Here is a 72,089-nt window from a genome sequence, read left to right on the forward strand (position 1 = left end):
AGTGTCAGATCCTCCAAGGGGCTTTTTAAAAACAATTATTTTTAATTTTTTGGCTGTGCCACACAGCATGCAGGATCTTAGTTCCCCTATCAGAGATAGAACCCACACCCTCTGCAGTGGAAGCACAGAGTCTTAACCACTGGACCGCCAGAGAAGTCCTTGAGGGGCCTTTCTTGATCTCTTCACCTAAAGAAGCATCCTCTCCATCCCCATCCCCGGCCTGCTTTACCTACCTGTATTGTTTTTCTTTGTAACGCTTATCACCATGGAACATTACACTGTAGGTTCATGTGTTTATTTGTTTATTGTCTGCTTCACCAGAACTTAAGCACCATAATAATGGCAAGGATTTTTGTCTGTTTTATTCTCACTATAATGCCAGTGAAATGTGCCTGGCAAACAGTAGGTGTCAACAAATAGCAGTGGTAATGGCAAATGAGCTCAAAAATGAGTTCAGCAGAAAATGAAGAACTCCCTTCTTTGTATAAAACAGCCAAGTCGCCAAGGTAGGAAATACAGGTAACAATAGGCAAGATAGGGATTTTTCAGAAAAAGACTGGTGAGTAAATTAGAAATTAGTCCTGTCTCCAGCCAGGATGAAATTAACCTAGTCTCAACAGCTCTCAATCTTGTCATTTTGCAAACAAGAAACAGAATATGTCACAGTAGTTTGGGAAGGAAAAATATGAGGTTACTTAAAAAGTTTTGAACTTCTCAGAAAGAAATAATTTCATCAATTCGAGGTATTGTTAATACCCCATCTAGCCATGACTGATGAGACAGATATTTGGATTCCATGAATTTAACCACTTGCTAATGTCACTTCTAGATTCTTCAGATGAGCTCCTTTGTTCTGTTTTCGTCCTCCAGATGTCATAAAAAAAAATTTGCCCATTATGAAATAATCTTCTGGCTTCATTATCCCCAAAAGTCTCTGCTTTGCTTTTTTTTGTTTGTTTGTTTTTTTGCAGTACGCGGGCCTCTCACTGTTGTGGCCTCTCCCGTTGCGGAGCACAGGCTCCAGACGCCAGGCTCAGCGGCCATGGCTCACGGGCCTAGCCGCTCTGCGGCATGTGGGATCTTCCCGGACCGGGGCACGAACCCGTGTCCCCTGCATCGGCAGGCAGACTCTCAAACACTGCACCACCAGAGAAGCCCCCTGCTTTGTTTTTATTTTTGTTTTGTTTCATTTTGTTTTCTCAAGCTCTGAAACTAGAAGTTGCCAGAAAGAATTGTGGAAAAACTGCAAGTTTTTAAACAGAGGATCAAAGTTGCTCAGAACCTAAAGAAGCAAAATGTTATACTCCTCCCTCCATGCCCCTTCCCCTGCTTGGCCTGCCCAGCGGAGTTCCTGGAGGCCCATCTGCTCTTAAGAAGAGGTGAGTCCAGAGCTTAAGAGAACACACTCAGCTCCTTACATCAGCTGGTTGATTGCATCCAATTCTCTGGATGCTTGGTTGAAAACACTGACCACCCTGCCTCCTAAAACTGAAGGTGTGAGTATAAACCAAACTCTTGGTGTAAGTGTGGACTCAGATACGCCACAATCAAATGATTTCTCCCGAAACCCAATTTCATAAAGTAAAAGCCTGATGAAAACCAGTGAAGACTGATACCATATTACTCTTGTCTCTCAAAAGCAGAGCTCTGAATGGGTTCCCCACGCAATCTTCATTCAACAGATTCTTAGTGAGTTTCTGTTCTGTGCCAGGTACTGCTCTGGGAATGAAAGGGCACGTGAAGGCATTTCCTGCCTCTAAGACATTTAGAGTCGAGTAGGAATGATCAGACGTGTCTCCAGAGACCCTGGACACAGTTGTAAATTGGGAAGTGACCTGAGGGTGATGCGATGTGGCGGGAGACCTGGGGACCCAGACATGACACCACTCCCAGCTAATTGTAAGTGTGGGCATTTCACAACCACAAGGAGAGTCTGTCTTCACTTGTAAAATGGAAATCCTGATAGTACAGGGACCTCATCCAATTTCTGTGAGAAGTAGGTGAGATAATACATATGAAAAGCTTAGCACAGTGCCTGCCCTGTAGCATGCACTTCATCAATGTCAGTGATTATTATTGGTATTACTGAGACATGGGGAAGAGAGGGCACGTCCAGACAGAGGGATTAGGTGAGATTCCCTTTAGGACAGATGTAGTGTTTGAGCTGGATCTCAAAGAGTGAGTTAGATTTGGACTTAAGGATTTGGCAGACAGAACCAAGAACAGAGGGGGCCATGCTAGGGGATTAGCGAGCAGTTGATGATTTTCATTTTGTTTGTTTTTTTCTGAAGCAGAGACAGCATGAAGGAGAATGGGGAGTAGAATTCATGTTGGAGAGATAGGCTAGGGGAGATGATGAAGGATCTTGAATGCCAGGCTAAGGAATCTGGGCTTAATTTCAAGGACATTAAGGACATTTCTAAGATTCTAAGTTTTCGATAAAAGAAGGGGGAAAATTACCGTGTTCTTCAGAAAGATTAAGCTGAACATAATGGGTAAGAATTATGGAGGAGTAAGAGGCATTAATACATTTGAGCCAGGGAAGCCACTTGGGAACCTAGGTAGAGGTCTAGACAAAAAATGATACAGGTATTCCTACATACCCCCTCCAAATACCCGCAGCCACTGAGCTCAGATGGAGCCCAGAATCTGCTCCAGGCAACTATTGGTAATTGATCAGCACTGGCTTGAGAGATAAAATGCATTACTACCCATCCCTGAACTAGAGCCACAATGGAAGAGGTGAGGGGGTTTTGCTGATTTCCATCTAGCAAACATATCCTGCTCTCAACCAGAAAGGGAGAAAAGGAACCTCACTTTTTGACAACCTCTGTGGCATCCAATAGGAATAGTCTTCATAAGCTACAAAATGATAGCAAAGTCAATTTTTCCATTAGAGACAGAGGACTTGGTTTTTGAATCATACAAACCAACTGTTCGCTCCCAGGATTTTATGGGCAGGGCAATGCACAGCCATCAAACAGTTCCTTAGAAACTAGACACGTGAGTAGGGGAAGAGGAATTTGATTCAAAGTGGATTTTGATTTTCCACAGTACCCTTCAACTAGTAAAATTTGGTGGAAATTACAAATTGTAGAAATTCAACTCAGCGTCTCAATAACAGGATGTACCTGTAGACTTCGTAGAATTTGCAGCAGCATTCTCTTGACACCAGTTTGAGAGAAATAAGACTGTTTTCACAGAACCAACTGGGGCCAAATCTGAAGCAGCATCACATCAATACTGCTCATCCTCTCAATGACGGCAGGCGTCAATCACAGCAGATACGGTCCGCCATCTAACAAACACGGATTGAAGACCTCTGCGCTCAGGCCTCTCTTGTGTTGATTGATTCTCTACTTGAGGGGTTATCAATCTGACAGATATGGTTGCAGTTAGCTGGGAGCTTTTCTGATTCCCAACCCCCAAAATTAGTTGGTGGGCTCTTTGAGAGCAGGAACACTTTCAAATTCTTTTGTGCATCTCCCAGTACTCATTGAATTGAATTATACTAAAGAATGCTCCCCCAGAGTGCATGAACTATGGAATAAAGTAAAGTGTGGGACCTCCAGTGGAGATTTCAGGTCCACAGCTAAGAGGTAAGGGGCAGAAACGCCTGGGACACCACAGGCTTGAGAAAACCACCTCTTATGGAACCGCATAAGGCATACCCACTATGTAAACACTTTTTGACAACCTCTGTGGCATCCAATAGGAATAGTCTTCATAAGCTACAAAATGATAGCAAAGTCAATTTTTAACCATTAGAGACAGAGGACTTGGTTTTTGATTCATACAAACCATCTGTTCGCTCCCAGGATTTTATGGGCAGGGCAATTCATAGCAATCAAACAGTTCCTTAGAACTGCACCATTTGTAGTCACCACAATGCCACTATCCAAGAAAGCAAAGGCTCTCTTCTCTTGGATTCTGACTCTGAGACCACAGCTCAGCACATCGCTCTGCTAGAGAAAGGAGGGTGTGAGATGAGAGAGCAAGGCTGCTTTCATGTGGTGCAGCTGGGTGAGGCAGGGCAGGCCTGGGCGGCTAAGCATCCCTGCCAACCCATCAGTCATTTCCCTTGTTGAGGGCCCACGTCCTTTCCTCTTTGAGTAGATCGTGAGCACCCTCTGAGCAGGGATATGCCCTAATTTCTTGGATTCCCCAGGTCCTATCACAGCACCTGTTTAACTATAGGTGCTCAGTCAACATCTGTAGGTGGATGACTTGACAGAAGTGAAATCCTTTTATCCAAGTCTCACCTTCTCTCTTTCTTGGACTTCCCTTGAAGATGTTAGAAAAAATGAAATGGTAAAAAGGGCAGAAGCAGGAAAGAAAGGGGAGAAATCATGTGATTCTGAGCTAAATAGGCTTCCCTCTTGTCCCAATCTCACAGAGAAAGCTGTGCTCAGTATTTGAACACATCCTCAAAGCGAATGCAACTCCAAAAGGCATGAACAAGAAATGGGCATTTGACTCAAGATTTTTGTGGAATGTTGGGGAAAAGGGTGAACATTGCAAAGCAAATCGCGAAGTGTTATCCTCCAGTGATTTTTAAAATCTCTTCTGAGCTATTATCCCCCCAAAGTTTCCTTTAATTTTTCACTCTATCCTAATCCCCTCTCTGACACTTTCTCTCAACCCTCCTTCCCCCTCATTCATCCACCATTTCTTTTTTCTGTGGAGCAATTTTTCTCGCCCTTGGCTTCTCTAATGTGCATACTCATACCCATCCTTGCAAGGACGCCTTGGAGAACTAGTGTTTTAATACCCGAAAACAGTAATACGTGGATTCAGTAGACAGCTCACCCTAGCAAACTTTAGCCTCCAGGATGACCCCCTCCCACGATGATCAGGGGCTAGCATCACCAGGTGGGACTCACCATTGCTCACTGTGGTCACTTATCTCTTTCTTCCTTACCCCAGCCTTCTCTTATTTCATCCTTTTTAATTTCTGCATTCATTCTTTCATGACCCACTTTTTTTTTGGGGGGCGGTACGTGGGCCTCTCAGTGTTGTGGCCTCTCCCATTGTGGAGCACAGGCTCCGGACGCGCAGGCTCAGCAGCCATGGCTCACGGGCCCAGCCGCTCCGTGGCACATGGGATCTTCCCAGGCCGGGGCACGAACCCATGTCCCCTGCATCGGCAGGCGGACTCTCAACCACTGCGCCACCAGGGAAGCCCTCATGATCCACTTTTTTAATCTTTCTTTCATAGGAGAATCTGTGCCACTTGGGACTAGGGGCATTGTTGAGATGACCATTGACAAGCCATAACGGCAAGTGAAGGAAAAGTGAAAGAAGGTGATTGATTTCTCACCACCTCTTCCTCTTTCACCTGCTACTCCTTTACCCCCTCCTCCCCAAACTAGATTCTGATAAATAGAAACAGTTTGTTATAAGCTCTTCACTAGTGGGATGGAGGGAGAGATTGGAGAGCCAAGGCTTAGGATGCTCTGGGTGATAAATGACAAAGACAAAGTTCCTGTCTTCAAAGACCAAACAAGGGAGTGGGAATGAGAGAACAACCAAGAGTGAACAACTAACATCTATCCATTAATCGAGCTTTTTGGAACTCACCTAACCTCAGCCTCACACACCTGGATTGAATCATCTGCCATCTTCTTCCACCTCCCCTCCCCACCCCCGCCCCACTCCCCACCCCGCCGCCCTCTTTATTTCACATTTACTAGCAACTTTGCCTGAGAGTGTTCAAGGGAAGGAAAAGATGAAACTCAAATCAATGAATTTCACTTCTGCCAAAGCTCACAACTTTCATCCTCTACCTCTTGCTTCCAAATGCCAGGTATTAAAAACTGCATTTTTCCTTTGCAAGATATTCTGACATCAATCCTTCTGCCATTCCAATTTGCATCATCACCTCATTCAGGTCCTCATTATTTCATGCCCGAAGAGTATCTCAGCATCTCTGTCCCTCTAATCTCCCCTGCAACTTAAATCTCTCCTGCACCAGCTCAGGCTGATTATGTCACTTGAATTATGTCCCACCTCTCTTTAGACATTATCAGTGGCTGAAGTCCAAACATCTCATTCTGTCCTTTGAGGTCCACCTCAGTCTAAATCCAACTGACATTTCTACCCTTGGCTCCCACCACCTGTCTACCTACCTCTGTTTCTATTTGGCCATAGACCACGCCTTCCCACCTCAGTATCCACCTACCAAGGTGACAGCCATGCTTCAAGGACAATTGTTAGCCGGTCCCAATCATATCAACCCAGTAGTTTTCCCTTTCTGAATTTCTATTGCTCTTATCATGTTCGTTACTATTTGTCACCTTTTACTGCTACAAAATTGTCACAAACCTCAGATAAGGCAGTGTGTGTGGGTCAGAAATGTGTTGTCTGATGCAATGAACAGTCCCTTCTGGGAAGTACCAAGTGTTTCTGATAATAGAATTGAGCAATTTCCTGAAAATTTGAGATTCAACTTACACAGTTAACCATCTCTCCTGGGAGGAACTTAGTTACTTTAACCAAATGTTCCTTTCTTGAACATAATCAATGTTAACTAGCCACCTTTTCTTCCATAAAGAATCTCTACCAGGAAAGAAAACTTTGACCTGGATTGATTGGAAATTACCTCCTTGCAGTAGGCCTGAAACAAACCTTTAACACGTGCTCACAAAGAATTTGTCTGAAGTTGCTTTAATAGATGCCAGTTATATTTTTATGGGTATGTATCTTAAAAAATAGCAGTTGGATACCCATGTGTGTTACACAGTGTGTTGGGTCACGTGAGTTCAGCTTCCTAGAGGCCCATAACTTGACATGAAGATCTTTAATCTGAGGTCCTCAAAGTGACCAAGAGTCTCCTGAAACAGCCTGCCAAATTCCTGGGGATGTGCTGATGTACATTTTTTCCAGGGGAAGAAATCAGAGATTCCATCAGATTCTCAAAAGCCTAATCACCCCTCCCCCCACCAAAGATTAACCACCAGACTAGAGGAAAAAAAGGCGTAGGAATAGTGGATGATAGAGTCAGTCTGTTACGGAACCAGGCTCATCTTACCCAACACAGCAAGACAAAAACGCTGGGATGCTGAGGTTTGAAGCAGAGAGGGGTTATTTACAAGGCAGCCAGGCGAGGAGCCGGAAGAACAAGTCTCAAATCCGGCTCCCCTAAGGCAAGGGGCCGGGGCATTTATGGGATGAAGACTAAAGAAGCAGGGTGATCTGAGGCCTAGGGAGCGTGGGGAAAGCTGATTGGGAAAAGGTGTGATGATGGTCGTTCTGCGCAGGCGTAACTAAGCTACCGGCCTCTGCATGTTCAAAAGGTCACCACGTGGACACGTGCACCCGCCCAGTTGAAGGGTCAGTGGTCCTGTCTAGTCATAACCAGCTCAGCTTGAAATAGACACAGCTGACTCCAAACTCCTAAAAGACAACTTGGGCAAATATCTTATTGTTTAGGCTACATGCCACTTCAAGGACATGCAAGTCTTAAAATGACCTTGATGAGTGAAGATGGGTGAAATGGATTTAACCCAGGGTTTCGAGGCTAAAGGATTAGAAAGTGACAGTCAAGTGTCTTTCCTCCTTAATCGTAAATCCACTAAGGGCAGCAGCTTTGCTCTATGGAGCCTCAGTACGAAATTATACATAATTCATGACAAAACGGATCTGCTTTCTCCTCCTCTCCTCCCATCTCTGCCTCGACACTGTGCTGTCAAGGTCAGGAGACAAGACTGAAAGTTCAGCTCAGTGCAAACTGTAAAAGATAACCAAGTTATTTGTCTTACATGAGTCCATCTTAGCGCTGAGAGAGACCTAGTCTTCTTATTTCGTTAGAAAAATTCAGGGGGCTCTGTGATATATTTTTAAAGTTTTTCATTAATATGAATGTAAGTATTTTGTCATTGCAATCCATTAAATACTTAAAGATATTTTTTCTGCTGCTGTACTAGTGGACTAGGTGTTGCTTAGCTACTTGAACTTCAGCAACATCTTGGTTCAGAGGTCAAGACGTTTCTGTGAAACTTTAAAATAATATTAAGAAGAAACCTGGATTGAATAACATGTCAAACAATTGAATCATTTAGCTAGATTTAGTGTTTAGAGCCCTACATTTTGAAAAGGTAAGGTAAAACATTTTTGGTTAGAAGCTCACAAAATGCTGGGGTTTTTTTCCATTTATGATGAGTGAGACTGAGGCTATTATGATGGTTGTTCTTATGGGATTTGAGAATGGATGAGTCCTTCCTAAGCAAGCCTGCTGCCCCAAGGAAATCACCCATACAGGAGCACGTGATGTTTGATTGGTCTACTGGGACCAATGATATTAGTCAGGGTAAGCTCAGCTGCTGTAACAAAAGACCCAACAAGAATGTGACTTGAGGTACAAAAAAATCTACCACTTTCCTATAGAGCAATTTGAGGTACATGTTCTGGGTCATAGGTAGCTGTGCTCCAGGCATTCAGAAACCCAGGTGGAGCACCCAACTTCCACGATTACTCTGGTCACAGCATTCCAGCCAGCTGGAAAGAAGGGAAGCCAGGCAGAGGTGCTAAACATCACTTCCGCTAACACTTCCTGGCAAGAACATCACCACAGAACCACACAGCTCCAGGAGGCTAGGGAATGTGTTCTAATCATTCGCCCAAGACGAAGGGAAGGAGGACTTGGGGGACCTGCTGGCCGTCTCCATCCCACCAACTGTCACGGTGTGGTTGTCAACTCATTGGTCTCTGGTCTCTGTTCTGTAACTGGGGTTTTAATTTCATCATGTGTTTATGATATTATTCAGTTTAACGAATCCCCACATTTATATCATGTTGACTTGGCTCTGTGACTAAAAGAGTTTATTTATTTTTTATTTTTATTTTTTTTTTGCGGTACGCGGGCCTCTCACTGTTGTGGCCTCTCCCGTTGCGGAGCACAGGCTCCGGACGCGCAGGCTCAGCGGCCATGGCTCATGGGCCCAGCCGCTCCACGGCATGGGGGATCTTCCCGGACAGGGGCACGAACCCGTGTCCCCTGCATCGGCAGGCAGACTCTCAACCACTGCGCCACCAGGGAGGCCCTAAAAGAGTTTTAACATGGTTCTCCCAACGGGACTGACTTAAACAACACGTCCTAACGTTTCAAAGTGAAAATGAAAAATTCCAACCTGAAATTTCTTAAAAATGGAGAAGTGAGCTTCCCAAGATAAAACAACTGATCATTTTTTTAAGCAGTGTGCAATTTCTACATTCCTCCTTTTTGCTCAGCATTCCAGTGCAGGATAAGATGTCAAATGCGAGCCTCTGATACGAGGCTCTAATTCAGCAACACCACTCATAAAAATTATAGTTATTTGACTAAAAAGACCCCCCAGACAACTACAGGAAGAAAACCTCCAGTTGAACTAATATGAAACCCATCTGCTAACTGGCGGTGGGGGTGGGAATAACGTTTCTAAATTATAAAAAAGACCCCCTAAATCACTATTTTTGTTTTCATAGTTTGTATATTATTTTTAATAATAAAAATGTAAAGTAAAAGATGTTTAATCTATTTTGCTATTATTTTGTTACTAATAAAATAAAATGGATTTAACTCTTCTAATTATTGTAAGGAGGGGTTGAGGGAGGTTCTGTTGTAAAGCAAAAAAATTACAATTCAAGTTTTGATGACTTTACATAGCAGTGAATTAATCTGTGAGATTAATGTTTGCTACTTACTTCAGTCCAAATGTACCTTATAAGTCCTGGTTAATATTTCTTTGATCCTCAAACATTTGTAAATATATAGCGTTAAATTTAATTTTACTTTAACTTCATAGAAGAAAAAGAAACTGATATAAAACTGAAGGTTTTGAGGACTTCCCTGCTGGCACAGTGGTTAAGAATCCGCCTGCCAATGCAGGGGACATGGGTTCAAGCCCTGATCCGGGAAGATGCCACATGCTGCGGAGCAACTAAGCCCGTGCGCCACAGCTACTGAGCCTGTGCTCTAGAGCCCACAAACCACAACTACTGAAGCCTGCGCACCTAGAGCCCGTGCTCCGCAACAAGAGAAGCCACCTCAGTGAGAAGCCCGCGCACCGCAACAAGGAGTAGCCCCCGCTCACCACAACTAGAGAAAGCCGGCATGCAGCAATAAAGACCCAACACAGCCAAAAATAAATAAATTAAAAAAAATAATAAAAAAATAAAAATAAAACTGAAGGTTTTAGTAAACTTTAGGTAACTGTTACTTTCCAAGAAGAAATATGAATTCCTAAGACTCTCTAGAGTTTAAAAACATATGAAGCACCTTAAAAGCTTGGAGGTCATTATGATTTGTTTGCTTCTTCATTGCATATGTGCTCATTCTCTGAGCTTGGCTGGATTGCACATTTTGCCCCCATTTTCCTTTTACTGCTTTACTCTTGAAGGGTGGGCACTAACCGTCCTCTTCTCCTTCCCTTTCTGAATAATTCAGCTAAAGCTTTCTGGTGGAGCAAAGGAGGGGAGACAACTGTGTGTCCGGTGGGAGGTGACACAGTAGCCCAGAGTTGGGGGGCAGTCACAGCCCAAAGGGGGTGAGGAGGGTGTCTTTATGGGGAGACCATCCAAGATGAGGAGTCAGGGTCCAAGCAGAGTGGAGCAGGGGTCCCCACAGGGAGCAACCCAGTGGGGGGAGTCAGAACCTGATCGGGGGGGTTCACAAAGACAGGCAGATACACTAGTGTTATCGGAGCCCACGCGGGGGTGGGGGCTGACACCTAGTGCTGGTGGCAAGGGTGTCAAAGCTCACACAAGGGGAGGAGGTCATCCCCAAGGGGAACGACTTGGGATGGAGGTGCAGCACCCAAGCAGGGTCAGAAGGACATCCATGGGGGCGGGGGGGTGACCTGGTAAGAGCTGTCAGAGCCTGATCAGGTGAGGGGGCCATTCCCTCAGAGTTGGGGGTGGGCTCAGAACAGGGATTCAGAGCCTGAGAAGGGAGGATAGGGTACCTGTGTGGGGAAGGGGATGGCGGCAGAGATGAGAGACTGGTAACATACAGGCAGACTGATCAAATGTAAACAGACAAGGGCTAACGAAGCCAATTTCCCACCATCAGGGAAGAGAGTTACCAACACATACAGAAAAGGAAAAAAACTAGAATTCAATCCTGTGGTGCTCAGGTGGAAATGGGATGTTGGGATGTCTCAGTGTGAACTCATGGTTTCCAATATGTATAGGTGGATACAGAAATAAATATAGATGTAAAGGGTGTGTGTGTGTGTGTGTGTGTGTGTGTGTACATGCATGTATTCCTTACCTCTGTCCCTAGCTCTGTTCATTGGGGGAGCCTAGGGGTAGTGCCAGCCCAATAGCAATGAGCATATCTTGGCATCAAAACACTATTTCCCTCTGAAGGAACCCGGACTCTTTGGATTAATGGCTGATTCCAGGGCTGGAGAAAGTACAAGAGAGAAAGTACAAGATGAGCCTGGAAAAATCTCCTTATGCTCCCAAAGCAAAGAAGTACAGAAAGAATGATGGGGATGTGTCAAAAGGACACAGAAGCCACCATGAATGGACTCACAGTGGACAAACAGGAGACAGTTTGAGCATTGAAATAAATGAGAGCGATAGATTATAAACCCAGTGAAAACAATAGAAAATCCTGAGTCTGTACACATAAATAAATGAATAAATTGAAAGTTTGATGTGTAACACGATATTTACATCTTATCACCAAGTCCTTATTTATTACAAAGAGGGTTAGGGTTATAGTGACTGTAAAGTGGGGGCCCCGGGGAGACACAACCTGGATCAAGTGATCAAAGTGAACATCGTCAATTCTGTATTTGGAACATCACAGTGGCAGCTACTCTTCCATGGTTTGTGGGCAGGAGTTATTTATATTATACTTCCAATTTTTCTGTACGTTTATTTCAAAACTATACGATGATAACTGTAGCCAGGCAAAATCTCCAGCTGAGTAACAGGGACAGCCCGGCAGATAACAGGAATTGCAGCGCTCATCCACATGGTTGAAATGTTTCCAGCAATGAGTGTAAGCCTGCTCTGGAATCGTAAAAGATAATCCTGTGACATTTCGATAAAGTATTTCACTCCCAGAAAGAGATCAGTTCATGCTTTTCTCTGCAAACTCTGGTACTTAACCTGGAAACCACTCTTAGTCCATGTGCAGCCTTTCAAGGCCCTTTTCAGAGATCATAATTACCTTTCTTAGAGAATATCAGAATGTTCTTAGAGAATTATCAACAACACATATTGGAACCATGAACTGCTTTGGCTTGCCTGGATGGTTCTTCCTTTTGTCAATATTTTCACTTGCTTTCTAATATTTTTTAAATTGTATTTTACTATAACTACATGATTACATGAATTTCCACTAAGCAAAACATAGTCAACCATTTCATGAAAATCAGAAGATAGCTCTGATCTCTAACAGGGAAGGGACTTCTCTGGCAGTCCAGTGGCTAAGACTCTGTGCTCTCAATTCAGGGGGCCCAGGTTCGATCCCTGGTCGGGGAACTACATCCCACATGCCACAACTAAGAGTTTGAATGCTGCAACTAAAGATCCCACACACGGCAGCAAAAGTCCTGAGTACCCCAACATCGAAAACCAAAGTCCACATTTTAGTAATGATCCTTGTTTGGGGGTTTTTTTTCCACAAATTTATTTATTTATTTATTTTTGGCTGCATTGGGTCCTCATTGATGCGCTCGGGCTTTCTCTAGTTGTGGCGAGTGGGGGCTACTCTTCGTTGAGGTGTGCGGGCTTCTCATTGTGGTGGCTTCTCTTGTTGCAGAGCACGGGCTCTAGGCACGTGGGCTTCAGTAGTTGTGGCGCACGGGCTTAGTTGCTCTGCGGCATGTGGGATCTTCCCGGACCAGGGCTCGAACACGTTGTCCCCTGCATTGGCAGGCAGATTCTTAACCACTGCACCACCAGGGAAGTCCCCAGTAATGATCTTTTAAGAGAAAGACACATCTGGTGGCAAAACATCTTATAAAATGACAAGTCACATGCAGGAACCCAGAGCATCGTGGTGAAATAATTATGGCTAGTACTGATTATAAATCTTGGGAGAGTATTCATGAGTTCTGAGTATGGAGACCCCACCCAGATGCCCACTAGACTTTTTAAAGGGATCCGTGGTCAGACAGCTTTAGGAAATTCCTGTCCAGGACCAAGACTGCTCTCCCACACTCCTGGCATGACTTTGCCCCCCATCTTGTGTGGCCCCTGCCCACTGCTCCAGGAGCTGCAAGTCTGGGGAAGGACCTCAGTTTCACAGTGACATCAGTTTATGAAACTCTAGCTGAGACCACTGCCAAGAAGTGTTTGCTCACCCTCCTTCAACAGCAGGGGGAATCTCCCTCCCCTTTGCAGGGAGACGTTGAAGAAAGGATTCATATACGAACCCCAATCCTTCTCATCAACCCCGGCCCACACCTCCCAGCAACTGAACTTGAAAAAAAAAAAAAAACCTGGTTAAAACCACTTCCTATATTTGAGACTAGAGAAGAGAGTGGTAGGCACGATTTCCTGACTGAACAAACCAGGCTAATACTTATATAGAGCAAGTGCTGACTGTCCTAGAGACGGATGGACCAGCGAGGATGACAACCTGGGCGGATTGATCCTTCCCCAGCCTCCCAGCGTGATGCCAGCAAGAGGCTGAAAGGAAACCCAGCATTCTGCAGAGAAGTACCTTTTCTTCCTGGCCCCCACATCGGCAGCTGATCCCAGGGGCCCGGAGGATGGAGCCAGGCTTGCTGATGTGGGGATTCTTCGTATTCATCGTTGTACCTGGCTGCGTGACAGGTAAGGGGTCACTGGTCTCCTCGGAGTCCTGGGAAGGCTAAGGATGTCGACTCCTCCCAGCCACAGAATCCGAGAGGCACCTAAGTAGAAAGTACGGGGAAGGGGGTTGAATCCTGGGTTCTACCCCTATGTCCACAGCCCACCGGGGGCCCGTTTTATGCCTCAATTATCCCCGACCTATAAAGAGAACTTGGAACGGTGGGCTCTCTGTTGCTCAAGGTCTTTGACGTCTGATTCTGGGAAGAATAGGGTGCTGTGATATTTGAATGTTATCAGATACTAATGAGCAGAGTCCTCAAGAACTTGGATTTTCCACTGAATTCAGTTTTCCACTGCACCCACCAAGCTGTAAGATAATACTAAAAATCTACTAGGAGTCTAAGACCAGGTGAATGTCTGGCAGATATCACTAACTCATATATGAAACATTGGGATCATTTAAGACCTCAGAAAAGTTAAGCCTCAAGGATGTATACTTTGTTTTTTACTGCCTCGGGAAATAATACCTAAGAAGTTTCTTATATGTGTAACTTTATAGAAGTTTAAAAAAAATAAGCATATCACTTTCAGAACATTAATTCTTCTTATGTTCTTATGTGTATATATGCATGTATGTATGTATGTGGAGATATATATATATATATATATATATATATATATATATATATATATATATATATGAAAGTTTTGAATTCCTTTCATCCTTTCAAAAGGGTTTGTCAGGGTTTTTTTTAAGCAATAAGAAACCACCAACTTCTACCTCAAACCTCCTTCCTAATTGAGTGTGAACTTTCTAATAACGTCTTCCCTTGCTTATGCAGGAAAACAGGTAAGATATCAGAGTCTATGATTTTATATCCTTCGTTTCTAGATATATAATGGTGCTAACTGGCCACAGAAAGATATGTTAAGAAGTGAAACAGGATGATGCATAAGGAGTCTTTCTTGCTTGTTTAGGGGAAATGACCAAGTCACTGGGCTATGAACTGACCCAGGTGTGAAAAGTGGGCGTGATTTTAGGAAGGCTTATAATGAGATTTCTACCTCTACAGGGTCTTTGCAAAGTGGGAGGTCAAGCTAAACCAGAACAGAAAAGTCTTTACAGTTAATCATGCCCCATCTCTGGGAAACACATTTCAAGTAAACGCGTGTTATTGCCAGCCGATGATGACTTATCTGAAGATGTGAATGGTCTTGTAGCAGTGAGGACTCCTTCATACACTCACATCTTCAAAAATCTATCTAATACGTATTGTTCCCCTTTTCAACACTGTAGGAAATACTAAAACGAACAACACATAGCCTCACTCCTTAAGAGAGATATAACCTAGTAAGCGGAATAAAGGCATAGATACAATAACAGCAGTATGGGTGGAATGGGATAAGATCTAGGGGAGCAGGGGTGTATCAGGGAAAGCTTCGTGAAAGCAGCAGCAAAAAGTGCCCTGAGGGGGCAGTGAATTTCCCTGAGTGGAGATTCCAGATAGAGAGGCCCACAGGAGCAAAGACACAGCAGAGCATCAGGGAACAGCCCCCAGCTTTGGACGGGGATGTGGGGTTGCTGGGGACTAAGACTGGAAAGGTAGGATGGCATCAAATGAATGACCCAAGGCCTTTGTAGCAAGTTTAAAAAATTAAACTTCATTTGGGAGTCAATAAAAGACTACTAGAAAGTTAAAATGACCATTTATAGAGTACCTTCTATGTGCCAGACGTATAAGTCTTCTTTTACTCTTCATAGCCCCTTTGCAAGGTGGATGTCACCAACCCATGAGATGAAGAAGACCTCAAAACTCAGAGGTCAGGGCTTCCCTGGTGGCGCAGTGGTTGAGAGTCCGCCTGCCGACGCAGGGGACGCAGGTTCGTGCCCCGGTCCGGGAAGATCACACATGCCGCGGAGCGGCTGGGCCCGTGAGCCATGGCTGCTGAGCCTGCGCTTCCGGAGCCTGTGCTCCGCAACGGGAGAGGCCACAACAGTGAGAGGCCTGCGTACCGGAAAAAAAAAAAAAAAAAAAACAACTCAGAGGTCACATAGGCAGTGACAGAGCCAGGATTCAAACCCAGTTTTCTCAGCCATGTGCTCTTTCTGTTCCCTGCAGACAGGGTCCGAGCTCTACAGAGATGATTCCGTAAAGAGAGTAGGTGCACAGACAGGGCGTGAAATGGTCCCATCCAGAGGCAAGTGAGGACTTGGTAGCTAAAGAGAATGATACGGGCTGAGTTTCTGGGATCCACATATGGCTTAGGAACCACTCCAGGGTAAGAAATAATCTCATCTCAGACTTTTTCCTCCCAGGGGAACCCAGTCTTCAAATAAACAAGTCTTTTTATTCCTCAGAAGGGAGAGGTTGCTAACGAAATCAATCAGACTGTCAACAGATGCAATTTCTAGCTGATTCATAAGGCAGATTTTCAGTCTGAAAATTTCCAAAGCCACCATTTAAAATTGTGATGGGTGACAGGGGATGTATTAGTCAACGTGAGTGTTTTGAGTCTCTGTATTACTGGGTCCTGGGATGTGGTTGAAAAGAGAATTCTCCTGATGTTGCCAACAGACACGTTATTGAAGGTGCCTTTCTCAGCATTGTGGAAATTCTGAGAATTTATCTATGCCTTGATCATCTTTCTTTCATTCTAGGAATTCTGTGATCAAATCTGCATGCCCTAGACTCAAAAAAAAAAACAAAACACAATGCGGAAACCCATTAAGATGATATTTTTGTGTAATTATCCCTTCTTGTAAAGATGACTGCCCACACTGGAATTTCCATCTTCACATTTATCATTAAAACACAAAATGTTTAACTCTTCATATTTAATCATTCAATTTCTCTAGATCCCAAGGTGTTATTACCACTGTTTCCTTGCTCATCTTTAAGATGTACTTTGGAGAAGATGTATATATATATATATATTATATATATATATATATATATAATATATATATATATATATTATATATATAATATATATATGGGGCTTTGGTAAACTTAGGAAGTACCTCATGAAACAGTTGCTACTTTCTTTAAAAACAGCATGTCTTAAATAGGTAGTGCTGTTTATCACCCATACATCTGCTCCTTTTGAGATCTGAGAGAATTAAGGCACCAAAAAGAGTTGACTTCACTGACGGACAGTCAGCTAGAGATGCTATAGAGGACGGCTCATGAGCTCTACAGCTCCTGCCCTCAACTTCACTCATCCAAAGAGAAGACTTCTTAGCTTCTTTGGCTAAAGCCCTGAGTAGTCTGGAGGCTTCTGTGTTGTTTCTTGTTGAAGTCATTCCTATCATAGCGACAGTCACCCTTAAGTCAGGCTGGCCCTCAACGTGGTAGTCATTCAAGTTCACTTCCCGCTCCCTTCATTTCCAATAATCAGTAGAAACCGTAAAAATAAACAGAGTTCCTTTGGGAAGGCGAGCCATGTCACCTGATGTCAGTGGATAGAAGAGTCAGGGATACTGAACTTTGCAGGGAACAGAAAGTGGTCCAAGGCACCTCCAAACGACCATCGTTGGAGAAGGTGAAGGGCATGATTTTTGGCAAATTTCTATACCTCCCTGGGCCTCAGTTTCTCTGCAAAATGAAAAGGTTGATGGAGCTGATCCTGAGACTGACTTCTAGCTCTATCGCTCTACGTCAAGAATTCTGAACAGGAAATAAAATAAGCTCTGTCGAAAGGCCTTTTCAAGCTGGCGTACTTTTGGATGAAAAAGTTTCCAAACCGAAGACGTACACAGCAGGGTCTGGGTTAAGAGACCTTTGCGGGCCCAAGTGCCGAGGCTTACGTATCATTGTAGGTTATTTCCAACTCCTGAAAGGTACTGTGCAGCACTCAGGCGAGGTTGTAAACGTCAAGGCAAAAATACTTCTTACTGCTGGGTGAGGCTTCTGCTATTTGCTTTTTGGGCATTTTTGCCCTCAAATGGTTTCCTTGCTTCTCACAGGGGAGGTCTTACATGAGTGGGAACCTCCTTCTCTTCTCTTTATCCGAGGCCATTCCCTATGAGAAAAGGAAAGAGGACCTTAATTCAATGGATTGTTTCAAAAAGCTATAAGCCCTGCATCCCTGAAAGTGGTCAAGGCTTTCCAGCCATGTCAGGGGAGCCACAGAGGGGCACGTACGCTGGCTGGGAAGATGGATGGGGCGGAATTCCAGTTGTTCTCTGCTGCCCTCCAATCTCTATGTTTTAACTTCCCCTCCTAGAAAGTGAAATTAGGGATATGTGTCTTTCATACTGTTCAAATGTAAGAGCACCCAGATGGCAAACCAGTAGATTCTGGGCTTTAGGAGAGGATCTTGGCTTTTGTTCACCATCTGCTCCCCTGCCCCAGACTTTAGGTGGCAGTGAGAATCAGAAAAGGAAGGAGACTTGAGTGGAAAGGTGACAGAGGTTGGGTGGGGGATGCCGCTGAACAGGTAAAACTTTGGGAACTTCCCCGGTGGTCCAGTGGTTAAGACTGCACTTCCAATGCAGGGGTCGCAGGTTCGATCCCTGGTCAGGGAACTAAGATCCCACGTGCTGCGTGGCAATGCCAAAAAAAAAGGTAAAACTTTGAACTGTGGGTTTATTCGTGTCTGGTGAATGTCCAACAGCCAAACAGAGTAAAGAGTTCCTCTATCCTTTTCCTCTCCATTAACTCCTGGGCTCCCTTTCTCTGCAAGTGTTTAAGCAGAGCCTAAATGAAAATTTGTCAAAAGTGGTGTAGAGATTTCTCAAGCCGGGCAGGAGGCTGAAGGAATGGCCTCTGATCCCTTTGGACTTAGAACCTAGGATTCCTTCTCTCCAGGCTAACAATGTGTGTCACCTTGGTACCAGTCATGGCCCACCCGGGGGCCCTCTGAAGCCACTAGGGGTCTCTAAACTTCCAGACCCCCTCCTCTCTTGTTCTTCATCCAGGCAGGTATCAGGGGAAGAGAGATTGGAGACCCTTAATGAGCTCCCTCATCCCCTCTTTGGCCACCCTTTCTAGTAATTTCTTCAGGAAGTTCTGCTTAGGTGGAGTCAGCTGCTGCCCCAAGTATTATCAAGGGGGCAAAAAAATGGTCCATAGAACCTCACCACATAAAGACAGACCTCATTTGTCACTCCTATACATACATCCTGAATCTCCCAACAGGAAGAACAAAGTGATAGCAAGACTCCAGCTGGCTTAATCTTTCTTGAGTGGTGAGTCCTTGAGCAAATTTGATGAGTGCTGTTAACTGTCTCCTTAGAAAACTGTACATATGCACAAAATTTTGAGGATAATATTTGGGGTTGTAGCCATCCTATCAACCAGGGTCTCCAGGAAGGACCTCCAATGAGGTTCTTTAATATCTGAACAGCTATAGTTGTGAGCACAGAGGATGAGACACAGGAAGTTATGCTCCCTGGTAAGGGAGCTATAGTTGGCTTGGCAAAAGCAACCTAAAAGGCCTGGGTGCCTAGACAAGATAGTAAGAAAAAGGTACCAAGGACACAAGGCAAGCAAGAAAAGTGGAGAGCCAGGACTAGAGTCCAGGCTTCCAAATTCCAGTCCAATATTCCCCTTAGGTCTTCACGTCGACTCTCAGTGACATCCATCCATCCGTCTTTCCATCCATTGATCCATCCACCTTTCCATCCATCCATCCATGCGTTAGGATTACCAAGATGGAAAAGGTCTTTGCTCTCAAACTGCTTCTGGCCTAAGACTGGAGATAAAACATCTGCTGAGCAACCCCCACCTTGAAGACTTGCCAATGGAGGCAGCAGTGTTTGCCAGTGAGTCAACCGCCATCACTGAATCCCTCCCCCTCTCAGGCTTTCAAATAAGTCACCCATTTAGGGGAAAACAATAATAGAATCATCTCTAGGTATTTTAGGTATTTTCCACTCTAAGATTACTCAGGATTACTCAGGAAGTTTTTGGCTGTTTGACTTGTTTGGAGGTTACTCTGGGATTTGCTTCCATCAGGGAGGAAACACAAGTCCAGCTGGGAAATGTATTTAGAGCAGTGGTTTCTAGCACGAACTGCACATTAAGTGTGCGTCTGGGAAACTTTAACAAATGATGCCCGAGCCTCACCCAAGACCAGTTAAGACCAATTAGGTCAGACTCTCTGGGGATGAGAATTGGACATAAGGGTAACATTATTTTTAAGCTCCTCAAATGATTCAAGATGTGGTTAGGACTGAAAGCCACAGAATGATTCCGTGGTTGGTCCAATTCCATTGTTTTATTTCTATTCACTAAGAATAGGTGCCCTAGCACAGTATTTCCCAAAGTTTAACCTATTACAGATCACCTAGGGGCTTGTTGTGAGGCAGATTCTGACTCAGGATGTCAGGGATGGGGGCTGAGATTCTGGTTTCAGGCTCCCTGTGAGGCCCATGTTGCTAATGCCCGAACCCCATTTTGAGTAGCAAGGCTGTCACAGGAGAGAAGAAATATGTGTTGTGTCCACTCCACACAGAACTTGCAAGTAAAATGGGAAAACCAGTCTGGGAAAGACACAAGATCAAATATTACAAAGTGGTATGTAGCAAAGTTGACGCATGCCACAGCGACCAAAGCAGGGTAAGGTGCTTTGCGGAGCGTTCAGAAAGGCTTCTTGGAGAAGGTGGCTCTAAGCTTGTGCTTGTGAATCTCAGAAGAGGCTGGAGGGTGGTGTTTCCTAATGATGTTGCTACAGTTGTATACGTGGGTCATGCTCCTTGAGTAACAACTGAAAATTGAGGTGTTAATGAGATCAACGAAACAAATGACCCATATTTCAAATATTGGGTTGGCCAAAAAGTTTGTTTGGGGTTTTCCGTAAGATGGTAAGGAAAAACCCAAATGAACTTTTTCATATTTCGTGTTGGCTGTGTGCTGAGCAAGATGAGGCTCAAATGGCTAGTGATGATCTGATAAAAACTAGTACTTTTGCTCTGACAAGAAGCACCTGTGTTCTCCTCCTCTCATTTTGATCCTCTAGTGTCTACACACCTTGTTGGGGTCTGGTAGACTTCATTCCCACAATGGGTCACTGAATCAGCATCACCAGGACCACATGACACCTCTGGGTAACAGTCAAGAAGTCCAGGGTCTTATTCCCCTACATCCAAATTATGCCCCGACCTAGCCCTGGCCAAGGGCACACCACAAGGCCAGAGCTCTAGGACCTCCATCCTGACCGCCCACGTGACACTTTGCCCCCACCCACCCTGGCCACGCAGCTTTCCATCAGCCATGGTGCCTGCACTCTGAACCCAGTGTCAGGTACCCAGGAGGATTTCAGGCAGCAGAAACACTAAGGCACCAAAGTGTGGATGCCATGGGTGGGGGATGACCAGAAGCTCACAAGGGACCAAGTAAGGTGAATAGCCTGGGTCAGACTAGTCAGACCTGCTTCCTGGGCTGCTTTCCCCCCTTTTCCAATCATTCTGGATGCAGTGAAAGGCCAGGCTGGCTTCAGGAGGCTAGGAACAGTTAAATACCTTTTTTTCCCAAAAGAAGAAGAAAGAGAAGCAGGTTTCTAAAGAATAAAAAGTAAGTGCTAAGGAGGCGATTGGTTCCTTTAAAAGAAAGAGCGTGGAAAGCCCGCTGGTCTTCAGGAGGCCCTCTTGAGAGAGAAAGCTGAGTGGTGGGCGAAGCTGTGAACTGGAGAACAGACGGCTAGCTGGGGTAGGCCTGGCACAAACCCTGATCCCAGTACCCACTTTTTCCTTTGAGGCTTATTTGTCTTCAGCCTTGTTGCAGGAAACTTTTTTTTTTTTTTTTTTTTTTTGGCTATGCCGCGTGGCTTGTGGAATCTTCGTTCCCCGACCAGGGACTGAACCCAGGGCCACGGCAGTGAAAGCACCGAGTCCTAACCACTGGACCACCAGGGAACTCCCCAAGAAACATTTTAAACACGAATGATAATAACAAGAGCTAATATTCACAGCCTACATGCTCTCTTACAGGCATTATGTGAAAACGTAGTGTTCCTTCGAATAATCCTCAAAATCAGGTCGGCCTTGTTCTCACCCCCATTTGGCACCTGGTAAACTGAGGCTCACAGGAGTAAGTTAGCCCATGGAACACAACCGGGATGGGGAGCGAGGATGTGAACCAGGCTGGAGTGATGCAGAGCCCGCATTCTTGATGATTCTCCTGAACCGACGTTAGTAAACAAGTTTGCTTTCACTTTTTTAAAAGTGGAAGAGAGTCCGCTCTGAGGAGGCCCCGCTGCTGCTGTGGTTGTGCGTAAATGAACGAGCCTGTTCCTACAGACTCCGACCCTAGATGCCCAGCAGCGATCCCTCCATCTCCCCTAGGAGCTGACCTCTTCAGGCACACAGAGCCCCTGCAGACTTAAATTCTCTGAATCCCGCTCTCCCCCTCCTTCTACGTCCCAAACAGCAGCTCGAGGTGTCTTTCCTGCATTTGACTGTGCTTGAAAGAAAGCACTCGAGTCGAGCCACGTCTGCCCCAGACGCCCACGAAACAGAGGAAATTCTGAGCACCTCCGGGCATGAGTCAACCCCACCACGTTCAGGAATCTCTGCCCACAGAATCACCCACTCTTTTCTGTTTGGGCCCAAAATAGATACCTCCTTCAGAAGTTTTGCTGCTTTTTGTATCCTCAGCAATAAGAAAACAAAGGCGAGGATAGGTGTGCCTCTGAGGCATGATGGTGGGAGTCTTCTCTGCTGTGAAGTTTTTCAGAGTGAAAACACTGCTGCCAAAGTAGACAGACAGGATGGGTGTGACAGGTGGAGGAGGGACGCAGGAGTGTGGATGGTGACAGTCTTGCCTGTGGCATCACCTTCAGGCACTGCTTCATTCCTTTGTTGATTCATTCATTCGGCAAATATTTATTGAGCAACTACTATGTGTCAGATACAGGGTTAGGAGATGAATGTAACCCAGTCCTTGGCCTCCAGGAACACACCATCCAGCAGGAGAGAAACATGTCGCACAGATAATGCCAACACAAGCTGAGATCTAAAATGCAAATACAAAGAAAGAGTGGATGGAACACACAGACAAATGTTTGTTCTTATATGAGTCCCCGTACCTCTTCTTTTTTTTTTTCCAGCTGTGTTGGGTCTTCGTTTCTGTGCGAGGGCTTCCTCTTGTTGCGGCGAGCGGGGGCCACTCTTCATCGCAGGGGCCACTCTTCATCGCGGTGCGCGGGCCTCTCACTGTCGTGGCCTTCTCTTGTTGCGGAGCACAGGCTCCAGACGCGCAGGCTCAGTGGTTGTGCCGCACGGGCTTAGTTGCTCCGTGGCATGTGGGATCTTCCCAGACCAGGGCTCAAACTCGTGTCCCCTGCATTGGCAGGCGGATTCTCAACCACTGCGCCACCAGGGAAGCCCTCCCCGTACCTCTTGAATCAAGAACTGCCTCACCTTTACACTAACATTTGGGACAGAAAGGAGGGCTGAGAGCATTACTTGGTCATTATCAACGACTGAAGTTATTAAAATCAAACACCGCAGATTTTGAATTTATAACAACATAGAGGATGTGCAGAAGCTTTCTTTTGCTCAAGAAAGTCCCTGACTGAGAAAGTCCCTGACCGAGAAAGTCAGAACATTTCAGGGGGGAGTAGTTACATTCCTTGAAGAAGAAACTGATGGCTCCCACAGCCCCCAGGTATTACAGAAGTACCATTTATACACAGTGCTGACCGATGGCACGTCCTCAGCAGAGTGTGAACCACTGCCCAATTCTAAACGCCCGGGAAGGACCTTCCTTTCCAAGGAAGGGATGAAGGGAACCTAGTCAGTCCGGTTACCTTATATACTTAAAAGCAAAGCAACAGTGTTTCTTTAAAACATATATATATATATATATATATATATATATATATATATATATATATATATATATATATATATATATGTATATATATGGTATGTGTTTATATGTATACATGTTTGTGTATATATGTACATATATGTGTGTTTATATATACACACACACGTGTATATAATATATGTATATATATGTGCGTGTGTGTATAACTACATATACATAGTTTCATGAAATGAGGTCCTTGGAGCAAATTGGCTCATCTCCTCAGAGAAAGATCATGATACCAAATAAAGGGCAGAGGAGTCATTTCTAAGAGTTTTGCTTGAAATCCCCGAAGGCTAAGTTGACGTCAGCTTCTTCCTGCCTCGGGGCTCTGTGAGTTTCCCGGGAGTTTCGGGGGAGGCTGTGCATCTGGCATCTTTCCTGGTTGCGGCCGGGGTTGTCACGGCGTCCCCGACTGATGAAACCCGCCAGAGCCTGCACACCCAGCTGAGTGTGGTATCCGTTTCCGGTCCCTGTGGTAGTGACACCTCTGTTCAGAGCCTGATTTAGAATAAAAGGATCTTTGTGAAGAGAAAACTCCTTATTTTAAGTGGAAAGCAAAACAAACAACTACAAAAAAAAATTACAAACCCCAAAACCTTTTCAAAATAAAAGGGCAGTTTCCGCTGACACCCAGGAGAGCACGGGGACCGCAAAGGGTGAGCATTTCAGCTCTGATGTGCAAACGGGTCATTGTTTATCTCACTTTTGGCTTTCAACGCCTTTCACTGGCCATCAAGTTTCACTTTCCCTCTTCCCAGGGCTTCGTTAATCTCACTCCTCTAGCCTGAGTTTGCAGTGGGCTTGTGCAGAGGGTCTGCTCGCAGAGCTGTCAGGACACCTCAGCCTCCCGCCCTCCTCCTCCTCCTGGGAGAGTAAGTGTGTGCGCTGCACCTGTTACCTCACAGAAGACTCACAACGACCCTGTGAGTCAGGTACCACCATGATCATTCCCATTTTACAGATGAGGAGACTGAAGTCGTGAAACAGTCATTCCCGCGCCCAAGAAAGTGATGGAGGCGGGCTACCGGCTCCATCCCTGTACAAAGGAAGCACACAGTCGACAGGTCTCATTAACTCCCCTGGGCTTCTTAGGTAAGCCTTCCAGGTCTCATTTTAAGTCACTCTTTGATCCATCTCCAGATTAATTCTTCTGAAAACAACTTTCGTGATGCCTTTCCCCTGATCAAAGGCTCAAATCATTCCCCGCTGCCTGTGGGGCACACTTCCTCTGCCTGGCAATCCCATATTCTTTCTGACCTGGACCATCTGCATGTCTTCTGCACATCAGGCCCCCAGCTCCAGGCACCCCAGCCCGCAGGTCTCCTATTCTGCAACCGTAGCTTCCTCACCTATGATTTCAAAGCCTAGGGGCATCCTCCCCTCTTATAATCTTCCGCGTCTCATCGGCCTATTTGGAATTCTTCCCAACTGGAAAGTATCTTGGGAGAGCAGAAAGGGCTCATGAACTTGGGATTCTGCAGGCTTGGATTCAGATCCTGGTTTGGACTTGTGTGACTCTACTTTCCTTTAAAACAATCGCTGGGTACCATTCTCTGCAGGCTCCAGCAGGGTGGGGGCATCTGATGAACACGGTGTGCCAAGCACTGTGTAAAGAAATGGCGGGGAAGACTTCCGGGTAAGATGGCGGAAGAGTAAGACGCGGAGATCACCTTCCTCCTCACGGATACACCAGAAATACAGCTACACGTGGAACAACTCCTACAGAACACCTACTGAACGCTGGCAGAAGACCCCAGACCTCCCAAAAGGCAAGAAACTCCCCACATACCTGGGTAGGGCAAAGCGGAGAGATTCCCGCACAGAGGATCGGTGCCGAGCGGCACTCACCAGCCCGAGAGGCTTGTCTGCTCGCCCGCCGGGGCGGGCGGCGCTGGAAGCTGAGGCTCGGGCTTCGGTCAGAGCGCAGGGAGAGGACTGGGGCTGGCGGCGAGAACTCAGCCTGAAGGGGGCTAGTGTGCCACAGCTGGCCGGGAGGGAGTCCGGGAGAACTCTGGAGCTGCCGAAGAGGCAAGAGACTTGTTCTTCCCTCTTGGTTTCCTGCTGCGCGAGGAGAGGGGATTAAGAGCGCTGCTTAAAGGGGCTCCACAGACGGGCGCGAGTCGCGACTGAAAGCGCGGAGCCCAGTGACGGGCGTGGGACGCTGGGGCTGCTGCTGCCGCCGCCAAGAAGCCCGTGTGCGAGCGCAGGTCACTGTCCACACCGCCCTTCCGGGAGCCTGAGCAGCCCGCCACTGCCGGGGTCCCGGGATCCAGGGGCGGCTTCCCTGGGAGAACGCACGGCGCGCCTCGGGCTGGTGCAACGTCACGCCGACCTCTGCCGCTGCAGGCTCGCCCCGCACTCCGTGCCCCTCCCTCCCGCCCGGCCTGAGTGAGCCAGAGTTCCCGAAGAGGCTGCTCCTTTAACCCTTTCCTGTCTGAGCGAAGAACAGACGCCCTCCGGCGACCTACACGCAGAGGCGGGGCCAAATCCAAAGCTGAGACCCGGGAGCTGTGAGAACAAAGAAGAGAAAGGGAAACCTCTCCCAGCAGCCTCAGAAGCAGCGGATTAAAGCTCCACAATCAACTTGATGTACCCTGCATCTGTGGAATACATGAATAGACAACAAATCATCCCAAATTGAGGAGCCAGGAGTCAGTACTGTGCCTCTGAGGTGGGAGAGCCAACTTCAGGACACTGGTCCACAAGAGACCTCCCAGCTCCACATAATATCAAACGCGAAAATCTTCCAGAGATCTCCATCTCAACACCAGCACCCAGCTTCACTCAACGACCAGCAAGCTACAGTGCTGGACACCCTATGCCAAACAACTAGCAAGACAGGAACACAACGCCACCCATTAGCAGAGAGGTGGCCTAAAATCATAAAAAGTCTGCAGACACCCCAAAACACACCACCAGACGTGGACCTGCCCACCAGAAAGACAAGATCCAGCCTCATCCACCAGAACACAGGCACTAGTCCCCTCGACCAGGAAACCTACACAACCCACTAAACCAACCTTAGCCACTGGGGACAGACACCAAAAACAACAGGAACTACGAACCTGCAGCCGGCAAAAAGGAGACCCCAAACACAGTAACATAAGCAAAATGAGAAGACAGAAAAACACACAGCAGGAGAAGGAGCAAGATAAAAACCCACCAGACCTAACAAATGAAGAGGTAATAGGCAGTCTATCTGAAAAAGAATTCAGAATAATGATAGTAAAGATGATCCAAAATCTTGGAAATAGAATAGACAAAATGCAAGAAACAGTTAACAAGGACCTAGTAGAACTAAAGATGAATCAAGCATCGATTAAAAACACAATAAATGAAATGAAAAATACTCTAGATGGGATCAATAGCAGAATAACTGAGGCAGAAGAACGGATAAGTGAGGTGGAAGATAAAATAGTGGAAATAACTAATGCAGAGCAAAATAAAGAGAAAAGAATGAAAAGAACAGAGGACAATATCAGAGACCTCTGGGACAACATTAAACGCACCAACATTCGAATTATAGGGGTTCCAGAAGAAGAAGAGAAAAAGAAAGGGACTGAGAAAATATTTGAAGAGATTATAGTTGAAAACTTCCCTAATATGGGAAAGGAAATAGTTAATCAAGTCCAAGAAGCACAGAGAGTCCCATACAGAATAAATCCAAGGAGAAATACGCCAAGACACATATTAATCAAACTGTCAAAAATTAAACACAAAGAAATCATATTAAAAGCAGCAAGGCAAAAACAACAAATAACACACAAGGGAATCCCCATCAGGATAACAGCTGATCTCTCAGCAGAAACTCTACAAGCCAGAAGGGAGTGGCAGGACATAATTAAAGTGATGAAGGAGAGAAACCTGCAACCAAGATTACTCTACCCAGCAAGGATCTCATTCAGATTTGATGGAGAAATTAAAACGTTTACAGACAAGCAAAAGCTGAGAGAGTTCAGCACCACCAAACCAGCTTTACAACAAATGCTAAAGGAACTTCTCTAGGCAAGAAACACAACAGAAGGAAAAGACCTACAATAACGAACCCAAAACAATTAAGAAAATGGGAATAGGAACATACATATCGATAATTACCTTAAATGTAAATGGACTAAACGCTCCCACCAAAAGACACAGATTGGCTGAATGGATACAAAAACAAGACCCATATATATGCTGTCTACAAGAGACCCACTTCAGACCTAGAGACACATACAGACTGAAAGTAAGGGGATGGAAAAAGATATTCCATGCAAATGGAAACCAAAAGAAAGCTGGAGTAGCAATTCTCATATCAGACAAAATAGACTTTAAAATAAAGACTACTAGAAGAGACAAAGAAGGACACTACATAATGATCAAGGGATCGATCCAAGAAGAAGATATAACAATTGTAAATATTTATGCACCCAACATAGGAGCACCTCAATACATAAGGCAAACGCTAACAGCCATAAAAGGAGAAATCGACAGTAACACAATCATAGTAGGGGACTTTAACACCCCACTTTCACCAATGGACAGATCATCCAAAATGAAAATAAATAAGGAAACACAAGCTTTAAATGATACATTAAACAAGATGGACTTAATTGATATTTATAGGACATTCCATCCAAAAACAACAGAATACACATTTTTCTCAAGTGCTCATGGAACATTCTCCAGGATAGATCATATCTTGGGTCACAAATCAAGCCTTGGTAAATTTAAGAAAATTGAAATTGTATCAAGTATCTTTTCCGACCACAATGCTATGAGACTAGATATCAATTACAGGAAAAGAGCTATAAAAAATACAAACACATGGAGGCTAAACAATACATTACTTAATAACGAAGTGATCACTGAAGAAATCAAAGAGGAAATAAAAAAATACCTAGAAACAAATGACAATGGAGACACGACGACCCAAAACCTATGGGATGCAGCAAAAGCAGTTCTAAGAGGGAAGTTTATAGCAATACAATCCCACCTTAAGAAACAGGAAATATCTCGACTAAACAACCTAACCTTGCACCTAAAGCAATTAGAGAAAGAAGAACAAAAACATCCCAAAGTTAGCAGAAGGAAAGAAATCATAAAAATCAGATCAGAAATAAATGAAAAAGAAATGAAGGAAACGATAGCAAAGATCAATAAAACTAAAAGCTGGTTCTTTGAGAAGATAAACAAAATTGATAAACCATTAGCCAGACTCATCAAGAAAAAAAGGGAGAAGACTCAAATCAATAGAATTAGAAATGAAAAAGGAGAAGTAACAACTGACACTGCAGAAATACAAAAGATCGTGAGAGATTACTATAAGCAACTCTATGCCAATAAAATGGACAACCTGGAAGAAATGGACAAATTCTTAGAAATGCACAACCTGCCAAGACTGAATCAGGAAGAAATAGAACATATGAACAGACCAATCACAAGCACTGAAATTGAAACTGTGATAAAAAATCTTCCAACAAACAAAAGCCCAGGACCAGATGGCTTCACAGGCGAATTCTATCAAGCATTTAGAGAAGAGCTAACGCCTATCCTTCTCAAACTCTTCCAAAATATAGCAGAGGGAGGAACACTCCCAAACTCATTCTACGAGGCCACCATCACCTTGATACCAAAACCAGACAAGGATGTCACAAAGAAAGAAAACTACAGGCCAATATCACTGATGAACATAGATGCAAAAATCCTCAACAAAATACTAGCAAACAGAATCCAACAGCACATTAAAAGGATCATACACCATGATCAAGTGGGGTTTATCCCAGGAATGCAAGGATTCTTCAATATACGCAAATCAATCAACGTGATACACCATATTAACAAATTGAAGGAGAAAAACCATATGATCATCTCAATAGATGCAGAGAAAGCTTTCGACAAAATTCAACACCCATTCATGATAAAAACCCTGCAGAAAGTAGGCATAGAGGGAACTTTCCTCAACATAATAAAGGCCATATATGACAAACCCACAGCCAGCATCGTCCTCAATGGTGAAAAACTGAAACCATTTCCACTAAGATCAGGAACAAGACAAGGTTGCCCACTCTCACCACTCTTATTCAACATAGTTTTGGAAGTTTTAGCCACAGCAATCAGAGAAGAAAAGCAAATAAAAGGAATCCAAATTGGAAAAGAAGAAGTAAAGCTGTCACTGTTTGCAGATGACATGATACTATACATAGAGAATCCTAAAGATGCTACCAGAAAACTACTAGAGCTAATCAATGAATTTGGTAAAGTTGCAGGATACAAAATTAATGCACAGAAATCTCTGGCATTCCTATATACTAATGATGAAAAATCTGAAAGTGAAATCAAGGAAACACTCCCATTTACCATTGCAACAAAAAGAATAAAATATCTAGGAATAAACCTACCTAAGGAGACAAAAGACCTGTATGCAGAAAATTATAAGACACTGATGAAAGAAATTAAAGATGATACAAATAGATGGAGAGATGTACCATGTTCTTGGATTGGAAGAATCAACATTGTGAAAATGACTCTACTACCCAAAGCAATCTACAGATTCAATGCAATCCCTATCAAAATACCACTGGCATTTTTCACAGAACTAGAACAAAAAATTTCACAATTTGTATGGAAACACAAAAGACCCCGAATAGCCAAAGCAATCTTGAGAACGAAAAATGGAGCTGGAGGAATCAGGCTCCCTGACTTCAGACTATACTACAAAGCTGCAGTAATCAAGACAGTATGGTACTGGCACAGAAACAGAAAGATAGATCAATGGAACAGGATAGAAAGCCCAGAGATAAACCCACGGACATATGGTCACCTTATCTTTGATAAAGGAGGCAGGAATGTACAGTGGAGAAAGGACAGTCTCTTCAATAAGTGGTGTTGGGAAAACTGGACAGGGACATGTAAAAGTATGAGATTCGATCACTCCCTAACACCATACACAAAAATAAGCTCAAAATGGATTAAAGACCTAAATGTAAGGCCAGACACTATCAAACTCTTAGAGGACAACATAGGCAGAACACTCTATGACATAAATCACAGCAAGATCCTTTTTGACCCACCTCCTAGAGAAATGGAAATAAAGACAAAAATAAACACATGGGACCTAATGAAACTTAAAAGCTTTTGCACAGCAAAGGAAACCATAAACAAGACCAAAAGACAACCCTCAGAATGGGAGAAAATATTTGCAAATGAAGCAACTGACAAAGGATTAATCTCCAAAATTTATAAGCAGCTCATGCAGCTCAATAACAAAAAAACAAACAGCCCAATCCAAAAATGGGCAGAAGACCTAAATAGACATTTCTCCACAGAAGATATACAGACTGCCAACAAACACATGAAAGGATGCTCAACATCTTTACTCATTAGAGAAATGCAAATCAAAACTACAATGAGATATCATCTCACACCAGTCAGAATGGCCATCATCAAAAAATCTAGAAACAATAAATGCTGGAGAGGGTGTGGAAAAAAGGGAACACTCTTGCACTGCTGGTGGGAATGTGAATTGGTACAGCCACTATGGAGAACGGTATGGAGGTTCCTTAAAAAACTACAAATAGAACTACCATATGACCCTGCAATCCCACTACTGGGCATATACCCTGAGAAAACCATAATTCAAAAAGAGACATGTACCAAAATGTTCATAGCAGCCCTATTTACAATAGCCCGGAGATGGAAACAACCTAAGTGTCCATCATTGGATGAATGGGTAAAGAAGATGTGGCACATACATACAATGGAATATTACTCAGCCATAAAAAGAAATGAAATTGAACTATTTGTAATGAGGTGGATGGACCTAGAGTCTGTCATACAGAGTGAAGTAAGTCAGAAAGAGAAAGACAAATACTGTATGCTGACACATATATATGGAATTTAAGAAAAAAAAAGGTCATGAAGAACATAGGGGTAAGACAGGAATAAAGACACAGACCTACTAGAGAATGGACTTGAGGATATGGGGAGGGGGAAGGGTAAGCTGTGACAAAGTGAAAGAGCGGCATGGACATATATACACTACCAAACGTAAGGTAGATAGCTAGTGGGAAGCAGCCGCATAGCACAGGGAGATCAGCTCGGTGCTTTGTGACCGCCTGGAGGGGTGGGATAGGGAGGGTGGGAGGGAGACGCAAAAGGGAGGGGATATGGGAACATATGTATACATATAACTGATTAAATTTGTGATAAAGCAAAAAATAAAAAAAAAAAAAAATAATAATAATAATAATACCAGCCTCAAAAAAAAAAAAAAAAAAAAAAAAAAAAAAGAAATGGCGGGTAGTTCGGGAGTGCAGCGGAATGCCCAAAACCAAAGAGACGGGTCCAGGAGGCTTCCCAGAGAAATGTGACAACGAGGGAGGACAAGCTGAAGTCGAGAAGGTGGAAGCGAAGTCGTGAGCAAGGTTAATGACCAAAGACAGGGCATAGTCCACCAGGCCGGAGAGCTCAGGCGGCGGGCAGAGGTGGAGGTTGTTGAGGCTGGGCTGTGAGCTATGTCATGGAGCCTTGCCAAGTACAGGGGCTTCGACTGTATCCTGGGAGGAATGGGTACCACAGAGCGGCGTGGGCAAGGGAAGGATGCAGTCTGGGCTTTAGAGCGTTGGCTCTGGCATCCATGCGTATGACGGCAGGCAGGACAGGGGGAGGGGGTGCAGCCCCGGAGGGCGCTGAGTGACCTAGTGGGGAGCTGGTCATGGGCAGCTTCTTCTAACCTCCATGGGCTTCAGTTGCTGTGGGTATAAAGTGGGACGTGCTGGCCTGCCTACAGTAACCAGGATATAGTAGGTGCTCAGTAAACATGGCTTGCTGGGTTTCCAATCTGCACAGCCAAGGCCCAGAGCACCTCTCCACAGAGCTGTGTCACAGACTTCTCAAACTCAGTACAGCCAGAGCTGTGGCCCCAGGCCTGCTCTTCCTCCTCTATTCCCCTTTTTAGTGAAAGACACTACTATCCACCCAGCTGCCCAGGAACCCTGGGCAAAATCCTTATTCCTTTCCCTTAGCTGGCACTCCCTACGAAGCCCCAGTCCCTGCAGAGTCCAGCCCGAGTGATCTCTGCACGTTAGCACCCAGCATCTGCTCTTCAAGCGCCAGCACCCACCCCACCCCAAGATGCCCGCAATGGCCTTCCCACCATGTGGGACACATGTGGGACGGGGCGGGGGGCGGTCAGAGGCTACAGTGGCCACACGAACAGGATGCAGCCGAGACACAGGGAGGAAACTGTGGGCGAACGGGGTCACGAGCACCTCCACCTGTGAGGCTGCGGATCCAAACGCTGGCCTCACACCAACCGGCTGTGCGACTCCGCGAAGGTCACTGACCCTGTTGGGGCCTCACTGCTATCGTGTATGACACAGAGCCAGTAAGAATGACTATCTAATAATTAATCATATTTAAATGTTTCTTATTTATAACCACATTAATCATACTGTAGTACTTTGTATATCAATTTATTATACATTTAATATTTTAATTATAATAATGTACTATATAATAATCATTGTATTAATTGTCATGAATATTCCTAACAGCCTACTTCATAGGGGGCTGTGAGGACCAGAGAGCTCCATATATGTACCCCGATCAGTGCCCGGTGTGCAATATCTCACACACCTTGGACAGAGCAGGCACTGTCTAAGCATGCGAGGAGATGGATAGAGAGGGTCTCTAAGCCCCTTTCTGTCCCGACATTCTATGGCTTAATAAACACCCTACAGCGGAGTGAAAAGTCATCCCTTCAGCCCTGTGCTGACCGAGCCATTCAGCCCCCCAGCAGGACTGAAGGTATCAGTTCACACTGCGGAAGGAAGTCTATCTAGTTCACGCTACAATTACCACATCCTTGGCGAGTCCCATCTGTCCTTTTCAGCTCAAAGCAATTCCCAGTGAACCATGGTAACAGGTCTTAAATTCCCATGTCCTTGGAAAGTGCTGCCACCTTGGGTTTAAATTCTATAAGAAGCCCGACACAAATGCCCCTTGCAGGACCATCACCTGTGGTCGTAAAGCCTGAGGTGTCTGTTGAAAGGAACAGCACCCACCTACGGCACTGAGCAGAGGGCCGGATTTCGGTGCTACCTAAGAATTTAGGGAAGGTAGGAATGGAGAAGAGCTGGCACTTTAAAGGGCGCTCTGGGGAACACGGAGGCTGTTTCCTTCAGTGCTGGCTGAGGGAGGACAGCCCAGGCCGAGTCCACAGACTGAATGCATCAAAAGCCTTTCAGTTGAGGCTGCTTTCCTGAGGCCAGTCCCTGGAGTGCCGGGGAGGGCTTTGGGTCTCATTTAATCGACGATCTTAACATAACCTCCTCCCGACCCTGTGTCACCCACCCCATCATCCGCCCACTCTGACACATCCTCATCCTTCTTCTATTTATGGGGCAGCGCCTGCCGACATGCAGATTTGGGAAATATGTTCAGGCTGCTGTTTGTCTACCCTGAACCCGACTTAAGCGAGTCACAGTGGACAAGCAGATCAAGGCTGCCCCCAAAGCACCAAGAACCACAGAACCTAAACCAGCACCTTCCCCTCCGGGGAGTCTGTGGCCTCCATTTCCATGTCTGGATTGACATTCTCCTTGCAAGGGTCTGATCCCCATCCAAAACGCATGGTGATGTCTTAGTCCGTGCAGGCTGCTCTAACAGAATACTAAAGCCTGGGGGGCTCAGAACAACAGAACTTCATTCCTGACTTTATCCTGGAGGCTGGGATCTGAGATCAGGGGGCCGGCGTGGTGGGGTTTGGGGGAGGGCCGTTGTGTCCCCACATGTCTGGAAGCAGAGAGGGTGCCGGCTCTCTCATGACTCCTACAGGGGCACAAACTCACCCGAGGCTCCACCCTCATGGCCTCATCTCCCCTCAAGGCCCCACCTTCTAACACCATCATGCTGGGCAGTAATGATTCGGCATACGAAGTTGGGGGACGGGGGACCTCAAACATTGAATCCAAACAGCACACACGTGTGTCTTGTTTAAAAGTGAGTGTGATTCTTTTTTTTTTTTAAGAAGATGTTCGGGGTAGGAGTTTATTAATTTATTTTATTTATTTTTGCTGTGTTGGGTCTTCATTTCTGTGCGAGGGCTTTCCCTAGTTGTGGCAAGCGGGGGCCACTCTTCATTGCAGTGCGCGGGCCTCTCACTGTCACGGCCTCTCTTGTTGCGGAGCACAGGCTCCAGACGTGCAGGCTCAGTAGTTGTGGCTCACGGGCCTAGTTGCTCCGTGGCATGTGGGATCCTCCCAGACCAGGGCTCGAACCCGTGTCCCCTGCATTAGCAGGCAGATTCTCAACCACTGTGCCACCAGGGAAGCCCTGAGTGTGATTCTTGAGAGCAGGCGCGAAGAAGAGTGTTCCAGAGTTAGGGGGATGGCGGGCACCCCCAGGAGGTGGAGTGGAGGCGGCAGGTGTGGGTCCTCCCAGGCTCTGTACACGTGGATTTGGGGTGCCTGCCACAGTTAGGGTCCGTGTCAGCGTGGCCAGCTGCTGTTTGACACCCGAATGGGGTGACGGCTCTGACGAGTAACTCTTCATCTGGACAGCTCCATCATGTCATGTGACCTTTTCCTTTTTCCTTCTTTCCCATGTTTCCCTTCGGGTCTTGAGTTTCTACCCGGTATCACACTTACCCATCTGGCATTCTTTAGAATTCCAGTGGAAATTCCATGGTTATCCAGTTGAAAAATCTCCTCGACTCCATGGTCTAATTTCTCAGAAGACTCCCCTTGGGGAAGACAGTGGGTGGGATTCACCAACGTAGCACATTTCTACTAAAAACATTATTTCGTCCCAAGAAATGGGTTTCAAAGATTTGAAGGAAAACTGCTTTTCGATTTCAGAGAAAAAACACGGGTCTGTTTCTATCCCCCTTGTTTTTCTTATCTGACAACCCTTTAATTTTCATCAGGTTGACATTCTGCGGTAAACTGGTGGTTAACCCTTTCACGTACAGAAGTTTGTTATCAGCTAAGGCTCCCAGGGGCAAAACACAACCACCCCAAAAATTTCATTCACAGAAGCATTTGAGACCCCGAAACACGAGAGCTTTGATTCAGGGACAGTTTCTGGGAGGAATATTGTTGGTTCTCAGTCTCCTTTTTTCCCTTCCAAGGGTAAGAGAAAATAACTGGATTCCCACCCATCTCCCCAACCTTCTTTTTTCTTGGTGATAAGTGTTGATTAAGGAAGAAGATGTTCTCCAGAAGGATCTTACCCCGTGAGTCACTCATTCTTGGGTCGTGGAAATTGACTCTTTGGCCTGGGAGGCCCAGCCAGGTCTCAGAAACTGTGGGTCAGACACACACAGAACTCACAGATGAAGGATGCTAATCACTGCAGAACGAGCCCAGGTGCACTGAGGTCTTCCCCTTCAGAGTACACAGCCTCCCCTCTTATTCTTACCCAGGGAATCAGACACCTTTTCTTTGATGCCATTAAATTGCCTTAACCCATCCCCCCAGCCCTGAGCACAAACAAACTTGGCTCTGCTACATTCCCCTCAGCATTTATGCTGAAGGAAGATGGATATGTGTCTGAATTAATTGATTAATAGACCATAATATCGACGCAATTGCCAATACACTCAAGCATTCATTCAGTGCCTACTGGCTGCCCATGTTGAAGAAACAGTTTAAATAAATAGTAGGTGACATGGACAGCCAACAACAACCAGAAATGACCGGAAGTTTTCAAACTAAACCATGGTGAGCTAGTTGGCAGTGATCAGGAAGTTGACCATGTTTTATTAGGTGTGAAGCCATTGTGAATATAAGTGAGAGGAAGGAAATGAACGCAGAATTCTCATAAATAGTCCTTAGAAGATGAAGTCAAAAGAAACTCCATTTCCTTGCTCTGACACAATCAAACTTTAAGTAATTAACATTTTAGATAATTTTTTTTCCAGCTCACAAAGGAACCTTACATATTTTATCATTTGGTCCTAAGAACAACACTGCTCGAGAAATAATAATAGCAACAATCGAGACTTGTGGGACATTTTACAGATATCAAGGTCCTTTCACTTACATTATTTCCACAGATACATCTCTGTCATTCACACCCTTGCCATTCACACTCCAGCAAACATTCCACTTATAGTCCCCTGAACCCGGCATTCCCCCTGCCAGGGTGACCTATTCTGCCGAACCTGCCAGGTGAACCCCGCTCACCCTTCAAACGAGGTACAGCCAAGAGCAGCCTTCCTCCTTGCCTGGCTCACAGGCCAGGAAGGATTCCACCCCCCACCCCACCGCATCAGGGACACCACGCCAGGAGGCCCAGAAAACCAATCAGCATGGCAAAGGCAGTGACCTGGAGTATCTAAGAAGCTCCTATGGTCACAAGCTCCTTAATGGCTCTGAGGAATCTGCCATCTGCTATTTGATTGGCAGACTCAGTCCCCAAAGCAAAGCAAGGAAATGCTGTCAATCCCTCCCGACAGGAGGGAGTCCAGTGTTTGACAAACCCACTTCCCAGATTAAAGGAAAAAGAGGGAGGGCAGTTGTGGCACCCAGAGGTGAATCACGGAGGCAGAGAATACCTCACCTGCGGGCATTTACTGTGGCACTAGCGCATCAGCTCTGTGCTCTGGGACCCTAGGATGCTTGGCTTGACGATATTTTTAAAGACATATCGGAGGCGGGGAGACACGGGAGGTGGAGGGAAATGATAAGATGCTACTGCTCTGGCGGGTCTGCAGTTGGGAGGGCTGCAGGAGAGTGGTGAACGTTACAGAAGACAGGGGGCGTGCGCGAGGCTCCCGCAGAGGTCCAAGCAAGGACTCTTGAGAAGGGTTTGGACCTGACGGCAAAGGAAAGTGGAATTTAAGGGAGATGCTGAAGTGTCACATCACAGGAATGCCAGGGTCACCAAGAGAAACAAGGACAAGAAGAGGAACAGAGGATTATTTGTGTGTGTTTGTTTTTAACTTTTTTTATGTATAAAGTTTTTATTTTGTGATTTTCTCAGGATACATTTCCAGATATAGGATGCATGGGTAAAAGATTATGAAGATTTTGATAACTATGTATTGAAGCTCTGTATTGTAATGGTTAAGACGTTGGGCTTTGGAGTTTAGAATGAGCTGGGTTCAAATTCTAGTTCTGCTTGATCTTGGACCAGCTACTGTAAATCTATGTTTTTAACTTTTTATTTTTATTTTTATTTATTTATTTTTTTTGCGGTATGCAGGCCTCCCACTGTTGTGGCCTCTCCCGTTGCGGAGCACAGGCTCCGGACACGCAGGCCCAGCGGCCATGGCTCACGGGCCCAGCCAATCCGCGGCACGCGGGATCTTCCCGGACCGGGGCACGAACCCGCGTCCCCTGCATCGGCAGGCGGACTCCCAACCACTGCGCCACCAGGGAAGCCCTAACTTTTTATTTTGAAATAATTATAGACTCACATGCAGTTGTAAATAATAACATCGAGAGATCCAATATAGCCTTCATTCAGTTTCCCTCCAAATTATAGCATGATATCACAACCAGGAAATTGACCTTGCTACAATCCATCAGTCTTACTCAAATCTCACCAATTTTATATGCTCTCATCCGTGCATGTGTGCCTTTGGCTCTGCACAACTGTCCCACATGTGTAGATTCATGGGACCATCACCAGAGCCAAGATACACAGCAGTTCTCATCACAAGGATCCTTCCCGCTGCCCTATCATGGCCACAGCCACAGGCCTCCTTCCTCCCTAATCCCTGGCAGACACTAAGCTGCTCTCCATCTCTATAATTTTGTCATTTTTAAGACTGCAAAATAAATGAAATCACACAATATGTAACCTTTGAAACTGGCTTTTTTCACTCAACCTAATTCCCTTTCTGCTCATAATTCTCTTACGATCCATCTTTCTGCACATAATTCCCTTGTGATCCATCTTTCTGCATTCCTTAGCTGGCATTATCCTGTAAAAAAAGTGTTTCTTCCCTACCCACCCCATGCCACACTTCTTTAGTATCACTCTTGATTGCTATCTTTTAAAATTATTTCATTATTTTATTACTTCCACCATTGATTCTCTTGGGTCTACTAGACACACTACCGTATAATCTTCAAGCAGAGATAGCTTTATTTCTTTTCTTTCCAGTTTTTATGCCCCTACATTCTTTCATCTGATTGAATTGACTAAAACCCTAATGGCAATGTTAAGTAGAAGAAGAAATAGTATCTTTACCTAGAAGTTTTTTTTTTTTTTTAAGAAGATGTTGGGGGTAGGAGTTTATTAATTTATTTTATTTTATTTTTGCTGTGTTGGGTCTTCGTTTCTGTGCGAGGGCTTTCTCTAGTTGTGGCAAGCGGGGGCCACTCTTCATCACGGTGCATGGGCCTCTCACTATCGCGGCCTCTCCCGTTGCAGAGCACAGGCTCCAGACGCGCAGCTCAGCAGTTGTGGCTCACGGGCCTAGTCGCTCCGCGGCATGTGGGATCCTCCCAGACTAGGGCTCAAACCCGTGTCCCCTGCATTAGCAGGCAGATTCTCAACCACTGCGCCACCAGGGAAGCCTTACCTAGAAGTTTTGAACAGAGTTGAAGTACCAGAGGATGGCCAGATGCAAAGGCGGAAGGCATTCCGTCCAGACTAGAGCTCAGGGCTAGAGGTAGGAATTTAGAAGAGGCAGCACAGCATCCTGTCAAGACCACGGCTCGGAAGCCTAGATGAGCCTCCAGCTCCATCACTGTGGGTCCTCTAGCTGGGCGACCTCGCTGGGTGACCTCAGGCAATTCTTCAAACCTCGCTGTGCCTTGATGTCTCCTTTGTAAAATGGCAGTAATCATGATAATGTCTACTTCATAGTATAGTTGTCAGGATCAGATTAGTTCATATGTGTGAGGGCTTGTTACTGCTACTTAAAAATGAATTAATAAACATGTACTCAAACTTTCTCAGTTTTAATTTCTAATATGGCAAACAATGATGGATATAACCCACAAAAACAAAAGCTTTGGCGGGTGGGGTCCTCAGCAATTTTTGAGAGTATAAAGGGGTCCTGATACCAAAAGGTTTGAGAATCACTGCCTTCGTCATACTGGTTGTTAAACATTGAAATACTTCTAAGCTTGTTGGTAAACACCTGCTGCTTTGAACCTGTCAGATGACCCTCTCTACTCATTCCCTTGGTTCCTCCCACATATCAGCACTGAAGGGTTACTGTGTGGCAGACAGGGCTCCAGGACCCTCGGCTTCATCCTCATTGGCATCCTTGGTTCCTGACCCTGCTACCCTGCTTGTTCAACATTTTGAATCTCACTCCTACAGAGAAACCAACTGCATCACCCCCTGAGCTTTTACGGTGACCTGAGGTCCACGCAGACCTTTTCTCCACACTCTGCCCTCTTCTTCCTTGCTTCTTCCTGAGACATTTACGTTTGCTATTTGAAAGAATTTCCTGGAAGTAAAAGTGAGATTTTTTTTTAAAGGTAGACATGAGGGCGGCAGTAGTGGGCTTTCTTGTGATTCTGATCCCATTACCTTGAGCTGTGTGACTTGGGCGATGGACTGAATCTCTCTGAAACTCAATCTCCTGCTGTACAAAGTGGGGTGACAATATGTCCCTTTGAGGGCTGTAGTGAGCATGGAAGGTGACCTCTACAAGTGAGCAGCACACAGGCAGGACTCAGATGTGAGTTACTATTATATAAATAGCCCCAAATGGAGGACCTGAGCTCTCTGACTTCAAAGATAATGATCTGAATTAAACCACAACATCTCACAAACACTTCCCAGTAACCCAGATACTTTAGACATAGCTCTAACTCCTAGCTAGAGAGAACCTTCCATAGCAGGGTGAGAAGCACACTCGTTCCTGAAGATAGTGATGAGAAAGCACTGAACTGGGAGTCAGAGCTCCGTTCTACTCCCAGGTTTGCCACAATTGGAGGAACGGCACTCAGCCTCAGTTTCCTTATCAACAAAAGGGGAGATTAACCTAAATCATCTTTGGGGTTTCTCCCAGCTCTCAGATCCTGGGATCCTATTGAGAGGAATAGTCAACATGTCCAATAATATTTTATTTTGAACCCAAAACACCTGCTTTCTATAAGGCTCAGACTGCTGGGTGGATTTCCCAAGGAATTTGGAGACTGTCTTTGACATTAGGTATATCTTGGGGTTCTTCTCAGATCTGACACAGAAGATGAATGTCTTTAGGTCAAGAACTACACAATTTCTTTATCCAGTGCCCCAAACTCTTGATGGACTCCTATGTCCCTTGCATAAAGCTTAGTAAATCATCATCTAGAAGTTTCTGTGCTTAGTGAGTTATTCTAAGGTTCATCCCCGATCCCTATTGTATAGACAGCCATGCAGAAGGACACAAAGATGAAGCCATGCACTCAGTGCTGGCTGGGCTGTACGGGTAAACAGAACTTGACCTTGATTCATCCACAGAGCAAAGAATCTTATCTCAGACCCTGTCCACATCCTTTTGAAGCCCCTTCCTTTTCCTTATCTTTCACGTTACACAGGCCACAAGGGCCAGATGAGTGCTCTCTCATTTTGAACAACATCAGAAAAGAATTTTTTTAAAAAAATCATCTTGCCCACAGCCATTTCCACCCACCCACCTTTCCTCCAGCCAGAGGAGTTCTCACTGCACCGTTAGATGCTTTGCCTGGGAACGAAGTGTTCTGTAAGCAGATTCAGCCCCGCCTGAGGGCGCCGCTCTCGATCCCCTTGGGGAGGCGGGCCCTCCAGAGCGGGCAGAAGAGGGGGAAAGACGGGGCAGCCACTGCCGGGTGCTGAGTGCGGCTACAGCCCCGGCAGCACTGGGGCGCTCGAGAGAAATAGTTTCAGCCTCCACACTCACCCCACTGTGCCCAAATGTGCATTTAACAAGCCCCCCAAGCCACGTGTACACACATGAAAGTTTGAGAAGCTCTGCTGTGAACAAGTGAAGCAGAGTCCTACCAGCTGTAGGAAACCAACTTCCCAGCTCAAAGGACCGACTGCCTTCCAGGTGTTGATATTTCTGGTTAACTCGAGGAACACAAAAATATATCGGCACAACATTTACCTTAGTTCTGTTCCCTTCTAAAAACAAAACAGCAAGACACCAAGGGGTAGCTTTATTTAGGGGAGTGGAGTTGAGGTCATATGCTAAATAAGAGAAAGGGTGTCAGGATTCCAGATCCAATCAGGAAGCCCTGGTCTGCATCTCTTGTCTCTCTTAGTGAGTGACAGGCCACTTAGAGGAAGAGAAGGGAGTGCCTCGTTTCACCAAGTTTCTCATCTTTTATTGGAAACCCAAGCAGTAGAAACTGTACGACTGTCCTTCTGGGAACAGTGGCGGAAAGGAGAGAGCAGATGCCTGGGAGACAGAAAAGCTGGTCTGAATCCCTAAATCGGTTGCTGTGTAACCTACAAATGCCTAATCTTTCCCTCCCTAGCATGGGCGTGGTGAGATGGAGGAGGTGAGCCTCTAGCAATCCAGTGGAGGGAAAACAAAAGGCAAAACAACACAGAAAAAAAGGCGAAGCGTGTCCCAGGGTCCCTCACCCTCAGCCACCCTCCTCCCAGACCTGTGCGGTGACACAGCCCAGAGCAAGTTGGCTCTCAATTACTGTCGCTAATGTCAGCTGAAGAAGCCAAAAGCAGCCATGAATTCCTGCATTTCAGTTGAGCAGGGAATTCCTGGAGGCAACAAGCCTACAAATATCCCAAGGGAGGATGCACCTGGGACAGTGTTTCAGGGACAGGGATGGAGGCTGGGTGGGCGCAGGGGGTGGGACATATGGGGTCCTGCCTGTGTCTTTCCAGTTACCATTCTTAGCAAAAATTTGAAATAAGATGTGAAACACTTTCAACATCGGAAGAGCTCAGTTTAACTCTCAATGCAAGTCCCTTGGGAAAATCCCTTGGGATTTTTCAGGATGAATGATAATTACTGGCTCTCTTTCCCCTCTGCCTACATAAAAGGTAGGAGGCAAGACCACATCAATGTTCCTCCGAGCCCATGGTAGGACCCCTCTAGGGGCCCCAGTGTCCCAGCTCTGAGCATTCACCCCAAGTCCCATCACGAGGCTAGTAGTCTAAACTTTTCCCTCCAATCTGCACGCAGCACACACTTTCAAAACTCTCAGAAGAGAAAATGACGTCCAATCCAGAAATGCACCAATACTTAAAAATGACAGAGAGAAAAACATTTCCCTTCCCACCTTTCAAAAAAAACCTCTGCATTTGCCTCCTGAGCTGGGAGAATGGGCCAGAGCTGAGAGCAGAGAATAATTTCTATTAGAAAGTCAGAGCCTCTGGTGGAAGCAAGAAATAGATCTGGAAAGGTGGGTGCGAGAGTAAAGGCAGAGACAGTCCCTGTTTGCTGAATTTCGAGAAATTTTAGAGCTTTTGGAGTAAAACTAGAGAAAGAGGGCAGCTGCCATGCTGTGTGAAAATTTTTAAGTGATAATATGGGGAAGGAGGCTGTACAGACATTTTGCTGAGTCACATAAACAGAACTGTCCTTCAATGTTCCTCTGCAAGATTTCAGGAGAGACAAAGTGTTTTCATCCTTTTTTTAAAGATGTTGTAGTGCTGTTTCTTTTACGACACCGCCCTGAGAAGGGCTTTAAAAAATCCCAGATTTATTCCTGTTAAAAGAAACACCGCCCGCACCCCAGGTCTACCTTTCCTGCACACTCCCCTGCCCCCAACACACACACTTTCTTCAGGTGATACTTGGAACACTCTTCACATGGTTCCAGGGAAAAGGGTTAGAGTCAAGTTCTTTACTAGTTCTTAGCTATAGACCAGGGAAGTTTCAGTGCTTCTAGATTCCAGGAAGGATGCTTTTATAAAAGGCAAGTCTGTGGGAGTAAGAAGTTCTGGAAATTTCTCTTGTCCCCGCATGACCTCCTCAGATGCTCGGGCTAATTTATGATGATCCTGGAAATTTCCACGGCCTAATTTAGAAAAGTATATCATCATGTAAATAGTTTTTAAGGACACAAAGGTGCCCTGAAGGCAATCTGTCTGCCTTCTTTTCAAATTTCTGTGTTTAGAAACTCTCTTGGTTTGTGGTTGAGTCATCAGATTCCCAATGCGGCTGAGGTCAATCCTTGATTATTTGTGCTAGTGGATAATCATGAGAATTGCTCAATCTACTTCTTAATGATTTTTTTGAAGTAAAATTACATGTAGTGAAATGCACAGATCTGAAGTGTACAATTTGACAAGTCTGGGCTGTTAACCAAAATTTCAGAAACGGAGACCTGATTGAAATAAAAAGGGATTATTTGGGGTTTGTTAGGAATGCCCCAGTGACACAGATTCAAGGAGACCTTGAATTGTTTCCCCACCCCCTCCCCCCAACTACAAAATAGGGGACACTTATAAAGGCAAAACCCCACAAGGTTACAGTTAGTGACATGAGTCATCTATCAAGAATTATAATTGGAGCTGGCAAGCAGTAAGGGTGCTTATTGAGTAAGAATTGGTTGGGGTCTGAAATGGTTGCATAATTTCAAGGGGAGACCTTGAGACCATAAGGTTGCAGCTGCTGGCAGATACTGTTTTGAAAATGGCTGGTGGTGTCCTTAAGTTTGATGCAGTTCAGAGAAAATTCAAGTTCTCAGTGGTGCAGGGACAGGTCTGAGACCGGGTCCTCAATGGCCCCCTGACTTGAACTGTGACAAGTCCATGATAATTTCAATTTGTCATCAGGGCAAAGATGTACACTCATGTTTCCATCCTCCTACTGTCTCCTTCCAGTCAATCCCTACCCACCACAAGCAACCACTACTTTGACTTCTTTCTGCATACTAGTTTTGTCTTTTCGTAAACTTCATATAAATGGAATCAAACAGTGTGTGTATCTTGTGTCTGTCTTCTTTTGTTCAACATAATGTTTTTGAGATTATTCAAAGCTACTATAAATGTTTTGCTTAAGTCTTTTTGTAGACATGTGCTTTCACTCCTTCTAGATAAATACAAAGGAGTGGAACGGCTGGATAATAGGGCAGGTATATATTTAACTTCATTTTTAAAACTTTGAGTTTTGGCATTATTTTACACTCCCAACAGTAATGGAAGTGAGTTCCAGTAGCTCCTTGGCAACATTTGGTGTTGTCAGTCTTTTATCCATTTTACCCATTCTAATGGACTATTTCATGGTGGTTTCCAATTTGCTTTTTCTTGATATCTAATGATGTCTTCAGCACATTTTCAAGTGCTTATTGATAATCAGATATCTTCTTTGGAGAAGTGACCATTCAAGTCTTTGCCCATTTACTTATTGGGTTGTTTGACTTTTAGTATTGATTTGTAGTTCTTTGTATAATGTGGACACAAGTCTTTCTGTCAGATATATGTGTTGCAAAGATTTTTCTCCCAGTCTACCTGTAGCATTCATTTTTTCATTTTCTTAATGCCTTAGGAAGAGCAGAAGTTTTAAATTTACTATTATTTTATGGTTAGTGCTATTTGTGTCTTCCCTAGGAAATCTTTGCCTATCCCTAGCTTGCAAAGTTATTTGGCTTTATGTTCTTTTAGAAACGTAATAGTTTTATCTTTTATGTTTACATCTATAATGTATGGATTTGGTGTGTGGATGGATCTTTTATGTTTAAATATACAATAAAATTAATTTTTGTATGTGGAGTAAAGTTCTTTTTTCCCTATACAATTATCATTTGTTCCAGAAGCATTTGTTGAGATTTTCCCTTCCCTCATTGAATTGCCATGGTGTGTTTGCAAAAAATCACCTGAATATACCTATGTCAGTCTACTTCTGGATTTTCTATTCTGTTCCATTATTCTATTTGTCTATCTTTTATCAGTATGTACTGTCTTGGTCACTGAAGCTCTATAGAAAGTCTTGATATCAGATGATGTGAATCCTCCAAATTTGTACATCATTTTAAGATTGTCTTAAAATTCTAGGTCTTTGTGTCTTGCCAAATTTCTACCAAAAACTGTGTTGGATTTTTTAAATTGTAATTGCATTGAGTTTATTGATCAATTTAAGATAAGTTGACATCTTAAAAAAAAAAAAAAGAATCTCCCAATCCATAAACATTGTGCATTTTTCCATTTATTTAATTCTTTATGTTAGCAGTGTTTCAGAACTTTCAGTTTAAAGGCCTTGCGAGTTTTCAGTAAATTTATTCCTGAGTATGTTATGTCTTTTCATACTATTGTAAATGGGATTGTTTTAAAATTTTTAATTTTCTAATTGGTTGCTCACAGTATAACCATAAGTGATTTCTGTATATTGAGATTGCTAAATTTGCTAAGTTCTCATAGTTATTTTGGAGATTTCTCAGTAATTTCATGTAACCAACCAAGTCATCTGTGACTAATGTTTCTTACTTTGAAATCTACTGTCTGATATAAATATAGCCACACCTGGCAACAGGCAACAGATGCCTGTTTTTGTAAATAAAATTTGGTATAACTATTCTTCTCTCAGTCTCCACAGCAGGGAGTTGGTTCTAAGTCACAGGGTCCTGCCCTGTTCATATTCAGCCCAGCGGCTGGATTAAAAACCCGAAGAGTATCCTCACACACACTTCTGCCCCCCTCCTCTCTAGAGCCCCATCCCACAAATTCCACCCATGCCAGCAGACTAGGGCTCTGATTTTTTCCCTCTTCAGGTCAGTGAGGCCACCACTCTGCTGGCTCCACTTTGGTGCTACCTGGCAGGAAAGTGCCCCAGGAGGAAAGCCATGGCAATGGTGGGCTCACTTCATGTGCTTCCTTCCTCTCAAATAATGCTGTGCTGCACTGCCCATTGCTAAATGCCTGCAAACTCTTGTTCACATACTTTGTCTGGTTTTAAAGTTGCTTTCAGCAGGAAGATAAATTTTGTCACGGTCGGAAGCAGAAGTCCTCATGGGCTGTTTTTCTTTTTCCCTTCAATTATTTTATCTAGCTCAGGAAATGTCCGTTGTGTGCTTGTAAGCTGTTCTTTTCTAATAGGCTTTACTTTTTAGAACAGTTTTAGGTTCACAGTAAACTTGAGCAGAAGGTACAGAGATTTCCCATATACTCCTGACATCACACATGCACAGCCTCCCCCATTGTCACATTATCAACATCCCCCACCAGATTGTACGTTTGTCACCATTGATAAACCTACACTGATGCATCATCGTTGCCCAAAGTCCATAGTTTACATTAGGGTTCACTCTTGGTGTTGTATATTCTATGGGTTTGGACTAATAGGTATCCATCATTATGGTGTCCTACAGAGTAATTTCACTGCCCTAAAAATCCTCTGTGCTCCACATATTCATCCCTTCCTCCTCCCTACCCCCTGGCAACCTACCAATTCTTTTTACGACCTTCATAGTTTTTCCTTTTCTAGAATGTCATATAGTTGGACTCATACAGTGTATAGCCTTTTAAGATTGTTTTCTTTCACTTAGTAATATGCATTACAGTTTCCTCTATGTTTTTTCATGGCTTGAGAATTCATTTCTTTTTAGCACTGAGTAATATCCCATTGTCTGAATGTACCACAGTTTATTTATCCACTCATTTATTGAGGGACATCTAAGATTGTTCCCAAATTTTGACAATTATTAATAAAGCTGCTAGAAACATCTGTGTGCAGGTTTTTTTGTGGACTCAGCTTTTCAACTCCTTTGGGTAAATACCAAGAAGCATGATGGCGGGATGGTACATTAAGAGTATGTTTAGTTTTGTAAGAAACTGCCAAAACTGTCTTCCAAAGTGTCTGTACCATTTTGCTTTCCCATCAGCAATGTATGAGGGATTCTGTTGCACCACATCCTCACCAGCATTAGGTGTTCTGAATTTTGTTCATTCTAAAGGTGTGCAGTGGCATCTTATTGTTGTTTTAATTTGCATTTCCCTGATGACATGATGTGGAACATCTTTTCATATACTTATTTGCCATCTGTATATCTTCTTTGGTGAGGTGTCTGTTCAGGACTTTGGCCCATTTTTTTCAATCAGGGTTCTTATTGTTGAGTTTTAAGAGTTCTTTGTATATTTTGGATAATAGCCCTTTATCATATAAATATTTTCTCCCAGTCTGTGGCTTGTCTTTCCATTCTTGTGACAGTGTCTCTTAAGAGCAGAAATATTTTTTCCGTTAAATCAGAATTTATTTTTTTAAAGCATATGGTAACAAGAAAATAATACAAAAACAAACACCCTACTCCTTTTTTTTGTTTGTTTTGTTTTACTTTTTTTTTTTTACTGTAGTTTACTTACAATGTTGTGCCAATCTCTGGAAATTTTTTTATTTTAGTGAGGTCCAGATTCTCAATTCTTTTCTTCATGGACCGTGCCTTTGGTGTTGCATCTAAAAAGTTGTCACCAAACCCAAGGTCATCTAGGTTTTCTCCTATATTATCTTCAAGGAGTTTTGTGTTTTACTTTTAGGTCTGTGATCCATTTAGAGCTAATTTTTGTGAGGGACATAAGATGCGTGTTTAGATTTTTTTTTTTTTTTTTTTTTTGCATGTGGATGTCCAGTTGTTCTAGCACCATTTGTTGAAAGGACTATCTTTGCTCCATTGTATTGCCTTTGCCTCTTTGTCAAAGATCATTTGGTCTATTTCTGGACTCCCTATTCTGTTCCATTGATCTATCTGTCTATCCTTTCACCAATACCACACTGTCTTGATTAATGTAACTTTACAGTAAGTCTTGAAGTCAGGTAGTATATCCTCCAACTTTGCTCCTTTCAGTCAATATTGTGTTAGCTATTCTGAGTCTTTTGTCTCTTCATATAAACTTAGATTCAGTTTGTTGACATCCACCAAATAAGTGGCTGGGCGTTTTATTGGGATTGCCTTGAATCTATAGATCAAGTTGGGAAGAACTAACATACTGACAATATTTTTTTTTTTTTTTTTTTTTTGCGGTACGCAGGCCTCTCACTGTTGTGGCCTCTCCCGTTGCGGAGCACAGGCTCCGGACGCGCAGGCTCAGCGGCCATGGCTCACGGGCCCAGCCGCTCCGCGGCATGTGGGATCCTCCCGGACCAGGGCACGAACCCGTGTCCCCTGCATCGGCAGGCGGACTCTCAACCACTGCGCCACCAGGGAAGCCCCATACTGACAATATTGAATCTTCCTATCCATGAACATGGAATATCTCTCCATTTATTTAGCTCTTCATTGATTTATTTCATCAGGGTTTTATAGTTTTTCCTCATGTAGATCTTGTACATAATTTTTTTTTTTTTTTTTACTTATACCCAAGTACTTCATTTTTTGGGTGCTAATGTAAATGGTATTGTGCTTCTAATTTCAATTTCCTCTTGGTCATTGCTGGTATTTAGCAAAGTGGTTGACCTTTGTATATTAGCTTTGTATCTTGTAACCCTGCTGTAATCACTTATTAGTAGGAGGAGGTTTTATTTTTGGTCTATTCTTTCATATTTTCTACATAGATAACATGTCTTCTGCAAACAAAGACAGTTTTGTTTCTTCCATCCCAATCTGGATACCTTTTATTTCCTTTTCTTTTCTAACTTCATTAGCTAGGACTTCCAATATGATGTTGAAAAGCAGTGGTAAGAGGGAACATCCTTGCCTTGTTCCTTCATTTGGCTTTTCTGATTATTACACACATCTTGTTTTAGCAACAGATTTACCTTCCGATACTTAAATTGTTGGTTGGTATTGACGTATGATAAGTGCCAGCGAATGGTACTGATGATATGGGCTGTAGGGAGAGATGAACTTTTGCAGGAGCTAAGGGTTAAGGTAAAACTCAGCCCATTCTCTATCTGGACATTTTCTTTTTCTGGACAGGAAAAAAAGGGAGCGGAACTAGTACCTATTCTTTTCTTTTTTCTTTTTAAATTAATTTTATTGAAGTACAGTTGACTTACAGTGTTGTGATCATTTCTGCTGTACAGCAAAGTGGGTCAGTTATACATACATATATACATTCTTTTTCATGTTCTTTTCCATTATGGTTTATCACAGGATATTGAATGTAGTTCCCTGTATCATACAGTAGGACCTTGTTGTTTATCCATTCTATATATGATAGTTTGCAACTGACTAGCATCTATTCTATGCCTATTATGTGCCAGGTGCTCTGCAAGTTACCTTAATATGTTATTTCATGTAATATTTAAAAGAAATCAGTAAAATAATTATTATACCCATTTTACAAAAGAGGAAGCCAAGTCTTAGATAAGTAAAAACAATAAAGCTGTATAGCTAGTAAGCTGGTAGAACTACAATTTAGAAACCTATCCTTCTCCCCTTTCCACCATGCTGTGTTTCTTGCCTTATTATGATTATTATAATTCCTGGAATTTACATTATTTTACATGTTCCTCTACAACTGCTGGCCCAGTGAGCCATTCAAACTGCTTTTGTTTAGTCCCTTCTTGGTTAGAGGTGGGACAAGCTGTCCAGGTTCACCTCACCTTCTTAAGGGTGTCAGGAGGGTCCCGCATCTTGGATGGGGGTGGTCTCCAGGATGACAAGATGCTGGGCGGACCGTGAGGGCTCAGAGAAGCTCCACTCCACCCTGAGTGATTAACAGATGATTGGCAGATGGTCCTCTGCCAGCAGCGAGTGCAGCAACCTGCCTGGACCCTGTGCCCGTTTGCTGGGTGGCGAGGCCAGCTGTGGGAGCCCTGGCTGCCTCCCTTTTTTCTGTTTCCTGTGGTCCTTCCTGTCCGCTTCCTTTACCCAGCCTGTGACTTTTTCCTGAAAAATCTCATCTCTTGAAGCAGGAGAATTTGTCGCGAGATATACAATGGAATCATTGCTCTGATGAGACCAGCACCTTTTCCTCCCATAATAGTTGGGTGTTCAACTATTCGAGTGTCTTTAGTGGGAAGCCAGTGACTATTTTTGGGGGCGAGGGAGGGTCAGGTCTTCGTGGTGTGAGAAGGAATTTGGTAAACTTAGAGGTGGGTAGGTGGATGAGAAACACACATTTCCTACTCACCAGACATTGAGTGAAGCACTTTACAAATATTTCTTCAAAAAAAACCAACCTTACAGAACCATTAATTACAGAAAGTCAGACAATCTTTATTTCCTTCAAAGTATTTCTCACAGACATATTTCATCCCTCGATTAAATCGATGCGGTTCGTCCCTCCCTTTCCTCATACCCCTTGTGCCCCCTCATTCTATACTTGCTCAGCAGGAGGCATATTCAGAATAAAACTTCATTCCTTTCTATTCATTTAGTTTAAAAGACACTGTAGTTTGGAGATGAACTTGGCTGAAGTTAAATTTTGAATCATCTCTGATATGAAGGTTTCTAAAGAAACTTCAACAGCCTTAGTTTCTCTCCAGGAAACAGTGGGGTACATACAAACCCCTTAAATCGAGCGAAGGAACGTGTGATTCGATCATATGCCCACGTTTGGAAGCTCCTGGACTCCTAAGGTGCCTTTCTGTCTTGGCAGATGTTTGTCCTGAAGACCCACCGAGTCTCAGAGACGCTACGTTCAAGGTCCTCAGGTATGAGGTGGGCACCATCATAAACTGTGACTGCAAGAAAAGCTTCCGCAGAAGGTCGCCCTTCATGCGCTGCACAGGAAACTCCAGCCACTCTGCCTGGGAAAACAGATGCCACTGCGACAGCACCTGTAAGTGTTTCCATTTGTAACTCCGGAGGGAAGGAGAAAAACTGTAGCAAAGAGGGAGACAGGGCTTCAACTATTATTCACACGGCCCTACAGACAAAAACTGGCCGCCCCATCTACGTGAAAACTAATGTTGGTGGTTCCCAGAATAGTCATTCACTGAACAGATATTGAATGACTGTCTCCTAGTTCCAAGGCCTGTTCCAGATACTTGGGGATATGACAGACCCGGCCCTCAAGGAACCTATACTTCGGGGGGAGGGAGGGAGGACAGACATTACACTAATGATTACTAAACAACTAAAAATAATTCTAGTTCACAATGATGTGAATGTAGCTCGTGCCACTGAACTGTACACTTAAAAATAGTTACTGTGGTAAATTTTATGCTATGCATATTTTATCACAATTTTTTAATTGAAGTATAGTTGATTTACAATGCTGTGTTAGTTTCAGGTGTACAGCAAAGTGATTCAGTTTTGTGTATACACACACACTTTTTCAGATGCTTTCCCGTTATAGGTTATTACAAGATATTGAATATAGTTCCCTGTGCTTTACAGTAAATCCTTGTTATTCATCTATTTTATATATAGTAGTGTGTATCTGTTAATCCCATACTCCTAATATATCCCTCCCTCACTTCTTCCCTTTGGTAACCATAAGTTTGTTTTCTATGTCTGTGAGTCTGTTTCTGTCTTGTAAATAAGTTTATTAGCACTATTGATTAGATTCCACACATAAAAGATATCATATGGTATTTGTCTTTCTCTGACTGACTTATTTCACTTAGTATGATAATCTGTAGATCCATCCATGTTGCTGCAAATGGCAGTATTTCATTCTTTTTTATGGCTGAGTAGTATTCCACCATATATATATATATATATATATATATATATACACACACACACACACACACACACACACACACTCACACACACACACACACACACACACATATATTACATCTTCTTTATCCATTCATCTATTAGTGACATGTTGCTTCCATGTCTTGGCTATTGTAAATAGTGCTGCTATGAACATTGGGGTGCATGTATCTTTTTGAATTAGAGTTTTCGTCTTTTCTGGATATATACCCAGGAGTGGGATTGCTGCATCATATGGTAGCTCTATTTTTAGTTTTTTAAGGACATCCATACTGTTCTCCATAGTGGCTGCACCATTGTCATTGCTTTAGGAGGGCCTCTCTCTAGCTTTTAAATGAACTGCCTTGGGAAACAGAGGAGTGGGCGGGCTGTTGAACCAATAGCTCTTCTCGCTGCCACCCCCACCCCCACGTACAGTGTTGATGGGGTTGATGGCCAGAATGGAGTCCCTTTTGGAGAGACACACAGACACAAACAATTCCACCAGAAAAATCTCAGCTCCTTCAGAAACACGTTGTAGGCCACTGACATCATGTACAGGAAACCTGACTGACAGGCCAGTGCTGCACTGGCCATGAACAGGCCCCCTGAGAGCCCCCCAAGGGCAGGGTGTGTGGGGATCATCTTTATAACCCCAGTATCCCCCGATATTGCCTGGCACATCACAGGCCCTAGAAAGACTCTCTTTTTGAGCAAATGAATACATGAAGAGCATGTTCTCTTTTAAACTTTTGTGAAGCTATCTTCTTCATTCCATCCATACTCTCTAGCCTCCCCTAAGACCCCAGGAAAACAAGTTACTCCTGGACTCAAAGAACAGAATGAAGAAAAAACCACAGAAATGCAGAGCCAAATGCAGCCCACAGACCAAGCTAACCTTCCAGGTAAGAGGGGACCCATTCTCTTGCAGGTACAGGACGTGTGCCCCAAAGGAGGAGGATCTGTCCTGCTGTCCTCTTTCCTAGGGATGTCATGTGGACAAGAACTATTGTGTAGTGTTTGCAGGCTGTTTGCTCAGCATTTCAAGCCACTCCTACAGCAGCCAACCTGGGCTCAGGGTTGCCTCCGGGTTTGGGAACTGGCCAAATAGAACTCAATTCAACTCACTTCATTTCAATTCAATTCAAAAAGCATGTTTGGGGACAAACTGTGCCAGGCACTGCGGCCAGACAATACAAACCTGAGTAGATGGTCATCCCTGCCCTCAAAGAGATGCTGTGTTTTCCCCTTAAGTACAAGGCAGTGAACTCCAAGCAAAGCAATTTACTTCCAGACATTTCTTACAGGACAGGGTTGTGAAGTGGGCGGTGCCACACTGGTGCCTCTGGAAGCTGTGGACAAACACCTCCTAGCTAATAGGCTGTGGCCCAGCAAGTTGCTGCCCCAACTTCCTAAAAATTAATAATGTTGAAGTCAAGCCATAACATCAGGAAGAGAGTCCATTAGGAAAACCTGAGCCTTGTGGGGGACCAGCTGACCTTACAAGACCCCATGGTCCTACGCTAATTTTATAACCTTACAAAGAACTTTACGACATTGTATATAATCTCATTTGAACCTCAGAAGCCAGTGAGTCAGGGAGCAGGAAATATTACTTGAATTCACTGAATAAATTGAGACACAGAGACATTTAAAGACTTGGCTAAACTCACATAACAGGACTGAAATAAGGCCTTGGGTCTCCTGGATTAGAACAGGGATCTTGCTACTGATTATTTAAACTAGTCTGAATTTATTTTCAGCTTCTATTAATTAAAAAAATTAAAACCCAATGACTAATCCAAGGACTACTCTACAACATGCTGTTTCCAGCCCTTTTCACTCTGTGCTGGAACAAGGTTTCCAAACACATTTAATTATTTGTTTCTCTCTGTTTCTCCCGCATCACCTTCCACAATTACTGAAAGTTTTCTCAAGAGGTCAAAGTTTACCGTCCTTACTCAAGAGATAACCAGCTGGCTCTGGCTAAGGGATACTTCACGGATTGTCTTAATGTGGAGGTTTTCACTTGAAAGAAGCAAACCCAATTCAAATGGGTTCAGACGGTTATGAATTTTACTGACTGTAAAGGCAATTTGATTCTGAGACTGAAACACACATTCAGTCATGATTTGCAAGGTGCTGCACTGAGCAGACCACCTGGGATGGAACCACTCGGCCTCCTGCTGCAGAGGGTTACAGAGGGTGCGGGGAAAGGTTATATGGGTCCTTGGGGTTGTGGAAGGTCAGAGCATATATACAGTTTCACACTTCTGGGCTTAGAGGGACCTGTGGCCCATATGTCCAGATTTGGCGGGGGCAGGGGTTGGATTCTGGGATTAAATCAGAGCAGGACATGATCTCTGAGGTTAAAGGTCAGCCAGGCTTGGATTTTAGTTCGGCGAGTGGAAAGTTACTGGGCATGGAAGTTTTCAGAGCCCTTAAAAGGGCCCACCTGGGTCAAGCTTCAGGCATGGCTTGATCAGGGATCAGGCTCCATTCCTCCAAGATCATCTCAGCGCTTCCCTCCTCCTGGCTTTGGATTTGTCCCCAGTCCTTCCGCCGTGGCCCCAAGATGACCACCAGCTGCAACTCACTTAGCAGTGGGGATCCAGACGGTCTCCACATTTCATTGGCCCAGATTGGCTTGAGCCTGCCTTTAGACCTAAACTGAGACCACCGTTCGCATGCCTGTCTACTTATCAAATCTCTCACCATCAGCAGAAGTAATTGCTTATTTCTCTGCATTCCGAGAGCAAGCGTCTGTCTCTTGGCTGTCATCCTCACCACATTCTGCCTGTATGTACTTCCTTACCAGATCCACCGTCTGCTCCTTGCAGGCGGACTGGGTCTTCATGCCTTTTCACGTGTCTAGCAAAGGTCCTAACACATAGATGTTATCACTACTTACTGGAAGGGAGGGAGGATGGGGACAAGGAAAAGAGTAAGAACCATGGTCCAGTCTCTAGGAAGAGGCAACCTGGACTCACAATGTCTCCCCAGCTTGCCTTTGGAATTTCCTTTCCCTCTTCCAGGTCACTGCAAGGAGCCTCCACCATGGGAACATGAACATGAACCTTTGAAGAGAATTTACCATTTCATGGCTGGGCAGATAGTTTACTACCAGTGCACTCAGGGATTCAGGGCCCTACAGCGAGGCCCTACCAAGAGCACCTGCAAGATGATCTATGGGAACATGAGGTGGACCCGGCCCAAGCTTGAGTGCATAAGTGAAAGGGAGAACAGTCAGTTTCCAGGTATGGAGATGCCCCCCGCCAGGTCCACCACCTTGCTGCTTCTGTCGGGCGAACCAGGCTGGAATCCCTGACCCACCCGCTACGTGACCTTGGGCAAGTCTCTTCCTCTCTGGGGCCTCTGTTTTCTCTCATTCTAGAAAACAGACTAGATAAACTCCAAGGTCTTCATCACCTAAGGTCCCCGTACCCTGATGGGGATAAATAGCAGGAGATGGAAGAGGAAGAAAGGTCTTCCGAAGCCCCCTGGGTGCTACCTCACTGGCGATCCTGCTGCCCCCTTTTCTAGATGATCCTGAAATTTTCCTTCTGACTCTAAACTACTAAAACTTCCTCATTCAAAAAGGAAAGTCCACATGCCGTGTACGCATTTCCAACTTGCTGATACATAATGTAAATCCATTATTTGTGACATGCCACGCCATTAGCATGCCCCCTCCTCTTGTGTGAGTCCCACCTGAGCTTTGCCAAAGTGCAAATGTGCAGGGAAGGGACTTTTCAAGCACAAACACACATGCACACGCATGCACGCTCATTCACACACGCAGACAAGCCACCTATGTTGAGGTCTTCTATTTTCATTCTGAAATTGTCTTACTATTTCTACAATCAAAAGTCACTTCCATTTGACCCTAAGTGTTAGTGGCTTCTTTGCTCACCCCCACTTCCCAGACCCCACGTCTCCCTCTTGGATCTTCTAGGGAGGCTGCTGTGTTTCTTTCCCATAGCCTGACCCCCATGAGCCACACTGCACGCCAGGCGTGTCCACGAGCAATGGGAAACCTGTCACAGAGAAAAGCTCTCCTTTTGTGCATTTCTACTTCGTTTAATGGTTTGATGGTATTTGTATTATGATGACCCGTTTCTAAGCCACAGAAGGAAACCAGAGCTGAGTAGGCAGCGTGGGGAGAAAGTTGCTCAGAGTTCTGTAGAAAGCCAGGGTCAGGGTCACAAAATTCCCTCCCTCCTGCTCTGCTGCGGCCACTGAGCCACTTCGCTGTGACCCTGATGGGGAACCGAGAACTGAGACTCACACCTCAGCTAGTGCATCTGGGGTCAGCTGAGGAGGCCAGGGAGGGGGTGCACATGAGACCTCCACTTCCCACCTTCTGTTCCACAAGCATCCTTACTCTCTCCTCCAGGTGAAGAAGAGCCTCAGGAGAGCACGGATGCTCCCCCTGGCAGTGAAACTTCTTTTCCCTTAACAACGAGGATGGCAGGTACCACAGGTACGGCTGGAGTTTCTTGGAAGATAAAAGGTTGGCTATTAAACCATGATGCAGGATAAGGGGAGGAGTTGGCCTGGAGCTGCCCGTAGGTGCTAGAGATGATCGCACACCTGAGTGCAACCTCCCAGTCCTCAAACACCGCCAGTGTCAGAGGAGAAACAAGATGAAGGTGGCACCTCGAGGCAGAAGAATGAAATGTTCAAATGTTGGCCCCAGGCTCCCCTGGTCTCTCCTAGCTATCCAGTGGACTCCGAGCCCCCAGACCCGAGAAGCCTGGACTCTCCCAGCCCTGTGCAGCCCCACAACCAGCAGTGACTAGCACCCTTCTCTCTCTTTTGCACAGATTTCCAAACACCCACAGAAGTGGCTGCGACCATGGATATGTTCATATTTACAACCAAGTATCAGATCGCAGGTGGGTAGCGACAAACGTGCACCAGACAGAGACCAGGGGACGTTTGCTTGGTGGGTTGGTGAGCTGCTTGGTTAGTTACTATAAACTAGCTCTTTACACTATATAATGTTTATAAAAGTCAAAGACGAATCCAGATAGTAACATGACTCGGAATCACAGGAACCGGTTGTAGTGAGTTAGGAGTGAGGTCTCAAACCAGCCTCAACCAGTGCCTCCCGACCAGATTCTAGAGGACGAAATACCCAGCGCCTGCATGTGAGGGGAGGCCAGGGTGCGGGGATGTGGTGGAACCAGCGGAAGAGAGAAGAAGCATGCCATCAACACTCCAGGTGTTTCCTGGTGGGAGGCAAAAATGGGCTTTGAGAAAAAAACAAAGCAAAGACCAAAACCAAGCTCTTAGAAACAGAGCAGAATGCTGGTGACCAGGGGCCGGGGGAGGGGTAAATGGGGAGGCGGGTGTCAGAGGGCACAAACTTCCAGTGGGAAGAGGAGCACGTCTGGGGATCGAACGTAGAGCGTGGTGATCACAGCTAACAGCGCTGTACTGCAGACGTGAAAGTTGCTAAGAGTAAATCTGAAATGCTCTTGGCCCAAAAAAGAAATGGTAATTACATTTTGCAATGTATAAGTGTATCAAAGCAACACATTGCATACCTTAAACTTAGACAATGTTACATGTCAATTATATCTCATAAGGGGAGGGGGGTGAGTGGAGAAAAACAGGCTTTGAGGCACGTCTAAGACACATAGACAGATGGACGTACGGATAACTTGACAGCTTCAGGACCACAGGAAAGCAGCATCTGGGAAACAGAACACTTTCAGGAGATGCTAAGTGTTTATCATGTATCTTTATATTTCAACATTTCTCTTACCCATTGCAGGCCTCACTCACGGCTTCTTTAACTGAGGCCGGGAGAGGGTGCCTATCAGCTGCTCCCCACAGAAAGAGTGGAGCCCCCTGAGGAAAGGCTTGTGCCCTTCCAGTCCACACCCCCAGGCCCTGGTCCTGGAGCCTCCAGGGAAACTCTGCCGGGAGGGAGCCGCGTTCTGAAAAGGGGCGGCACAAACCGCAGCGCTCACCTCTCGGCGAGCCCTTTGCTGGGGGTGGGGACGGATACAAGGGGACGGGCTCTCTCAGCCCCCGGGCCCCCTTCCCTGACCTGCCTCTCCGTCCACAGTGGCCGGCTGCATCCTGCTGCTCATCAGCATCCTCCTCCTGAGCGGCCTCACCTGGCAGCAGAGATGGTGAGTCCCGGGTGAGCAAGGAAGCCCCGCCCACGCTGGGGGGAGGGGAGCGCCGCGCAGGAAAGCACCGGGTCAGGGACCCCTTCTCCCCCAGCCCACCCCCTTCCTCCCTGACCACCAGGGGTTTGGGGAGCAGCAGAGGGAGGACTGGCCAGTGCACGCCTTCCCAGAGTCGACCCACAGAATTACAGCCACAGGGAAATGGGAAAGCCAAGGAAGCGAACATCCACTGAGCGCCTACTGTATGCCAGGGTCCATGCTTATCTTGCGAACATTATGGCAACCTGAAACCTTTGCTACAGCTCTGGCAGGTTAGGCAATGTGGACAAGGTTGCACAGCAGAGGCCCAAACTGCAACCTCTGTCTAGTGCCCAGGACCTCTTTGCCCCTGTCACCTGGCAGCGGAGAACCAAGGGCAGCGTCAGCCCTGGCTCTCTCCTGTGCTCCCCACCCCCCAACACAGACGCTCACACCAGAGCCCCCTAGGCTGGGAACCTGACCCACGCGACCCCACGTGTGGACTCATTTGCATTAACTCTCCGGCTGCAGAGGAGAACAACCCAGTGAGATTTTTTTTTTTTTTTTTTTTTTTTTTTTGTGGTACGCAGGCCTCTCACTGTCGTGGCCTCTCCCGTTGCGGAGCACAGGCTCCGGATGTGCAGGCTCAGTGGCCATGGCTCACGGGCCTAGCCGCTCTGCGGCATGTGGGATCTTCCCGGACCGGGGCACGAACCCATGTCCCCTGCATCGGCAGGCGGACTCTCAACCACTGCGCCACCAGGGAAGACCCTCCAGTGAGATTTTTAAAATACCAATGCTTAGGTGGGCCCCAGACATCAGTACTTTTTTTTTAAATTGAGATAAAATTCTTCATCTTAACCATTTTAAAGTGTGTAATTCAGTGGTTTTCAGCACTGTTGTGTATACACCACCAGTATCTAATTCCAGAGCATTCCATCACCCCAAAAAGAAACCACACATATCCCAATTCCCCATCCCCCCCCATTCCCTGGCCACCACTGATCTAGGTTCCATCTCTATGGATCTGCCCGTTCTGGACATTTCATGTAAATGGGACCATGTACATACTGTATGCCCTGTTGTTACTGGGACGTTAGTATTTTTTTTTTTTTTTTTTTTTTTTGTGGTACGCGGGCCTCTCACTGTTGTGGCCTCTCCCGTTGCAGAGCACAGGCTCCAGACGCTCAGGCTCAGCGGCCATGGCTCACGGGCCCAGCCGCTCCACGGCATGTGGGATCCTCCCGGACCGGGGCACAAACCCACGTCCCCTGCGTCAGCAGGCAGACTCTCAACCACTGCGCCACCAGGGAAGCCCGACGTTAGTACTTTTTAAAAGCTCCTCAGTCGCATCTAATACATACACATCCAGTTTAGATAACCCCGAGCTGGACCTGTGGTTCTGAAACGTGAGTGCATCAGAATCTCCCAGGTGGGCTTGTTTTTTTTTAATTGAAGTACAGTTAATTTAGTGTTTCAGGTTTACAGCAAAGTGATTCAGATATATATAAATACACATATATATATACTTTTCAGATTCTTTTCCATTATAAGTTATCACAAGATACTGAATATAGTTCTCTGTGCTATACAGTAGGTTTTCATTGTTTATCTATTCTATATATAGTATCTGTTAATCCCAAATTCCTAATTGCCTGTGGGCTTCTTAAAGCAGAGCCTGCCAAGCCTACCCCCAAAGTCCCTGATTCAGCAGGTCTGGGGTAGGGCCTGAAAATTTATGTCTAACAAATGCCCAGGTGATGCCAATGCTGCTGGTCCAGGGACCAAACTTTGAGACCCACTGCACTAACAGTGTTAAGAATCAAGAGAGTGAAATCATTTCTCTCTCTCTCTCTCTCTCACACACACACACACAGAGTCTCACACACACACACACAGAGTCAGTCTCTCCCTCCCTTTAGACAGAGGACTATGGAGACCTAGCTTGTCACTCTCCCCACCTCCCAGGGCATCCCCTACCCCCTCCGCACCAAGTGCACTCTGCCAACCCTGATATAAACCCCCCAGAAGACCCTGAGAAGACAGAGAGTCACCCCCCCACCCCCCGCCAAGAACCAAAGCCCTCTGACCCCCCAGCCTGCCTAGCCAGAGAGAAATCATCAGATTCCTTCCATTCTTATCTTGATCGTCAGGCCCACGATAAACTCCTGGTTTTCCTTCTGTCAATTAAAAAGCACAAATGATTGCAATGCAAAGGAGAAGCCCTCTAGGGTTGCCGTGTTAGGAATTATTCACATACCCAGCAACCTACCAATCTCTCTACGTGTTAGCCAATTCCTGAGGCGTTTTTATAGGATTCTGTGAGATGATGCAGGTAAATTGCCCAAGACATTATCTTTACTGCACACACAGATCCTCTCCTTCCCTCACTGACAGGACCTAATACCCATCAAGGATCTTTGTATTTGGTAGCTTAAAGACCCAAACCTTCGTACACAAAGGGATGAAGCTATTTGGGAGTGGGAAAGGTTTGGGCTTGATGTTGTGAAACCAAGAACTGCCTGAAACTATATGAGTTTCCAAGATCTCCCAGAATTGCAATCTTCCAGGAGACCTAAACAGACACCTCAAACTGACCCAGAGAGCTGGTCCAAAAGCCTTCCTAGAATTGAATTTCATCTGATGGTGCCCTCTTGTGGCCAAACAGAAATACTACATTTGATTTAAAAAAATTTTTAAAGCAATTACTAGGAGCTTAATTACCCCAGCTCCTGAGAGTCAAAAGCTAGATGTTCTGGAATTTTGAGAACTGCTTTTAAGCATAACCATTATTAAAAATTAAATTATATAAACTTACAGTTAAATAAATTATATTAAAAACAAAGTCAGGGGGCTTCCATGGTGGTGCGGTGGTTGGGAGTCCGCCTGCCGATGCAGGGGACACGGGTTCGTGCCCCGGTCCGGGAGGATCCCGCACGCCGCGGAGCGGCTGGGTCCGTGGGCCATGGCCGCTGGGCCTGCGCGTCCGGAGCCTGTGCTCCACAGCGGGAGAGGCCACAGCAGTGAGAGGCCCATGTACCGCATTAAAAAAAAAACAAAAAAACAAACAAACAAACAAAAAAACAAAGTCAGGGACTTCCCTGGTGGCGCAGTGGCTAAGAATCCGCCTGCCAATGCAGGGGACACCGGTTTGATCCCTGGTCCGGGAAGATCCCACATGCCACAGAGCAACTAAGCCCGTGCGCCACAACTACTGAGCCTGCGCTCTAGAGCCCACGAGCCACAGCTGCTGAAGCCCGCATGCCACAACTACTGAAGCCCGCAAGCCACAGCTACTGAACCCGCGAGCCTAGAGCCTGTGCTCCACAACAAGAGAAGCCACCGCAATGAGAAGCCCACGCACAGCAACGCAGACCCAATGCAGCCAAAAATGAATAAATAAATAAGTTTATTAAAAGAGAAAACAAAGTTAATAAGTACTCAAAATTAATCACTTTCTAATTGTTTTACTGCATTTTACTACTTTATTCTCAGGGTTATTTGCATCTGTGTATCTGTATCGAGGAAATACTATCTATATGATGGTTTTATACTGCACGTCTCTCCTCAACTCTGTATTCAAGGTAGCTTGAAACTGGGAGTGGTGGGAGTTTTTACACCATGGAAACAGGCAGCCTTTTTCAGACAGCTGGTTGTTAAACATTTGCCAACACACCAGTTCTTGGAGCCTTGCCCCATGGGAGCTCTGAGCAAGTTAGGAAGTAACCAGATGTTTCCATGGGCTGAGGAAGGGCTGGGGAAGTCTAGGGTTGTACTGTCTGATAGGGTCGCCACTAGCCACGTGTGGATATTTAAGTTTAAACTTAAATACAATTAAAAATTCGGTCTACGCGTTGCACCAGCCACATTTCAGGAGTTTGATAGCCACACGTGGCCACGTTATTGGACAACATAGATACAAAACATTCCCATCACCACAGAAAGTTCTTATGGTACGGTGCCAGCTGGAAAACTAGGAGTTTTCAATTCATGAAAACCCCTTAGCACAGCTAGTTGGTTTTATTATTCCTTTTATGAAGCTATTGTCTTCCGTATACTTCCAAAAAAATTTGATAGGATATCTCCTAGGTAGGTGCTGGTCAAAGGGTACAAACTTGCAGGTAGAAGATGAGTAAGTTCTGGGGAATCTAATGCACAGCAGAAGTGATTATAATCAACAATATTGTATTATATACTTAAAAGTTGCTAAGAGACTAGATCTTAAATGTTCTCACCACCAAGAAGAAATGACAGTTACGTGATATGATGGAAGTGTCAGCTTTAACACCAGGGTGTTCATTACATCTCAATATATAAATGTATCAAATCAACACACGGTACACCTTAAACTTCCACGATGTTCTATGTCAATTATATCTCAATTTTAAAATGACTACGAGAATATCTCCTATGTACCAGGCACTTGCCAGGGGCCTAAGGATGAATACGAATGGCCCCTGCTCTCAGGAGCTTACGGATCAGTGGAGGAGAAAGGGGAAAAAATTGAGACTTTAAATGTAATTTGTTAAAGCCTAAGATTGAGGTGTTACAGGAATGAAGAGAAAGGACACCTAATCCTATATGGGGACACCCAGAAGGCTTTCAGAGCTGATACCAGCGGCCAGATAAAGAATGGCAGGAGAAGCTGCAAGGCAGAGGGGCAGGAGGGGAAGTAAGGCAGCCTGAAGGGCATGAGGACGTCTGGGAGGATCTAGCAGTTCTGAACACTGGGGTGTAAAGTGCACGGGGCAGTGGTGACAGTGGTGCTGTGGGAATGGCCAGGGACCAAGTCCTGGAAGATCAGGCCAGACTGAGGAGCTCAGGCCCGATCCTGAGGACGACAGCGAGCCACAGAAGCTCAATTATGCGATAAATGGTAGCACTGGCCCTCTGAACAGTCCGGCTACAATAGAGGCTGGATTTAAGGTGGGTAATGGTGGTGGCAGTTTGATTATGTTACGATGGAATAAATCCACACAGGGGATGAGGAGAGCATGAACTAGGTCAGTGGACATAAGTTAAAAAGGAGGAAAAGGACTTCCCTGGTGGCGCAGTGGTTAAGAATCCTGCCAATGCAGGGGAAATGGGTTCGAGCCCTGGTCTGGGAAGATCCCACATGCTGCGGAGCAACTAAGCCCGTGCATCACAACTACTGAGCCTGCACTCTAGAGCCCGCGAGCCACAACTACTGAAGCCCACGCGCCTAGAGCCCGTGCTCCGCAACAAGAGAAGCCACCGCAATGAGAAGCCTGCACACTGCAACAAAGAGTAGCCCCCGCTCACCACAACTAGAGAAAGCCCACGTTCACTGAAACTAGAGAAAGCCCACGCACAGCAACAAAGACCCAACACAGCCAAAAATAAATAAATAATAAATTTTTTTAAAAAGGAGGAAAAAAATCGAGAAATACGTGAGTCAAGTTAGCAGGATTTGGTGGCTGATCAGAAGTGAGGGTTAAGGAAGAGGGTTGACTTGGGGGTGACACCAGATGTTAGAGTGTTACGGGGGACTGTTGTCATACACACTAGGATGACATGTAACGTGAGGGTCATGTACCCCGTGGGGAGCAGCCCTGGAGCAGACCCCCTCCTGTAGCCCCTTCCCTAAGACCCACCCAGCCTCCACACCTGTAATGGTCTGGGTCTCAGGCTCTTTCTCAGCCCCACTCACCACACAATGATTGGATCACCATGCTGTGAGGACCACGGCGCTGCCCGTCTTGACCTCTAAAGGGGTGGTCAGCATGTGGGAAGGTCAGAGTATCCCGGGGTGGGATTTAAAGTTAGCGGGTCAATGGGGGCTTCTGTTGAATGCTCCACCCACATTAATTTAGGGTGCAGATGACATTCTTTTGGTGCAGTATTACACCCATGACTATGACTTGTTATATCACTACAGGAAGAAGAATAGAAGGACAATCTAGAAAACCAAGGGCAGGAAGAAGCCAAGAAGAACCCGCAGATGTCATGGATCACAATCAAAATCAAGGCAGCTAAACACTCATCCAAGAGGCGTCTCCTGATCCCATGGGTTCTGGAAAGCTCTGAAGTCACATCACAGGACACCAGGCACCTGCAACCCCATCGTGAAGCCAGCTCTGTAGTATCAATGAGTGAGCTTGACCTGCACGTAGGCAGCAAGTCCAAGGTCACTGGAGGAACGGGGAGGAAAAACCAGAACTCTTGGTCCCATTTTCATGTTGTGTATGTGTTCATTAAAGCATGACCGGCATGGAACTCTCTCCATACCATGTATAATACAAAGAAGAGTAGCTTCATGCTAAGTTCATCCCAACTTCCCGGTTTAGAGATCCCAAGGAAAACCCTAGCACTAATATAAATAGACACACATGCTCTCTACCCTATGTAACTGGACCTTGTTCCTCAGTCCACGTAGGTCCTTTCCCAGCCTCTGGTTGACTAGCCCATTCTCCTGATCACATCCTTTAATGAATGCCCCCTAAGAACTCTGGACTGGTAACTAGGAATGCTTTTGACCTTAGGTCAGTGCTCTAAACTAGGCCCCCTCCATTGAACCTTCAATTCTGAGTTTCTAAAGAACAGAGTCCATGGGGGAATAGTCTTTGGGTAATACCAAAAGAGGACAACCAAGCCCTTGGAACTGTGGAGCTTCAATATTTGAAAAGATTTCACTGGAGTTAATGTCGGGAGAAGGGGGATAAGCTAGGTCCTAGGTAATGGATTATCCCAGTCAAAAAGCTTCAGCTGTACATGACTGATGGGCACTTCAAGAGTTAGTTTCTCTCGGATTGCTATAAATGATACTCTGTATTTGGCCAGCATGAATTTGATGTTTACAGACAGACACACAATGTGCAAATGTGTACATTTTCAAAGAAGTGTCATAAAAACACTGATAAGGGAGCAATACATTCAATGTTTATGGAAGGAAAGAAAGAAGGAAGTCGGGGTGGGGGGAGGGAGAGCATGTAATGATGGACAAGGCCACACCAGTGATCCTCAAACTGGTAGCACAACGTTGAGCAAATCAAAATCACCTGGAGGCCTTGTTAAACCATAGAAGGGGGGACTTCCCTGTGTGCAGTGGTTAAGAATCCGCCTGCCAATGTAGGAGACACAGGTTTGATCCCTGGTCCAGGATGATCCCACATGCCATGGATCAACTAAGCCCGTGCACCACAACTACCAAGCCTGCGCTCTAGAGCCCGCAAGTCACAACTACGGAGGCAGCGTGCCATGACTACTGAAGCCCACGCACCTAGAGCCCATGCTCCACAACAAGAGAAGCCACCACAATGAGAAGCCCATGCACCGCAAGGAAGAGTAGCCCCGCTCTCTGAAACTAGAGAAAGCCCGCGTGTAGCAACGAAGACCCAACGAAGCCAAAAATAAAAAACAAAACAAAACAAAACAAATCAAAACAAAAAAACACGGAAGGCTGGGCCCACCTCCAGAGCTTCTGAGTTAGCAGGTCTGGGGTGGGGCCTGAGAATTTACATTTCTAACAGGTTACAGGTGATGCTGATGATGCTGGTCCGGGGCCACACTTTGAGAACCACGGGGTTTATGCCTCCCACCCTCAACTCTCACTGGAAAAATCAGCCTCAGGGGCTGCGATTTCAGTGCAGATTCAGACTCTTGCCAAAAATCTCAATTCTCAATCAGTTGACTTAGATGTTCAGGTTAAACAAAATCACAAAATGAAGATTAATGAAAATTTTAAATCAGAAGCCAGTTTTCATTTCTGAAAGGGCAGGAAAATGTTATAAAAAAAAATGGGCAGGAGTCAGCAGGTCCATATCTAGATTAAAGAACCATTTTCTGTCCTTTCTGTGACCAACCAAGTACCATCAGCTTCCATCGTCAACATCCCCCAAGTATATATTTTCTGGGGAAACTAATGTTAAGAGGAATATAAGACCAGAAAAAAAATTGTTTTAATCTTATTTATCTTACTTGAATAAAACTGGATTATCATTACTCATTTTGGGGGAGGGAGGTCTATGAGATCAAAATGTTTTTCATAATACAGTTGACCCTTGAACAACACGGGTTTGAACTGCACAAGTCCACTTACACGTGGATTTTTTTTTTTTTTTTTTTTTTTTTGCGGTACGCGGGCCTCTCACTGTTGTGGCCTCTCCCGTTGCGGAGCACAGGCTCCGGACACGCAGGCTCAGTGGCCATGGCTCACAGGCCCAGCCGCTCCACGGCATGTGGGATCTTCCCGGACCGGGGCACGAACCTGTGTCCCCTGCATCAGCAGGCGGACTCTCAACCACTGTGCCACCAGGGAAGCCCTATGTGGATTTCTTTTAAAAGTAAATTCTACAGTGCTACACAAGCCATGGTTGGTTGAATCTGCAGATGCAGAATCAGGGATACAGAGGAACCACAGATACATAGGAACCAGGGATACAGAAGGCCGACTATAACTTACACGTGGATTTTTTACTGCACAGCAGGTCATTGCTCCCAACTCCAGTGTTGTTCAAGGGTCAGCTGTGATTAAGATGTTATTTACCTTTTTCACTCTCATTCTCTTACAAATGTATGGTGGAGTTTTCCAGAAGCTACATGATATGTGATGATGTCATCGCTCTGGTGTTAACACATAATGAGTTTATTACTGCTGTTTATAGAAGAATTAATAAATAATATTTTTAAAATTTCCTGGTTTTAGTGTCTAAGTATGATAAGTATCACTAGATGTAACTACATAACAAAAAGTTTCGAGGAGCCTCAATACTTTTTAATAATATAAAGAGGTCCTGACAGATGGCTAACAAGCACATCATCATTGGTCATTTCAGAAATGCAAATCAGATATATATATAGATAGATATAGATATAGATATGTATAATGGAATATTACTCAGCCATAAAAAAGAATAAAATAATGCCCTTTGCAGCAATATGGATGAACCTAGAGATTATAATACTGAGTGAAGTAAGCCAGACAGAGAAAGACAAATATCATATGATATCTCTTATATGTGGAATCTAAAAAAAAAATATGATGCAAATGAATTTATTTACAAAACAGAAACAGACTCACAGACATAGAAAACAAACTGATGGTTACCAAAACTGGGGGGGGGGCGGGAATAAATTAGGAGATTGGGATTAAAATATACACACTACTATATATAAAATAGGTAACCAACAAGGACCTACTGTATAGAACAGGAAACTATAGTCAATATCTTGTAATAACCTATAATGGAAGAGAATGTAAAAAAAGAATATATATATATACATATATAACTGAATCACTTTGCTGTACACCTGAAACTCACACAACACTGTAAATCAACTATATTTCAATAAAAATTAAAAAAAAAAGAAATGCAAATCAAAACCATGGTGAACACCACTTCATAACCGTTAAGATGACTTTAAGGGAAAAAAAAAAGAGGAGATAACAAATGTTGACAAGGATGTGGAGAAATAGGAACCTTCATACATTGCTGGAGGGAATGTAAAATGGTGCAGCCATTGTGGTGGTTGTTCCTCAAAAAGTTAAAGAATTACCAGATGGCCCTGCACTTCCACTCCTGGGCACGTTCCGCAGGAAGGAAGAAAACCCGTGTCCGCACAGAAGCTTGTATACGACTGCTTATAACAGCATCACAGCCAAACAGTCAAGAGATGGAAACAACCCAAAAGGCCTACCAACGGAGGAATGGATAAGCAAACCATGGTCTCTCCACACACTGCAATATGACTCTGCCATAGAAAGGAATCAAGTCCTGATAAAGGCTACAGCATAGGTGGGCCTAAAGAACATTATACCAAGTGAAAGAAGCCAGACACAAAAGGTCACATGTTGTATGATTCCTTTTATGTGAAATGTCCAGAATAGGCAGCTCCAAAGAGACAGAAAGCAAATAGCAGTTTCCAGGGGCTGGAGTAAGGAGAAAACCCTGAACAAACTGAACACCAGTGACTCTTCTCAGATCCCTCAGTCACAGGGCAAAGCTCTGCCCCCAAAGTGAAGTGACAGACAGGTGGATGCAAAGAATCAACAGCCTCCTGGAGCAGAAGGCCAGGAGCAGACACTGGGGCAGGGAAACCTAAACCCATGACTGCGGGAGGCTCGGTGTGGACAAGTCTGGGAGGTATAAACTCCAGGGGTCCAGTCATAGGAGGCCCTACGTCTCCATGAGTTTTACCTCCCGGGGGTGAACCAGGTCCTCATGGTGACAGAGAAAACCCCCTCATGCTTGCAGCAGGGGGAGGGGGCAAAGGAACCAATTTTGAAATAAACCAGACACTCTGCTCTCCTTAAGGAGGGCTGTCCCTGGGAGAAACTACTTCCCTAACTATCTTGGGTTTTATCTAAGCCTAATGCACCAGAGGGAAGGGAAATGCCCAACTCTGACCTGCTCTACCTTCCACACAGAAGAAGGGAAATATCGACTCCAGACTCCTGGATTCCTATCCAGGCTTTCTATCCCACCTGAGGGGTTGGGGGAGAAGCACAGCCCCAGGCTCACTAAGGAGACTTAACCCCTCATTGTAAGACAATTGTAAGATAATTGTAAAACAACCCCTCCCCCACACCTCACCATCACATCAGTATGGCTCCTGTATGATAACAGGGAAACACGGCCCAAAGACCCACACATCTTAGACATTATTTAAGAAAAAGTCTCTAGGGAAACGCAGAGAAAACCCAGGGAAAGCCAGGGAGATAAAAACAATGACACCATAGGCAATTTCAGCCTCCACAGGTATAGTAAATGCTAAACACAGCCTAATTCCTAGGCAGACAAACACAAAGCCTCACACCATAAGGCCTACTTACCTCAGTTCCTTTTACCTAGTACATCACGTCCAGCTTTCAACAAAAAATTACAAGGCAATTTCATTGCCAAGGGTCTAGGCTCAATCCCTGGTCAGGGAACTAAGATACCGCAAGCCGCACAGCCCCGCCAAAAAAAAAAAAAAGAAAGAAAGAAATTACAAGCCATGCTAAAAGGCATAAAATGCAGTCTGAAGAGATGGAGCCAGCATCAGAACCAAATTCAGACATGGCAGAGATGTCAAACTGGGAATTCAAAACAACTATGGAAAATAAATGTTTCTGACAGAGATTGCTATGACCCCTAAATCCAGTCTTCCTTTGGTCATGAAAGCCCAGGTTTTAGTGGAACACAGCCCTCCCCCAGCTGAGGATTACGTTTGCCAGCCTCCCCGGCAGCTAAATGGGCCACGTGACTAAGTTCTGACTCGTGAGACAGGAGTGCGGTAAAGTGAGCAGTTCTAAGGTGCCCTTGAAGAGAACAGGTGTGCCTTGCCCTTCCTCCCCTCTTCCACTGGCTGGCAGGTGGTCTTGGTAGTGGGAGCTAGAACAAGCAGTGGAATTAAAAACTACACACTAAGTTTAATAGGGAAATAAAACCAAAGGAGCCTGGATGTCTGACATGGAGGGGCCACGCCAGAGCTGTTTACTCTTGCACTGGACATGAGACAGAAATACCCTCCCCTAGGGATAGATTGGGAGTTTGGGATTGACATGTACACACACTACTATTTGAAAATATATAACCAACAAGGACCTGCTGCACAGCACAGGGAACTCTGCTCAATATTCTGTAACAACCCAAATGGGAAAAGAATTTGAAAAAGAATAGATATATGTGTATGTATAACTGATTCACTTTGCTATACACCTGAAACTAACACAACACTGTTAATCAACTATACTCCAATATAAAATAAAAAGTTTTTTTAAAAAAATAAAATGCAGTTGTGATATTTATAACAGTTATAACTACCAAAAAAAAAAAAAAAGAAATACCCTCCCCTTTAGGCCACTGTGACCTTTGCCCTCATTAGAGCAGCTGTATCAACATCCCATAACAATCATCCACCCTACATGCATCTTCCCCAAATTTGGCTTATACAGTCATATCGGTATCAAAATATTTTCAGTGGAAAATGGGACAAGAATTAGCATAGGACATTTTTTTAATATTCTCCTTTTATTTTTTTAACATCTTTATTGGAGCATAATTGCTTTACAATGGTGTGTTGGTTTCTGTTGTTATCACAAACTGAATCAGCTATACGTATACATAAGCATATGACATTTAAGCAGACTTTCAAGTAAGTACATGTTTTCTGTTCCACAAACGTTATCTAAAAAAATTCTCCCTCCAGGAGGTGAACAAGTATATCAGAGAAAATGGCATCAATTTTCTGCACTAATTTGACTACTCCCTTACTCATCTTCAGAGAATGACTGTAGTTAATTTAAGGTGTCCCTGAAGGCTTTCCAAAAATATGGGCTCACATGGGGATGTTGCTAGCAGACGGTGCTTTCCAGCTAGTCAGGAATCAGAAAGAGAGAGCTGCTGAGATTTTCAAAGCCAATCCCTTTGTTATTCCATTCCTCCTCTGAAGGAGTGCCATGCAAAACCCGTGACCTGTCCTTCTACAATAAGTTATCCTAGTTATATGATGTTATCCTACTGATACAAGGGTAGGTTAAGAGAATATTCCATCTGGAAAAAAGAAAAAGGCTAATAACTACCTTCAAGCAGTCAGGCAAGGTGGGTGGCTAGGTGTTTTCCATTAGCAGACTCGGAAGAGAAAATCTGGCTTAAGCTCTTCAGATTACCTTGACAGAATAGACCCTAATAAGAGAAGGTATAAAGTGTTTGAAATCTTCAGTGGAGTAAATGCTATAGAGCAAAGTGATTAATTGTGCAGGTAAATATCATTAATCAGCAAAGAAGTAAAAGATGCAGCAGCAGATATGTGATGACTTCCTGTCCTTCCATGCCCTGTTCCCGACTGTCAGGGGCTGGGTCTTAGCAAATTACACCTCCCAGATGCTCCTGCCCCAGCCATGGGCTAGGTGGCCAGTGGGAAGTCCTAAGAAGAGTTTGGAAGGCAGATGAAAAAAGAGAAGCCATTAACCTTCCTTTCTGCTTTTAGCAGCATCTACATCAGTGAGAGATGGCTGTAGGCTCCAGCAGCCTTCGGCAGCCTTGGTAAAGAGAACAGTGGTTGACTGCCACTATAGGCTCCAAAAATTTTTGCAGTTATAACAGCATTGATTTCTATAGCAGCAATAGTTTCCTCCAGAATCAGCCATAAGTATATTCCCGGATATTCAACATCCCTTATCTTAGGGAAATGCAAATTAACACTACAATGGGATGCCACCTCACACCCATCAGGATGGCTATTACCAAAAAAACAGAAAAATGGGACTTCCCTGGTGGTGCAGTGGTTAAGAATCCACCTGCCACTGCAAGGGACATGGGTTCATGGGTTCCCTTGTCTGGGAAGATCCCACATGCCGCGGAGCAACGAAGCCCGTGCGCCACAACTATGGAACCTGCGCTCTAGAACCTGCGAGCCACAACTACTGAGCATGCACGCCACAACTACTGAAGCCCGTGTGCGCCCTAGAGCCCATGCTCCACAACAAGAGAAGCCGTGGCAATGAGAGGCCCACGCACCGCAACGAAGAGTAGTCCCGGCTCGCCACAACTAGAGAAAGCCCGCGTGCAGTGACAAAGACCCAGCGCAGGCAAAAAAATTTTTTAATTAAAAAAAAAAAACAAGTGGTGGCAAAAATGTGGAGAAATTGTGCACTGTTGGTGGGAATGTGAAATGGTGCAGCCACTACAGAAAACAGTATGGAGTTTCAAAAAACTAAAAAATAGAACTACATATGATCCAGTAATCCCACTTCTGGGTATATACCCCAAAGAACTGAAAGCAGGGTCTCAAGAAGATATTTGTACACCCGCGTTCATGGCAGCGTTATTCATAATAGCTAAAACATGGAAGCAACAACCTAAGTGTCCATCAACAGATGAATGGATAAATAAGGTGTGGTCTATATACACTATGGAATATTATGCAGCCTTAAAAAATGAAGAAAATTTTGCAATATGCAACAACATGGATGAATCTTGAGGGCACTGTGCTAATGAAATAAG

At 44.9% G+C, this 72,089-nt stretch overlaps 1 protein-coding gene across 1 annotated transcript; it reads left to right on the top strand.

The window, feature by feature from the left end:
• Window positions 1-13,709: 13,709 nt before the first annotated feature.
• On the top strand, window positions 13,710-58,358 carry IL2RA (interleukin 2 receptor subunit alpha; the record flags this gene model as incomplete). Its single annotated transcript, XM_079699979.1, has 8 exons — window positions 13,710-13,773; window positions 50,931-51,113; window positions 52,771-52,884; window positions 55,015-55,236; window positions 56,376-56,462; window positions 56,806-56,877; window positions 58,059-58,125; window positions 58,247-58,358. 8 exons carry the CDS (start codon window positions 13,710-13,712, stop codon window positions 58,356-58,358), a joined length of 921 nt encoding a protein of 306 aa, XP_079556105.1.
• Between the last annotated feature and the right edge of the window lie 13,731 nt (window positions 58,359-72,089).

This window comes from Hyperoodon ampullatus (genome assembly GCF_949752795.1).
Source record: "Hyperoodon ampullatus genome assembly, chromosome: 3".
In the NCBI taxonomy this organism is placed as follows: Eukaryota; Metazoa; Chordata; class Mammalia; order Artiodactyla; family Ziphiidae; genus Hyperoodon; species Hyperoodon ampullatus.